Source organism: Syzygium oleosum, unplaced genomic scaffold (genome assembly GCF_021117445.2).
Source record: "Syzygium oleosum isolate NSW1041296 unplaced genomic scaffold, Sole_v2.1 Sole_v2.04, whole genome shotgun sequence".
Taxonomy (NCBI): Eukaryota; Viridiplantae; Streptophyta; class Magnoliopsida; order Myrtales; family Myrtaceae; genus Syzygium; species Syzygium oleosum.
In genome coordinates this window covers 2,820,397-2,874,205 of record NW_026607488.1, presented here as the reverse complement: position 1 = coordinate 2,874,205, position 53,809 = coordinate 2,820,397, and the positions used below count along the sequence as shown (strand labels likewise).

Genomic DNA, 53,809 nt, shown 5'->3' with positions numbered 1-53,809 from the left:
GTCCCATCTATTGCCTCCAAGTACGAGATGATGACACGTGGCGCTTCACTTTAGTCGCACCCCCACCAGATCAAAAACCCAAATGTAATTGCCCTCCTCTCTCGTTCTCCCTCTTCCACCTTCTGCACAGAACCCATGGTTGTGTCGCCTCTGCCGCCGTGGCCTCTATCCTCGTCATCCTAGTCGACGTTCGCCGCTTCGTCGCTCCCAATGGCAAGTTCCTTCCCTCCGCCTTTGTCCTTGCGACCCCGTAGCTCTGGCCTCTATATAGCTCCCCCTCTCTGTTTGAGCTCAACTCCACCGTCAAGTTCATAGTCAGTGGTGTATCTCAATGCAGTGTCAGCCCTACATTGATTGGCAATGCCTCTTATCCAGATTTGGCACGTCAGATTGCTAGTCGTGCCACATACAATAGCTCACACTGATTGGATCGCCATGTCAGTGATTTCTAGCTTAAACTACCCGAATGGACTACATGGGAAAGTTGTCAAAAAGGTTAGGATTACATTGGCCAAATTGAAAAGTTTATGACTGAATTGGTATCCGTACAATTGATTTATGAGTTTTTGGGTGATTTCCCCTTTTAATATTTATTGTAATGTTAATTCACTTTAGGAGTATATAAGATCACGTGAGCTTCAATTTAGGTTGTGGACCAATAATAATTGTAGATCATATGTGGTATGTGTTACTAAATATGTTGTCACTAATAATACATGCATTGTCGAAATCTATGTAATTGCATACGATTGTGGCAGTTCGTTCGCCAAGAACCGAAGTGCTATTCAAATAGCATATAATAATGTTTTCCTTGAATACCCCAAGCACATTGAAATAGAATGTCATTTCATCTGATATCATGTTTTTCATGGCACTTTTCAACTTGTCTCTACTCTATCAGCTGAAGAGACTATTGACGTCTTTACCAAGACACATCCACCCGGCCGTCCACAGATCATCTTGAGTTTGAGGGGGATGTTAGAAACATGTTTAGGAGATTCTATATATTTCTCTTGATTAGTCCTGATTGATTGTAATTGATATTTTGTTACTTTAGATAATCATCCTATAAAAGCCTGTAAATATGTTCATGTACTCTTAATTTGATAACGTAAAGAATATTACACGTTTCTCTTTGTCATCACAATTCTCAAACACTTATAAGTACATTTTCCACATGGAAAAGGGTCCACGAGTTATATAAGAATACATGCAAAATAAAAATGAATGGAATAATAGGTGCCATTATGGGGTGGACTCCTCAAGCACTTCATTTTGGGGGGCCACCAAATGACCCTACAATTCTTGTTCGAAGATCTTTTTGAAAATTAATAATATTTGAGGGTGATCTCTGGCCATAATTTGCAATATCAAGTACGGAATGCTATCTTTGTTTCTAAGAAAGGATTATTCAAGTGACATTACGAAACAGAGAGGCAGATCTAATTAGCCTAACTTTGGAGCTAGCATTAAACTTCACAGGAAAAACACGTGTGCATTATGTCCCCTCACCACTATCAATTGCATTAATGAAAACAGAATGGTCACCTTATCTAACTACTATGACTTTCGAATAGCTCGAGAATGACTAGTTTTCTACCAGAATGAGAGCTCTCACCAATACGACCTTCCTGTAGCCTCAAGAGAAACATACACGTAAAGTTCTAAACTTCATCCCTTCATCTTTAAATCATAGACTTAGGTAAATAGGGACACATCTATGCCTTGATGATCATATGCAATAATAAATAAGAAATAGAAATTACCCATTTTTTCAGATAAATGAGGATCTGCCCTAAACACATTTCAATGCATATAAAGTCAATTCTTATTATGCATGAAAAGAAAAAACCAAGAAGAAAATGCTCAAGACCCGATCTGCAATTCCAATCTAGGGGAAACAAAAGTCACTTTCTCTCACCCATTTTCTTGTCTTGACTTTAGGTTAAAAGGAGTTAGGCGGACCAAACTCCCCCTTTCGCTTGCATTAGCCAATGAAAATACAGGGCCGGCCAATTGCATCGTTGTCCTAACCTCAGTGGCCCTCCTTTATATTCATGCGTAAACGAGCTCTTTCGTGAGCGAAAAACGTGCGCACACTTGTCTTTCCCCTAGATAGATGGAATTGTGGATGTGGTTATGACTTTATGAAAATTAACAGAGTCGGTCTAATGGATAAGCCCAAAAAGTCACCCATCTAGAATGCCCAAGATAGTGACATTGCACGGACCTTGTTGTAAATTCCAATCTAAAAACCTGATTAACGCATTAGGAGGGACACGTGGAATTCGGCTAACAGAGTCGGACACACATGCGACGGGGGCATAACCTCGCTCTGATACCATATTAGAAGGTTCAACCTAAAAGTTTAAACTGATAGGTGAATGAAGCGCATATGTATAGAAAGATCATATAAACCCCATAATCAAACGATATGTGATATTTTAACATATCTCATACAATATCCAATCTACATATGTCTTTACAGAAGGAAGCACTCGCAAGCAAAAGCTCATGGTCGATTAGCGAAAAGGTCATGGTTGATCCACCTCGAAATCAATTGTCTTGCCTCCTTAACCTTGTTGTTTTCGTGTGAAAACCTCAAATCGAACTTTCAAGGAGTTTGGTGCATTAAAATGCATGCACCTACCAAAAGTAGATGATCTTTCTCATGGAAAAGCAAGTTAGCGCATGCACATCACGAATTGAATGGTGGGCTATGACCCATCACCAAGAACTTCATAACCTGTCTATCCATGTGGAGCTTTGGCAATTCGCAATGGATATTTTACGGACAAAAAGCAACGGGGTAACTTATCCATTCGTACAAAGACCTTATCCAATGTATATCCTGACTACAGTAGCAAAGACTGTACGGACTTGCGAAACATTATTGCAATTCGAGATCTGACCTAACATTCCTGCCGAGACCCTGTATTGTCTTCTGGTTCAAGTTTTCCCCATGGCAAAACCTGCAAATGCAGCATGTGTACGTAGCTTCTGCATTCTGTTGAGTTGCACGTGATCGTGGTGTTAGATAGTCTCACATCGAAGCAGGTAATTGGTACAGCGTGAAGCAGTTAATATATCCTAGTTGACCCATAACTCATTAGCCTAAACTTTTGAGTAAATGTGGGTCAAACTAGATAAATTGATAGGCTCGGACTTGGGCTCCCTCTTGGCGATCTCTCTGGATAAAGATATCGGACTTCTGTTACGCGCTCTCAATAAATGATATCAGAGCCGATGGTAGATTGGTAGGCCTCTAATTTGTTCCGGTGTTTGGTGAATATTCTAAGAAATGAATCAGATTTTCGGGCAATGACCGTTGTGGTATCGCAACGTGAAAGTCCCACATCGGATAATCGGTATGGTGGGTCTAACTGGATATGTTGACGGGTTCAGACTTGGGCTCCATCTTGGCGATCTCACCGGATGAAGGTATCGGACTTTTACTGCGTGCTTCCACCGCATTCGCGGTTATTTTTTATCTGCAATATGCTCGAGGGATGTTCTTAGAACTGTGTCGTTAGTTGCGACAATCTTTTCGAAGTAATCGCACCCGAACCCCGTCACTTTCGAGCTTCTCACGGTTAACTCTCTCTAGGTGTAGCTCGGGATATCGTTGGTCATGTACACTTTGAATTTTTCACAGGTTCAAGGTATTAGTTTTAGAATATCCACTGCTTTCTCTCTCTTTTTTATTGGACAATGGAATATCCACGGTTGATTCTATGTCAAACTTTGATCTTTGAAAGTTCCATTTTCATTTTATGATTAAAATCTTCCTTTGACGTGAATAGATCTTATACCTAGACTTGGCCAAAGAAAAATCTCTACTTATGGGGTGCATTTAGGAGAGCTCTGGGGGAATGACTTTGCATCTAAACATAGTTCTTTGACTCGAGGTGCTTTCGAAAAAAAAAGCAAATAGTTGTTCGGATAATTGCCGAGTGTCGACGAGCGGATGCCACAAAATTAGGTGAGAAATGGTACGCCTAGATGAAAGTTAAAAGACCCGCCGCTTGAGACTCGACAATAAAAGATCGTCCAAACGCTAACAACCTACCGCAGATCTAATGTCGAAACATAACGGCGTGCTCCGTGACGGATGCAAAAATGTCTCTAACGTTTCTCGACATAGACTCGACGCATGCACGTTGCGTCTCTACATGTTTAACGTCATGCGCGAGTTGGTAAACTATCCGCTTGTCTCTCCAGCTTGCTTTTCAAGAAATCGAGCCCCATTGGTGCTCAAATTTAATGACGCATAAGGAGCGGGACCAAATCCTCGATCGGGTCGTCTCGACCACGTGGAATCGCGTCGGACGCTCAAAAAAACCGGGGGTCTCCCTCCTCCCCCCCGCCCCAGCTCAAAACCACGGCCCAGCACGGCCGATGGATTTGCAATCAGCTGCTCCTGCGCCGTCGGATCTCGTGCAGCACAGCACGCGAACTGATCATCTTAGGGTTTGGGTTTAATTTAATTTAATCAATAGTGGGACAAGCTTCTAATTTGGACCCCACCACCCCGCCCCCCACCAGACTTAGTAAAATTTGGCGGTAGGACCTTAGCATTATATAAAGAAATCGTCGGTGGTCCCACGTCAGAGGGCAACGCCGCGGCCAATCAGATCCCCGGGGGGGGGGGGGGGTTTGCCGAGCTTCCTTCGCTCCGCTCACGCTTTTGGGGCCCGCCGGCTCCGGTGGGCCCCACGCGGACACGTCAGCCGTCATCATTCCGATTGGTTCGAGTGGCTCCAATCGAATGATGCCACGTCAGGTGGCGGGGGAAGCTTTTGTTTTGTTTCGCCCACGGGGCACGGCGGGCCCCACACATTCGTACATCCGGATGACGTGGCACGCGCGCGCGCGCGCACGTCTGTCGCGAGCCGAGGTTAGGTTTCGACCCCCGCGAGCTCGTGCCTGGAACTGGGGTAGTTGAAATTCCAGGTCAGCCTTTGGCTACTCTAGAGTTCCAAACCATTCCACAGAAAGGACGTGTTATAAGGAGTCGTCCTCTTAGAAACAATCGTGATTCGTCATTCGGCTTTAGGCGTTCCGAAGTTCTATTAATAAGAACGTTACAAATTTGCTTACACGAATGCCATAAAGTAAATAGTGTTGACATGACGTCCGCATGGCTTAAGTGAAATAAAAATGACGTTGTTTTGGCTGAAAAATTATCTAACGGAACTTTGATGAAACGTAAATATGTCACATAGGTATAAATTTTTGGTTTTCTATCTCACAAAAAAAAATTTCACGACAAATGTCTCACGATGGGTATAAATTCAGAGTAAATGTGTCACAATGAGCATAGTTTGTGATTTTCTTTCCGTTAATACTATAAACAAGAGCAAGAGAATTACATCAGATGGTACTCAATTTTCCTTTTCAATATAGCCAAAGCAACGTTAAATCGGGGCTTTGTTAGGATACTCATGAGTAATAACTATTTTCCTTTTAGGCGAGTCTTCAATAGAGATTACTTTACCCTTCGAATCGAATGTGAGGATTCGACTTCGAAAGTAAGGAATCACCAATCACGATTAATAAAACTCAGCTATGATTTCAAATCTTCGTCTCGTTTCGATTCATTTGGTCCCAATGGATAATACAAACAAATGTGAGATTTGAGACTCGTTAAAAAAGCAAATGTGAGATCTCAAAAAGAGGGTGTCCAGTGTCCATCATTTTTTTTTTGTTTTTGTTTTAGAACATGAGAGACAAGATTAGTGAAGAAGATCCGAGGAAGGTCAAGAGCAGCAAATCAGGCTTTTACCTAAGCGGGGATGATAAAGTGCTGCTGGCCATTAAAATAAAGGCAAGCAAAGTAAGAAACGACACCTTTGAGTCAAATAAAGGAGGAGATTAACCACAGAAAACATTTAAGTGTTCCCCAAGAAACATCGTTAATGTCAAAGAAACAAAAATCGGATACGTTTAAGCATTTCGATAGAAAAGTGTCCTATGATATTTATGTAGAAGCTATTCGAGAGAAGTTTGTTATTTTCAGGGTAAAAGTCACCAAAAATCCTAAATTATGTTCATTGTAACACATTTATCCTAAACTCTTTTTTCATGACACAAAAAATCTCAAACTTATACCCGTGTGGCACATTTTAGAACCGTTAAAAATCTGCCTACACGGATACAGTAAAGTAAATAGTGTTGACATGGCACCCACGTGGTTTAAATGAAATGAAATTGAAAATCATCTTATAGAACCTTGATAAAGGGTAAATGTGTCGCATAGGTACATGTTTGGGGTTTTTTATGTCACAAGCAAAATTTCATGGTAAATGTGTCGTAATGAGCATAGTTTGAGGTTTTTGATATCACAAAAAAAAATTTAGGGCAAATGTGTATAGCTGTAATATATCTAATGAAACCGTCGCTAGAATTGAGATTTCATTCAAAGAGAAATGTTCTTTTTGTATATTATACGAATGATCCGATCTACAATGACCCGAGTAAGAGGCGAAACATAATTCACTCGAATACGCGACGGCCGTTCGAAATCTCAGTTAAATACCGGATTTGTCATCTCATGTTTTCCTTTCGCGACAAAATTACCAACTGAAGAGGAGGGGTCCGGGCATAAATTTGAGGTGTTTTCGCGACATTTTTTTCCCCTTTATTTTCGATACGTTACGTTTTTTCTTGCGACACACGTCATCGTAGCCTAGAAGATCGAAGCATTCTCTACTGCTGAATACGCTCAACGAAAGGTATCTCGGGGGCACTCGTTAACAAGACCCCCTCGCATTTGTACTGATCACACGTGACATCTTGGGACTAAGGAACGAGCGGGGTCATTAAATATACGCTAATCAGGGGAAGCGAAAAGCGGTTTTCTGATGGGAACACAGAAAACTACAGGGGAAGGTGGTGGGCAGTAATCATTTCGTGAAATTGGTATCCAGCCTTTCGTTTCTCAGGAAACCCCAAAGCATAAAACATGCTGCGCTCTCCCTCTCTCTCTCTCACCCTCTCTCGATCTCGAAGACGACGATGGAGGGAGGGGGAGGAGGTTCTCGGGTATAAAAGGGCCTTCCCCGTCCCTCATTTCCTCCATCCTCCCCGTTCATTCGTTCCCTTCCATTCTTGCGTTTCGTCCTCGTCCCGTGTTTTTGTTTTCGCCGTCTCTCTCGAAGATCTCCTCCTCTTCGTCCCGGGATTCCCCCGCTTCCGCCGCGGCGCTCGAAGGTAACGTCTCTGCTTCCGACCACATCGACCATCGAATGTTCTGATGCGAATGCGTATCGATCCGTCGAAAACTTTTTTTTTCCCCTAAGCCGGCGGGGGGGGGGGGACAAGAAACGGGTCGCTTTTGACCGGCCGAGCGGGGTTCGAGATGCCGCCGGTCCGGATATTCTTCTTCTCGCTGAACTCGGATTTTGTCAATCCGCGACGATGCTCCGAGCGTTACGCGATCGTGCGCGCTTCGGATCGATCTCTTTTATTTTTTCCCTCCTTCGCTCGAATCTCGGGAACACGCGATTCCTTACTTCTCGCTAAGGACGAAGTTCTTCGCTCCTAAAACTATAATTAGCGTGACGGTGTTACTCTGTTTCAACGTTTGGGATGTAACTCTTTGCGAAAACGACGCTCGATCTGCCTCCTCAACCACGCCAAACAGGCCCGAAACTTCCAAAAAGAAAGTTATTTTATTTTATTTATTTTAGTGGATAATTTAATTTCCTCTTGCATTCAAAAGTATCTGCACTGCGTGAGCATATTCTCCAAAGATCCTTACGAGTTACGACCGTCCTTTATTATTTTTCCTGTTTTTTATCCGGGAAAAATAATAAAATATGAAAAAAAAGATGGAGATAAGGTTGGTGAAAATTTCTCTTTAATGGGATTAATTTGGTTTAATTAAGACGCAAATCGCGAGGCAAATCCGATGGACAACAACACCTAAAGTTCTTGCCGGGCGATCGTGACCGTCGAAACCCCACCACCCAAGCGAAAGGACGGGGTGGTGGGCCCGCCGTTACTGTGCGCCGCAGCTACACGCCGTCCCTACCAAAAGGCACCAATCAAGGGCTTAGATTTCGCAAGTCATTTAATACTCTTTTTTTATTTTATTTTATTTTTTTATTTTTTATTGTTATTTTTTTTGGATTGTTAGGTTGCTTGATGATCAAGAACTACTGTGCAGGCAATTTCCTCCACTCTTGTGAAAAGTAGACGAACCACTTGCCCTCCAATGTAAAGAGCGCACAAATCGCATTGATTTTAGGATAAATACATGATACGACGCGAAAACGACGCGAGGTAAAGGATACACCGTGATTCACATTGCCCCCGAGGGAGACTGTCGGTACACATTCGACATGAAAAACAATTTTGACCAATCACGAACGGCGGATACGACCGCGAAGGAACAATCTTTTTTGTAATTTTGTCGACGGGATCGCATGTATACTCTCTTCCGATATGAAATCTCTCCATTCTAATGTGATCTCTCTCTCTCTCTCTCTGTTTTCCGATTCTCTATTAGGACATGAACTGTTGTGCAAAGAATTTCTTAGGACATAAACTGGTTTTCTTGGTCAGGGGTACAGGAGGGGTTAGGACAAGAAGAGAAAGATCGCTGTCGTATTTCTCTGTTTTCTTTATTATTTCCTCCCCTCAATATTTTTCGTTAGTTTCCCTTTTTAAATTTCTTCCTGTTCGTACTGTTTTCCTATAAATGTGCCCCTCATCAGCACGGCCAGAGCACACTTCTGTGTTCTAGGTTGCGTTCACCCCGTTTTCTGTTTCTTGGTATTTTCCCTTTCTTGCTTTCGCTTTCTCCCCTGGTTTTCTTGCCCTGTGATGCAGTAGTAGTGGCTGTTTCGTTTTGGGTGATCTCCTCTTCTTGTTCTTCTTGTTCTTTTTCTTCTTCTTCTTGTTCTCAGTTAGCGAGTTCTTGAAGGGTCATCGCATTTGGAGCGTTCACGCTTCTCCGACTTGTCTGTTGAGTCGTGTTGGTCTCAAAAACCCTGCAATCCGGTCGCGAGCACAAGCGAAATTCGTCTCGAACTGCCCTTCTCTTTAGCTCTTTTCTCGAGTACGGGGACGAGCATGTTGCGCATGTGAATTGGGTCTCCTCTTTGCGTTGGTAGGAGAAAATTCTTGTCAGTCAAAACGTCAAACTCTGTGCAAATTCTTGGACCTTCCAGGCAGTTTCCTCCTCCTCTCTCTCTCTCTCTCTCTCTCCAAAAACATTTTGTTCCGTAAAAGAGATAACTTTTGTGCCTCTTGAACATAAAATACCGGGCTCAACTAGATCTGCTAATTTCTTGAAGTTGCCAAGTAGGGGCAAGGACTGCAAGCTTCAACCTTGTGATCATCAATGGAGATCTCTGGATCTCTCTGGCTTTTAAGCTTCTTTCAAGTGTCCTAAAGAATTAATAACGCAAAATAACTTCTGCCCCAGTAGTATTCCACCGAGATCGTCACCTATTCGTGCATCAGCAGGCCTATTTGTTCAACAACATTCACAATTTAATATTTCGCGCAGGGGTGGTTGGTAAGGTTTGAAAAATCCGGCCAATCTAGAGAAGATCGATTTTTCCAAGGACTTGACTTTTTGTCTTCCTCTCTTTCTTGAGATTATCCAAAGCCCCTTTATTAGCGGAAGTTGGGTTCTGCTTCTAACGCACAGCGTGTTTCACTTTGGTGGTTTGTGCAGTTGTTTTTCTGAGAGAAGAATTTAGCCATGGCTGACCGTGTGTTGACTCGGAGTCACAGCCTTCGCGAGCGTCTGGATGAGACCCTCTCTGCTCACCGCAACGATATTGTGGCCTTCCTGTCAAGGTAAAAAGCAAGGACGAAAGAAGATAATATTCAAGAATTTTTCGAATAGAACATCTTGATGGGTGGTTTTAGCATGAAGTTGGTGAAAGTGAGCTCCAAAAAAGTTCTGATCCTTTTTGTTTTCGTGTTGAAGGATCGAGGCCAAGGGCAAAGGCATCTTGCAGCGCCACCAAATTTTTGCTGAGTTTGAGGCGATCTCTGAGGAGAGCAGAGCAAAGCTTCTTGATGGGGCTTTTGGTGAAGTGCTCAAATCAACTCAGGTGTTATGAGCTTCTTCATGTCAATGTTTTTCGGTTCTTTACGCTCTTAAAATCTACTCGTCTATAGCTATAATGGTTAAATCTTGCTTTTCTTTAACCTTTTTCGGTTTAAACTCTTAAGGAATTTCTTTTGCTGTAAATTTTGGGATTTAGGAAGCAATAGTGTCGCCCCCATGGGTTGCTCTTGCTGTTCGTCCAAGGCCAGGTGTGTGGGAACACATCCGTGTGAACGTCCATGCGCTTGTTCTTGAGCCATTGGAGGTTACTGAGTATCTGCATTTCAAAGAAGAGCTTGTTGATGGAAGGTCAGAATCTTCGTTGTCTCTTTTTTTTTCCCCCTTTTTTCTTTCTCTTGGTGATCTCAGAACTCTGGATCATGTTTATTTTTTCTGTTCTTGTTCTTGATTGTTTCGGGGGTGTGTTAATGAGAGTTATTTTGTCGTGTTTTTCAGCTTGAATGGTAACTTTGTGCTTGAGCTTGACTTTGAGCCATTCACTGCCTCTTTTCCGCGCCCGACTCTTTCCAAGTCTATTGGCAATGGCGTCGAGTTTCTCAATCGCCATCTCTCCGCTAAGCTCTTCCATGACAAGGAAAGCTTGCACCCTCTGCTTGAATTCCTCCAAGTCCACTGCTACAAGGGGAAGGTACATAAAGCTCTCAAGGATTCTCATTCATTTGACGTCTTAGAAATGAGTTTTCAGTTACATAGTGAGATTTCTTTCACCTCATGTTAGGATATGGTGAACACGGAGGACTAAATGCCAATTTAGAGTACTGAATGTGTTGCACATTGGGAAAACATTTGTGATCTGTTAATGGCTTATGAAAATATTGGGTGATTCTGCAGAACATGATGGTGAATGCCAGAATCCAGAATGTGTTCTCCCTCCAACATGTCCTGAGGAAGGCAGAGGAATATCTGACCATGCTCAAACCTGAGACCCCCTATGCCCAGTTCGAGCACAAGTTCCAGGAGATCGGGCTGGAGCGGGGGTGGGGTGACACGGCTGAGCGCGTCCTCGAGATGATCCAGCTCCTGTTGGATCTCCTTGAGGCTCCTGACCCGTACACTCTCGAGAAGTTCTTGGATAGGATTCCAATGGTCTTCAACGTCGTAATCATGTCTCCCCATGGATACTTTGCTCAGGACAATGTCCTAGGTTATCCAGATACCGGTGGCCAGGTACTCGTTTTAGTTTGAGTTAGCACCTCTTGATTAGAAGGATATACGTATTGTAATTTTCCATTTAGTCTGTTCATTTACAATAATTCTGTCTATTTATAGGTTGTTTACATCCTGGATCAAGTTCGTGCCCTGGAGGAGGAAATGCTTAACCGCATTAAGCATCAAGGACTGGATATTACTCCTCGGATTCTCATTGTAAGATCGACAAGCTTCATGTTGGGACTTTATGTGGTGCTTAGATGAATTATCCAACTTTAGATGCTTATTGTGTCGTGTGGTTTCCTAGATCTCTCGTCTTCTCCCAGATGCGGTTGGAACCACCTGTGGGCAGCGCCTTGAGAAAGTTTTCGGGACCGAGTACTCCCACATTCTTCGTGTCCCCTTCAGGGACGAGAAGGGAGTCGTCCGCAAATGGATTTCCCGGTTCGAGGTGTGGCCCTATTTGGAAAGATACACTGAGGTATTGACCGACTCAATCATATACTTCAGGTCATTTTGCCTGTTGAATTTATTTAGTTTGTGGTTGAGACTAATGGTTTCTGTTTGGTAACTCTCATCAGGATGTCGCGAACGAACTCGCTGGAGAGTTGCAGGGCAAGCCTGATCTGATCATCGGAAACTACAGCGATGGAAACATTGTTGCTTCCTTGTTAGCCCATAAATTAAGTGTTACACAGGTTTGTTCTCTTTTTACATGATCTTACTTGTAGCAACTGATACCAAATTTCTTATAGCCTGATATCGTCTAAGCTTTTGCTTCTTTCTACAGTGTACAATAGCCCATGCCCTTGAGAAGACAAAGTACCCAGAATCAGACATATACTGGAAGAAATTTGAGGAGAAGTACCACTTCTCTTGCCAGTTCACTGCCGATCTCATCGCCATGAACCACACTGACTTCATCATCACCAGCACGTTCCAAGAAATCGCTGGAAGGTGACTAAACTCGATTGTCCTAATACCATTCTATCTCGTGAAATTTCCTCAAGAATCCTAATATTTCCTTATTTCTCAATTCTTTCTTTCAGCAAGGATACAGTAGGGCAGTATGAGAGTCACATGAACTTCACTCTTCCTGGACTCTACCGAGTTGTCCACGGGATCGACGTCTTTGACCCGAAGTTCAACATTGTCTCACCAGGTGCCGACATGAGCATCTATTTCTCCTACACCGACGAGAAGCGGCGGTTGAAATCCTTCCACCCTGAGATTGAAGAACTCCTCTTCAGCAATGTCGAGAACAAGGAACACTTGTGAGTGTTTTGGTCCTTCCTTCATACCCAACTTAAATTCTGTCCTGGCATTTGTTATGGCATTCTTGGGAACCGAAGTTGTCTTTTTGCTAATTAACATTGTCTCTAACGTTAAACAGATGTGTGTTGAAAGATAAGAAGAAGCCGATTATTTTCACCATGGCGAGGCTGGACCGTGTCAAGAATTTGTCAGGGCTTGTTGAGTGGTATGGCAAGAACGCCAAGTTGAGGGAACTGGCCAACTTGGTCGTGGTCGGAGGCGACAGGAGGAAGGATTCGAAGGACTTGGAAGAGCAGGCCGAGATGAAGAAAATGTACGACCTCATCGAAAAGTACAAGCTGAATGGCCAGTTCAGGTGGATTTCCTCCCAGATGAACCGGGTGAGGAATGGAGAGCTCTACCGCTACATCTGCGACACGAAGGGAGTCTTCGTTCAACCGGCTATCTATGAAGCTTTCGGGTTGACCGTGGTCGAGGCCATGACTTGTGGATTGCCGACCTTTGCCACTTGCAATGGTGGGCCGGCTGAGATCATTGTGCATGGTAAATCAGGCTTCCACATTGATCCTTATCATGGTGACCAGGCGGCCGTGCTTCTTGTAGAGTTCTTTGAGAAGTGCAAGGCCGATCCAAGCCACTGGGACATAATCTCAAAGGGTGCCATGCAGAGAATTGAAGAGAAGTAAGCAATAGAAAACATGGGTTTTCAGATTTAAATGATGTTTCATAGTTTCGGGAATACAATTTTTCTAACGTAATTTACTTTTTTTCCTTTTGATAAGGTATACATGGAAAATATACTCTGAGAGACTGTTGAACCTGACTGCTGTGTATGGCTTCTGGAAGCATGTGTCTAACCTTGATCGGCGTGAGAGCCGCCGCTACCTCGAAATGTTCTACGCCCTCAAGTATCGCCCACTGGTAAGTTCCTGCTTGAACCTGATCTGATTCCGCATTCTTCATTTATTTGGTGCCTTGTTCCTTGGCATACAGAGTATGTTCTTCGCAATTAACTCATGCTTGTGTTCTTGCTCTTTCTTGCAGGCTCAGTCTGTTCCTCCCGCTGTTGAGTAAACAAAGAGACAGATTGTTATCGGAACATGGAAGCATTGCACTTTTGGAGTTTTCAAGGAATAAACATTGGAAATTGTTTGACCTCTTTCATTTCCTTTTTTTTGGTCCTTTTTCTCTTCTTTGTTTTCATTCTGAGGATGTGTGCATTTCGGGTTTTGAACCCCCAGCAATTCAGTAAATGGTTCATTTTGTTTTCACCTTGTCAATCCCTCCATGTGCATCCTTTGTTTTTCACCTACCGCGGTCTCTGTCCAGCGTGATCTGGTGATCCGATCATTCAAGAGAGTCACATATACCTAACAAACCAACTCGATAGAAACACTAGGCGACATGCAAGCTGATATGGATCGGTCCCCAGAACTTAAAACTATGCTTCAAGCAACAAAATACGAGACAGCTAGATTGTACGATAAATGGCACACATGCTTGTCCTACCTTCATGTGACTGGGTCTCTAATCCTTCATGAAATTAGGTAAAAGACAGGCACAAATGTCGGCAACTGTGCAACCAAAATGTGAGAGTCAGACAGCCTTGTGCTTTGGTTGCTTTCTCATGACCCAGGCCACTAGGCCAGCACATGCTGATGACTGATACCCGCATTAAAAGGCACATCATCACAACGATCATAGTTACTCTCCAAAACTCCTCACCATCGGTTTCGCCAAACTCGTAACAACTCTCATGTCCAAGAATGCAGGAGACGCACAATTCAAGCAAATTGGTCAGGTCTCAAGTCTTCTTGACACAGAATGGTCACTAGTTCAAAACCCGCACGGTTTAGACGGATCAAGTATGCAGGGTTGGTTGGTGCAGTTTAAATTCTACCTCGAAACCAGCCGAGGAGTTTCAAATCAAGATCACAGTTCTATATCTGATTACTTTAGTACTTGGTACAGGCATTTTTGAACGTTTCAGACCATTATTGACCTTGCTCTGCCTGTCCCAATCCAACCCAAGTCACTTGATGGACAGGGACAAGCAGTGTTTCTTTTTATTAATCCTTTGTTTGCCCTGATTCCAATAGCGTTCCCATATATAGTAGAAGACTAAGAGAAGGGGTCAAACTGGCACCTATAGAAATTGGAATGAATGGTGGTTAGAGCTCTGCCTCTGAGTTGAGCTCGTGGGAAGTAAAAAGAAAATCGTTGGTTGTGGAAAGGAGGATGTCAGCTGTAATTCTGATGTACTGTGCTTGTGTACTTCTTCTTCTGCTGCTAAATGTCCTCTATTTCCTTCTCATCATTCATTTAATTTGTGAGCCCACTTTAGACATTATCTGATTTTTCCAACGTGTCTCCAGCCATGTAATCCTTCATTTTTCTGACATCTTCAGAAAGATTGGACCTACTTGTGCTGTGACTATAGCAGTGAGTTATTAGATTGATTTGGACGTAAGAAATTTCCAATCTGTCATGTGTTTCATATTCCACAACCATGTGCATGCAACTGTTATATCTATTGATTGCCCTATAGGGTCGTTAATTCACCGATATAGCAGATTCTCTTGTCATGCGATTGCTTTCTTCTGCCAAACACGCTGTAAGAGAAGCCAAAGACAATTGTCGAAACGCAGTCCCTGTAATTAGTCATGGCCACGGTTCGAAACCGGCCGGTTCCGGTTCGTGGCCATGTGTGAACCGGAACCGGCGGTTCCGGTTCGTAATTTAAAAATTTTAAAAATAAATTATGAAATAAAAAAATAATGAATTATAAAATTATGAAATAAATTAGAACTAAGAACCGGACCGGTAAATCATGAAACTGGACCATTGGCCCGATCCGGTTCTAGGCGGTCCAAAGGAACCCTTTCTCTTAACTAGCAAAGGATCGTAGTTACAAAAGGCATACAACTTCACATGCTCATGATTTGGCTTGGGTTTTATACACAACCCCTTTGATGGTCTCTTCATTCCTATTCGATGTGAGACTCTTGGCATTTGCATGAAGACAAGCCAAGAGTCTCACATTGAAGGTGTTCAAGGCAAGCCGAGAGTCCCACATCGAATGAGAATGAAGAGACCATCAAAGGGGTTGTGTATAAAAGCCAAGCCAAGTCTTGTAATTAGAGTTTAATACACCCATGCGAAGCATTGTAATTAGAGATCAATGCACTTACAATGCATGTCAATTAGGTGCTGCATGAAAACCATTCTGGTTCTGTCAAGAACTGGTTTTTTGTTCCCAGAATCAGTTTTGGACCAGAAACTCGTTTGGTAACGCAATTTCATTTTTCTATTTCCGGGACAAGTTTGCTTCCAAAACTGATTCTGAAGCCAGAAATGAGAACAAAAAAAAAGTTGATTTTTCATTTCTGGAACAAAAGTGAGAACCATTTTTGAGGAATTCATTTTCTTCAACACACATATTCATATGAAAGTCACGATCTTTGAGGTGAGAAAAAAAAGCAAAAAATCAAAAATTTCAAAACTTAACAAAATGGTTTAGAATCTGTGGCTATCCACTTTCAGTGAAATTTAAATTTTTTTAGGTACCGAAAAAAATAAATAAAAATAAAAAATTTCAAAATTTCACAAAATGGCTTAGAAAACCTATGGCCACCCACTTTAAGCAAAATTTAATTTTTTTAGTTGCCAAAAAAAAATAAAAAATTCTAAAATTTAAAAACTTCACAGAATATCTTAGAATACCTGTGCCACCCAATTTGAGCGAAATTTTATTTTTTTAGGTGCCGAAAAAAATAAAAAAAAGCAAAAAATCAAAAATTTCAAAACTTCACAGAATGGCTTAGAATACTTGTGGCCATCCACTTTGAGTGAAATTTAAATTTTTTTAGGTGCCGAAAAAAATAAAAAAATAAAAAAATTCAAAACTTCACAGAATAGCTTAAAATACCTGTGGCCACCCACTTTGAGTGAAATTTAAATTTTTTTATATGCCAAAAAAAATAAAAATAAGCAAAAAAGTAAAAATTTCAAAACTTTACAGAATGGCTTAAAATACCTGTAGCCACCCACTTTGAGCGAAATTTTATTTTTTTAGGTGCCGAAAAAAATAAAAAAAAAAGAAAAAAAGAAAAAATTTCAAAACTTCACAAAATGGCTTAGAATACCTGTGGCTATCCACTTTAAGCGAAATTTAAATTTTTTTAGGTGCCGAAAAAAATAAAAAAAATAAAAAATAAAAAACTTCACATAATTGCTTAGAATACCCGTGGCCACCCACTTTGAGTGAAATTTAATTTTTTTTTAGGTGTCGAAAAAAAAATAAAAATAAGCAAAAAAGAAAAATTTTCAAAACTTCACAGAGTGGTTTAGAATACATGTGACCATCCACTTTGAGTGAAATTTAATTTTCTTTAGGAACAAAAAAAATAAAAAAAAAATAAAAAATACCATTTGGGCATCTAAAAAAAATTAAATTTTACTCAAAGTGGGTGGCTAGAGGTATTGTAAGTCATTCTGTGAAGTTTTGAAATTTTTGATTTTTTATGTTTTTTTTCACCTAAAAAAATTTAAATTTCACTCAAAGTGGATGGCCATATGTATTCTAAGTCATTCTGTGAAGTTTTGAAATTTTTGATTTTTTGCTTTTTTTTTCACCTCCAAAAATTAAAATTTCACTCAAAGTGGGTGGCCACAGGTATTCTAAGCCATTCTGTAAAGTTTTGAAATTTTTGAGTTTTTGAATTTTTTTGGGCACATCAAAAAATTTAAATTTCACTCAAAGTGGGTGGCCACATGTATTCTAAACTATTCTGTGAAGTTTTGAAATTTTTAATTTTTTGATTTTTTTTGGGCACCTAAAAAAATTTAAATTTCACTAAAAGTGGGTGGCCACAGGTATTCTAAGCAATTCTGTGAAGTTTTGAAATTTTTGATTTCTTGATTTTTTTTGAAAAAATTCAACAAATTTCCTATTTTCCCGAAATCTAAATTTTTTTATTTTCTCGACATTTTGATGATTTTTTCTGGAATTTTTCAATTTTTTGGGATTTTCTGAATTTTTTTAAAGATTTTTATAAAATTTTCAGATTTTTTTTATTATTTTTATTCCATTTCTAAAAAAATGGATTTTTGTTCCTGGAAATAGAATTTTCTGTTGTTTATCAAACAGGTTTTTATTTCAGGAAATAGAAATTTTGTGCTGTTATCAAACGGGTTTCTGTTCTAGAAATAGAAATTTTTTGTCATTATCAAACGGATTTTTTTTCTCAGAAACTCATCCAGGAACCGGAAATAGAATTCAGGAACTCATTCCGGAACAGAATGGTTATCATTCGCTACCTTAGAGTTCAAATTGTTTTATAAAAAAAAATTAAATAATGAATTTTTTTTAAAATTTCATTATTATTATTTTTTTAAAAATAATTGGAACCGGAACTGGAACTGGCGGTTCCGGGCCGGTTCCAAAATTGTTGGAACCGGAACCGGGCCCGTAGGCCACGGGCCGGGCCCGGGTTTGACCGGGCCGGTTCCGGGCCAAAACCGGCCCGTGGCCATGACTACCTGTAATGAGGTCGTTTCATACAGCATGAAAAGAGCTGGTATGGCTTTCCTAATGTGTTCGCCTATTCAGCAAATAACTCGCAATTCAACGGTTTTGAAGTGTTTTCAACTGTTGGGAAAATGTTCCACCCTGGTTCAAAGTGCCTCAAGTTCGAAACAGATTTTACTAAAACTCACAGATGCAACTATTCCATATAGAACTGCAACGTGGCACAATTGCAGTACAGCGATAGCTATACCGGCCGGCTAAAAAAAAGCGACCTTTCAAGTTCAGCCTTAACTACATGGACCTTAGGTAAGGATCCATGGACCACTCTTCATCAATGAATTGTTCTGGGTGGGTGGCCTAAGACCAGAAAAAAGAAAAAAAACAAAAGAGACAGCTTGATCTTGAGAGGAAGGCCATTCACAATTTAAATCTGCTTATCACGTCCAGGGTGGGTAACCTGTCATTTATCATCACCTGAAATGTCATCTCAATGGAAGAGACAATGCCCATCTTTTCTTTATCAAAGATTGCAAAGTTCAGCTAGTGATGTTACTCAATGAAGAAGCAAACAGGGTTTCGGATTTTAAGTGCAGAAGGGAGTCATTTCTTGCGCTGAAAGCCCATTCCAAATGACATGTTGGATTAGCCTCTCCTGGCCAAAAGAACAGCAGCTATGGCTGGCTAGAATTGACAAAAACTCAAAAGATGAGGGCCTTTCTGTGGTAAATTTGCAAAAGGTGAGCACTCTTTTGTGAAAACCGATCGAAAGTTCCAAACATTTTCAGGAGATCAGCCCCATTTGATTATGGAAAGGTTTTCCCGCTTGAGAACGCAGTTTCCTTTTTTCAACCTTTTCTCTCCCCTGAAAACTTTTGTCTTTGAAAACGGTTCGGAATTGGTGAAATATTGAAAATCGCTGGAGTATTAGATTGGCTCCGTTTATTTCACTAAAAATGAATAATTTATGAAATATTTTCCTCTAAAAAAACTATCGCTTACAAAAATAATTGAACGAACAACATCTTCATCGTCCTTGAACATATTTAGACATAAATTATTATCGATGATTGGCTAATTATTTTAAGTGATATAAGCGATCATTTTTAGGAAGATATTTTCCAATTCATTCATTTTTTGCAAAACGAAAAGAATTTAGACTTTGTTTTCAACTTTGTCAATATGAAAAAGAGAAAAAGGAGGAAAAGGACTTGATGGGCTTGGTTTCAGGCTTAACCACGGTCTATTCTCAATAGCAACTAGAGCCCACAAATTTCTGACCCAAAAGTTCTCCTCTCTCTCTCCCTTTATTGAAAATCTTTTCTAATTTCATATAAAATCATCTATTCGCTCTTAATTTTAACCATTATTATCGCTTAAGAAAATGGACCAATGTAAAATGTGTCGTTATTAATAACATTTTAAGCCTAGGCATTTCAGCCGATGGAGTTTTCCTTACCTCATTTTTCATAAATGATATAAACGATCATAATTAAGAATTTTTCATAAAACAACCAGAGTGATTTACAAAATAATATCAACGTGGGGTCATCCCAGGTTAGTCTACTCTTTCACATGAGCCCCATCATCTTTGGATATTAATAATTTTACATGGGAGCACTGAAAAATAGGCATCGTACATGCATTTGCTGCCAACAAAATTATTTGATAAAAATAAGACATACAAGTCGATCTACTCCACGCTAAGCTACTAAGCTACGGCGCGACACGTGTCGAGTACCCAATGAGTTGGAAAAAGGCCCAAAAAAACAGGACAAATCAAAAAATTAATGTGTCCCTTAATCACATGGGCATGTTCCCCAGTAGCTGCTAATAAGACATCAATTAATTAATAATAACATATGTTAAGCAATCTTTGCTCTGAAATATATTTGGCGCTGGCCATATGATGATGGCCAGACAAAACCTATGACACTCGTTTTCCCTTGGGAACCGTAAACATCGTGTCAAAGAGATTCCCGTTCTTGATTTCTTTCCTTTAATTGATTTACTAATTAGATATAATTAGATGCTATGTATTAAAGAGAGGGTGGTGTAGATAAGTGCAACATGGTATGACGCGGTCTCGCACATGTGCATCGCTTTCGCGGGTCTCTATTGAGCCGGAGCTCGTAGCGATCTTTCGAATTTTACTCGGTCCCACATGGTTTAGGCTTGTTAATCCGGCCGACGTATTGACTATTTTAAGCTTCGCAAAAGCACGGCTGAGCAGGCCCTTTTGCTCCGAAACATTTATTTCTCGCCAAGACCTTCTCAACAATATCAGAGGTGGCGATTAGAGTTCGTGCGCGCATTATGCGCATGCTAGCGCTGGTTTTGCTTGTTTTTGCGATGGCTATCTCGAACTCCTAGCTTCTTCAAAACAACTCGAGATCGAAATCCTCTAATTTTACAATGCTATATCAATGACAGAAAAACCGAAGGGATAGTGAAATAAATGGTCTCCCGATTTTTGTCAAATGTGCAATGTGGTTCTTAAACTCTAAATTTGTTCAATGTGGTCCTTACCCTAATGTGTAATGTGGTTCATGAACTTATAATTTATTTAATGTGATTCATGGACTTTTGGTATATATTCAATGAAATTTATGAACTATATGAAAATATTCAATGCTGTCCATGATTAAATCATGGACATCATTGAACATTTTCAAGAAGCTAGGAGTTCAGGGATCACATTATATATAATATTGAACAAATTAAAAGTTATGGATTATATTGTATATTGGATCAAAGTTTATGAATCATTTTGGTCATATTCCCAAATTTGAATGATACGAAACAATTTCATGTGTTTTCTTCTCTTTTGAATATAATTCTGATGTATTATTTATGTTATGTGGCCCCACTACCTCACCCACTAAATTCTGTAACCTCCAGCAATCATCATCTTCATCATCATCCTCAACTTCCTCCTATAAAATGGGAACCTTCTCTCCATTTTCTCAGCACCCAATCTCTCTCTCTCTCTCTCTCTCTCTCTCTCTCTCTCTCTCTAAAACAGCCATGGGAAGAGGTGGCAACAAGCTTACCAAACTCAAGTCTGTCCTTAAGAAGCTCAACTCCTTCGGCCACCACAAGAAGCACCGCACCATTAGGCCAACGCCCTCATTCACTTCATCATCCTCGTCAAACAATTCGGAGGACATCGATGACTCATCCTCCTCCACCACCGACCTCCGCCCTGTCTACGTTGGCCAATCCCGGCGGCGGTACCTCGTGAGCTCCGCCGTCGTCCGCCACCCCCTGTTCTGCGAGCTCGCCGCTCGTTCCGGCAACGGTGCGCCCTTGTCCGACGACGACGCCAACTCCTCGTCCCTCAGCATCGCGTGCGAGGTGGTCTTGTTTGAGCACTTGCTGTGGATGCTCGAGAACGCCGAGTCCCGGCCCGAGTCGCTGGATGAGCTGGTCGAGTTCTATGCTTGCTGAGGGAGACGAGGATGCATGGCGATTGTAAAGGATCATATTCGATGTGGTCAAAGAGATTGGATGGCCATCTATAATTTGTAATTGCTTGTTCTATTCTTTTCTAATGTTCATGACGATGATTAGAGCGCAAAGCCATGTAAAGATAGAGGAGAGAGAGAGAGAGAGGCCTCACGGCGGAGCGGACGTCGCTCTTGTATTGTTCAAATATAAGCTATGCATTTGGATTTTCATGAGCTAAAAGCCTCTCGTTTGTGCGTTTTCCCCCCTCGTTCTATCTCATCTTTCGCGAGTAAACACTGCTTCGATGCCGTCTTTCTAAACACACACACACACACACACTAGTGTCGAGGCACACAGGCTACGTGCGTGCGTGATCATAAGTAGGTTACATATGAAGACCGGGTGATTATTTGATGGAGCGAACATGCAGCAGATGATCGTAAAAAGTATTATAGCATTTAACTAACACCCTTTCCGGCACGCAAGACAAGACTATTAAGGCGAGGTGGAATAAGAATTGTCTGCAAAATAGTAGATAAAAAAAAACGGGATCTCAAGAAATTGACACGATACTTAAGTTTTTAGCTTGACTAAATTCCGCTAATGTTATCTCTTACCCAAGTCCTTAAGGTTACAAACTTAAGGTGGGCTTCTCCATCAAAGGAAAAACATGCTAAGTGGAGGAAAGAGACGCACATGTAATTCTATCTGTTTAAGTTTTGTTTTCATGTTTTTTCTTAAATCCTTCAACAATATTTCAGTTGAGCAACTCTCCAACGTGCACTACCTAGATAAAAGAGCGGGGCCGATATCCGATCGACCCACGCATAGTCTCGTTTGCATTTTGATAACGTGAGAAATCAAATTATACCACGAAGCTAATCAGCACCGTCGTTTCGTCGATCGACTTATTTTTTGCAGGTATGAATTAGAATTAGATGCAAGTCGTGAATCGAACAGAGGTCGAGATAAGTTAAAAGTTTACAAGATCAAGTAATTGGTATCCACACGAGGTTATCAATCTTGCAACTTAGCCCTAACCCGGTGGGAAAGCGAAGGGTTTTTGTTCGAACCCTTGGCGGCCGACGAAAACGACGCGACCAAAACAAGAGGACAGCCGCTCTTCGCGGCGGTTCCTCATTTAAGAACCACCCGCCACTAATCGCCTGCCACGTCAGCTTTGTCTCTTTTATCGTGTGGGGACGAACCTACTGACGACGAAGGGAGGAAGTGCTTTGGCTCCGAGAGAACGGTCCACGTGGCGTCGGATCACGAGATCGGATCCTTTCCGGGCTTATGGTGGGCCCCCCCCCCCTCCCCCTCCCCCTCTTCGCTAGGCCCCATGTTACCCCTGCTGTATAATCCAAATTTGGATTTTGGCTTTGCAATAAATTAGATATGCCCCCTCATGGAAGAACAGTGTCATGTACTATGTTCCCCCAAGGTGATGATCACTTCTTGTGTGTCCTCGTGCATCTTAATTATCATAATTCACTATAAATCAAATCATGTGATGGTCGTTGATAAGGCTACAAAGAACTTTCGGCTCGTTGCTACGTGTGTTATTGCAAAGTCGCGATCGCCCAGAATCCCGATGGTTTCCAGTAGTGATGAAATGATTGGTTAATGGATAGACGGATGGTCGAAAACATCAAGAAATTTGCACGAACGTTTATTGGGTCACAACATGCGGCTTACATTGTTCATGCCGTGCTTGCTTGATACTGAAATTAAACATGAGCTTTTTAAGGTAGATGTTGGAAGTGCGTAGAGAGAGAAAAAAATTTAGAGAGTATATTTCGAAGGGTTAATAGCACGAAAAACCCTAAACTGATATACTTGTGACACATTTACCCCAAACTATTTTTTTGACCATAAAAAACTCCAAACTGGTACACCTGTGACAATTTTACTCCAAACATACCACAAAAAACCCTAAACTGGTACACATGTGACAATTTTACCCCGAACTAATTTTTAATATTATTTTTTTGAAATTTTTTTGAAATTTTTTTTTTCTTTTCTTTTCCTTCACCTTCAACCTCTGGCCGGTCGCCGGTCCGGCGACCGGCCAGAGGCGGAAGCCGGCGAGGGCCGCCCTCGCCGGTATCGGGTGAGGGCCGTCCTCGCCTGCCCAGGGCAAGGGCGACCGTCACCCGACTCGGGTGAGGCGGCCCTCGCCGACGCAGCGAGGGTCGCCCGCCGATCCGGCGTTGGGCGAGGGCCGCCCGACGCCGGCGAGGGCGAGGGCGACCGCGCGTTAGGCGAGGGCCGCCCTCACCCGAGCCGGGCAAGGGTCGCCCTTGCCCCGGGCGGCGAGGACGGCCCTCGCCCGACGCCGGCGAGGGCGGCCCTCGCCGGCTTCCACCTCTGGCCGGTCGCCGGACCAGCGACCGGCCAAGGTTTGAAGATGAAAAAAAAACGAAAAGAAAAGAATAAAAAAAATAAAAAAATTTGAAAAAAATAAAAAAATAATATTAAAATTTTAATTCATGGTAAAATTGTCACATATGTACCAGTTTAGGATTTTTTGTGGTAAGTTTAGGGTAAAATTGTCACAGGTGTACCAGTTTGGGGTTTTTTATGGTCAAAAAAATAGTTCAGGATAAAATTGTCACAGGTGTACCAGTTTGGGGTTTTTTATGGTCAAAAAAATAGTTTGGGGTAAATGTGTCACAAGTGTACCAGTTTAGGGTTTTTCGTGGTATTAACCCTATTTCGAAAGCTTTTCATAAACGAATACGAGCATTACCATTGGAAAGCTAATATAATCTAATCCAATTTAAGTTAGAACTTTAGACAAAATCTTATTTGCTTGTAAATGATATTTGTGTGCTGTTGGTCTAGTGTATTGTCAGTGCCTTTATTTCTTGTATTCTTATGAACCATTTCTTTCTGATGGTTCGCAACTGCTTTCGATTCCTTAGCCTCGATTGCCACTCGATCAATAATTTTTTCATAGCCAATCCTTAACTTTTGTACGTGATTCAAGTCAATCGCTTAGGCATGTAAAATATTAAGGACATCGCGAAGACAATATGGAGTCCTCTCTCTCTCTCTCGATCGATCGACAGTCCAAGCTTAGGTGAAGCGTTGTCTTCTCCGTCGACTCTCTCATGCCGGCGACCCGCTTTAGAGCCATGACTCTAGCGCCAAAGAGAAGCCCCAAGCACCTCAAATTACGCAAGTCCTCGCTTCACCCAGGTGATATATTTCTCTAATCTTTTCATAATTTCGATAAGGCGTAATTGAAGGAGTTTTGTCATTTTGAATCATTGGAGGAAGCTCATCGATGAGAAATTAAGAGTTTAGCTTAGGCTGATTGATCCGATCATAATCCAGCAAACTTATGCAAATTTTTTGTCTCTTTTCTCTTTATCTTATCCTGTTGATTTATTGTTTTTTTTTTTTCCAATTTAAGATACTATGGTGGATCTCCGCACTTTTTCTTATGTTTTTTCTTCCTCTGAGTTAATTGAGAAAAAGGTTTAATTTAGATTGGCGGCTATTAAGTAGACCTGTTACAATGGGTCTTACCCCATATATGGCCCATTTAAAAAATAAATGTGTCATATATGGGTTACTTCAATTTTAAAGAGTCTACCTTAAATGGGTTTTAAAATTTAAAGCGTAAAATAAATGGGTTTAAATGGGTTGAGTTTAGAACCCATTTCCAACCCACTAAGCTTACACTCTCTCTCTCTCCATCTTCAGCCTTATAAAAATATATATTTTAAGAAAATCGAAATTATTATATTTCCTTTTCCTTTTTTTCTCTTTTTCTTTTTTTTTTTTCGTGTTTTTCTTTTCTTTCTTTTTCTTTTTCTTTTTCTTTTTCCTTCTTCCTCGGCCGGTGGCCAACCATGGCGACGGTCCTCACCGACGTTTGGTGCTGGCAAGGCTCGCGCTCACCGATCTAGCGCTAGCAAGACTCGAGCTCACCTATGATTGATTGCTAGCTGTCGCCATGTCCGATGACTGACTAAAGAAGAAGGAAAAACAAAAGGAAAGAAAGAAAAAAGAAAAGAAAAAAAAAGAAAAATACTTAAAAATTAGTTTTCTTTTAAAAATAAAAATAAAATTATTAAAAGGAGTGCACGGAGGAAAATTAAATTATATTTTTCATACCAAATGGAGAAAAATGTTTTCTAGTTCATTTGCAAGTTTCAGCCAAACACTGAAAAATATTGTCATTTTCCTGGAAAATGATTCCTAGAAAACATTTGCCGTGAAATAAATGGAGCCTCAATTTAATATATATATATATATATATATATATATATATATATATATATATATATATATATATATGAATTGTCAACTAGATTTGTATTGCGTGGAAGTGTTTTAACAATATAATTTTTTTTAAAATCATAAGAAACGGGTTTTTTTAGATTTAGTTAAATATGAAAGTATTTTAGCAATATGGGTTGGATCGGGTATAGTTTGGGTATGGGTCGTGTCGGGAAACTTACGTTACGAATACAATGGGTCATAAACAATTAAATTGGTCAATTTGGGTCGGACCATTTATGACCCAACCTAAACCCGACCTGACCCACCCATTGGACAAATCTAAGGGAGTATATGACATCCATTTTACTGCATACTTATACACATCGGTTGTAATTACTGTAGGAGGGTTGGTTTTTCTGCTGGTATTTTTCTCATTTATAAGTTTCTAATAAGAACACTCCTTTTCAGTGAAAATGAATGCGGTTTACTTTTAATTTTTTTTTGGTCGAAAGTTTACTTGTAATTGAAGTACAATAAATATGGCAATTCAGTGTGCTACAATGTTCATATTATGCTAAAGAAAGAGCAGGGTGAAATGGACGAATCTCTAGGCTATGCACAAGATTGAAAAGAAAAGGAGGGTGAACGTGAATGAAATCAAATTGAAAGCCATAAAAAGCGAATAATCACTTAGAAGCATAAATACATAAAAGTAAAATGATGCTCTAAGGAGAGTTCACCGCAAGTCGACACGTGGTGCTTCTGAAGAGCAACACGTGTCCCCCCCATTTAATTTCGTAATCAAATGGAGTATCTCCTTATATACTAATTTTGTAAAGAAAATATTGAAGTAAAATCCGACATTTTTTCAAGAGTGTTCTTCCTATGACCTATATAAAGTGATGCTTTTTTATTTGGTCATGAGAATATATATAGGCTGCTTCACTTTTATATTTGGACCTTTTTATCTTAGTTTATTTTATTTATTTTTTCCAATTGCGAAAGATATTAAGTGCACAATTATATTTATTTTGTGAGTTTTTCGAGTAAAACATGCTAAACTATTAAAATAACACGATATTAAATTTTCTTGCGAGCATTGACATACGTTTTGACACTCCTCAATATGCATCCAAACTTTTTTTTTTTACTGCATCGTGACTGTATATGATCTTATTGTCGTCAACATATTTGATAAATTGTATAAATAGCACGAATTTTGTAAAAGGCAAAAAATAAATAGCAAAGGAAAAGAAAGGATAAAGAAAATCAAATGAAAATGAAGAACAAGTAAAAGAAAAAGAGCGAAAATGGGATTGTTAAGTAGACATGACCGACCAACAATAACAAAACATAAAAAAAGGAACATTCCTGGGACGATGCACATGAAACTAGCCGTCTTCAGGAATCTGAGCTACTTCTATTTGAAAACAAGATACTGTCTGCTTAAGATATAGGTTATCTATCTGTCGGACAGTACAAATCACCCAATTTGCGTACAGGGATCAGTTATCACAGAAAAAGCACATGGAAAACCGCTTAGTCCATGTTCCACCTTTCGTATCGGACCAATTCAGCAGAGAGATCTCGAAGCAACATAAACATGGTCCGTAACGGAAAATGACATGCCTTGCACCGAATAGCAAATGCCGTCTGCCACAGTTGTGTGTGGAGGTGTAACTGGAAAAGAAATGTGACCATATGTAAAGATGCTTCAATCTCATATACAAGGTGTCAGTTGATTTCATCGTTCTTGGTGATTGTGCTCAATTTGACATTAGGAAAAGGTCACATGCAAGTACCAGAGAACATACACAGATGCAAAAGATCTGTTATGCCTCTACCATTGAACTTGGCCAACACACCTTAAAAGCTAAAACTAAAGAGTTCCTACAGTTCCTCATTTCAGAAAAGGATTTGTTACAAAGGAAAAACAAAGATGTCTGTGTATGAGAGACCTTGCTCGGCACCAGAGTCAGTCCTAGGATCTGGGCAATCTACCGCCGGCGCCGTCGTTACTCTTCAGTAGTTTCTGAATTTTCAGCTGCATAACCAATAAGGAACCTCGAGTTCAGTAAAGCCATCTATAAAGATGCATTGAATGACACAGCAGCGCAATGTCGAGAAAACATAAGGAAGTGCAGCAGAAAAGGATGCCTGCGAGTCGTTTCATGCCACACTAAAGCTATAGCTCCATTGGGCAGAACCAAACTCTTCGATAATCAATTTCATGTCAAAAAGCTCAGCATGCTTTGTGGCTTGGTCAACGTGGTTCTAGTATTACATATCATCAGGATTATTCAATCAAAGATTGTTCAGCAAGTGAAATTGTGACAAGCAAAAATTACCAGAGCTTTCATCAGGTTCAGGTTCTGCATTTTGATGATTCTCCATGCACTTCAGTAGAAACTTGAAGGTCTCGATTTCGCATGGGATTGTGAGCCCGCCACTGTGATCAAACCCGAATTCCTCCTCGACCTTTTCCAGCAACACCTTGAAAAGCGGATGACTAAGATAGCTAGTAGGAATGATGAATCTCCGAAGCTCCTGTCCAACGTAAACTGCCAAATACCCCTTTGGAACATCTGCTGGTGGTTCAGGGCTAGGGCAGCTCTCTTCATCCGAGTCACAACACTGCAAATTTGCTATCCTCTTATTAACCAAAGGTGACATGTTCCCGAGGCCTTCTTCAGGATCGTGGTTTTCTGCCTTTGAGCTTAGCGTGACAGACTGCCACTTTTGGAGGAGTTCCTTAAGTCTGACAATCTGCTTGATTCCAGTCAACTTGCCGCCACTGTTATCATCCATCACGGAACCTCTAAAGCAGCAGCAAAAGAAAAATCTCGGAATATATTCACAGTGTCCACCTCCAGATCAGTAATCTCATAGCATCTTCTCGCACTGCACAATTATTTAATATAAGTGAAAATGAAGTTTCTGAAAGGAAATCATTCATAATCCTCCATCACAAACAGAAAATTGTTGTCCATATCATCTGGCAAAAGTAAAATTACATTTTGAGTTATTCTCTGGAATTAGATACAGCAATTAGGCACAACAAATGAGCACACAATAAGAACCACATAAAGTACTTGCTAGAAAGGATTTTGACATAGTTTCCTGAAAAGCTTTTCACTTTTCCCAGTCGCCCTATAGCGGAAATGTCTACCAACAATAGATCTGAAGAAGGCCCTAAGAACTAATCCACCTGCCCTAAACCATTTGAGAATCACCTTCCGAGCCACCCATAAATCATGTGTCTACTTATTAGAGAAAGTTCGAGGTTCAGTCTAGTCTTCTGTTTCCTTCTCGCCTTACAGTAAGATCCCCTCTCATCTAACAAGTAGCAATACATCTCTCTTTCTCTGATGATCGATTCCATAAAATTGACCCTGGTTTTCACCAAGGCTTGAGGATGAAGTCAACTAGAATGGATCATGTGGCCGAGAAAAACCCGCGTGGAGGATGAATTCGACAAAAACCAGAGCTATCAATGTCAAGACCTCAAAACTCTGAAAACAGGAAAGAAGAAAAGAAAAACAAAAATCTACCGAATTCGAAACAAGTTGTTCCTCCGCTCCGCATGTACCACCACTTTCAGATCTAATGCTTCATCCCCGCTTTTGATCAAGCACACCATGCCCAAATCGTCATATTCGTCAAGACAGTCATCGAGCTAACACCCCGAAAAGGGCGGCATTACATCGGAGAAAACGTCCCTTCCCCCATCCATCGAATCGCTCAAAAATGTCAGCTTTAACCGTCCGAAACGCATCAATCATAACTACGAATGCACCTTTCACCACACACGCGCCCCACAAACCAACAAGATTCTTTCACAAGCTGAGACACCCCGCGTCCGGAAATCAACGCCCCCATTTCCTCGCCTCGCGAAACGCACGCATCGATTAAGGAATCAAACCCCGAGAAAAGCCGCGAAAAACTAAACGGGACCCATCAAAGATCAAACCCAGAAGCGCTCGCCACGACGAAAACCAATCATCGCATCAACTCCCCCCGCCCACCCACAAGAACCGAATCAAGAAAACGAAAAGAAAGAAGGACCCAGAACGCGGCGGGGCGGGAAACGAAGTACCTGGGACAGGAGGCGAGGGAGAGAGATATCACGCGAGGAGAAGCCGGAGCAACGCCGCCATGCCGGAGCCTCGGGAGCTGGAATCTCCTCCTTCTTCCCCTCCCCAAGAAGCTCTCTCTCTCTCTCTCTCTACCCACCACCCACCCCAAAACACACGAAACAACGGACGGAGAGACAGCGAACGGACGGACGGATTGCGGCTCGAATCCCGAAGCGAAATTGGCGAAGGGAATGTCGGAGGCCCCGGGATTTATACGGCGGATCGGGAATCGCAGAGATTTTTGCGCGCACACAGAGAGAGAGAGAGAGAGAGAGAGAGAGAAGAGAGAGAAGGAGCTGTTTGCTCTGTCCTTTTTCGTATTTCGTTGTTGGTTTTTTTTTTTTTTTGGGTTGCTGTTCTTTGTGCGCCAAAGAAGGCAACGGCTTTCGATGTTTGGGTTTCGGGTGCGCGAAGGAGATGGGGAAAAGGATTTTCCCATATATAATAAATAAGGAAATAAATCTGATTTTTCCTCTTTTGGGGGGGAAATAAATCTGATTAATTAGGAGTGGGTTTAAGACATTCCCGTGCTGGCGTGTAGGTTTAATTAATAGGAGCGATTCTCTAGATACATTGTATCTGGTTAAGTAACCGGAAAAGAAATCTCAAAGGCTGCTTTTGCGTCCGGTGGTAACTGGGATAAGGAGTCGGGAGATAGGATGAAATTTTATCTCGTCTCTTGTTTGGTTCTCGCCCAAGATAGGATGGAGTTAGGTAGGGATAAAGATGAACGGGATTTCTTATGTCCATGGCATAAATAGGCTATTTTTTTCGAATAACAAACTTCTTAAATTAAAATGATTAAATATAATGTAATATTTGGATTCTAATATAAAAAAGAAAAATTCAAAAAAAATCATGGTAAATTTTAATTTTTCATTTATTCATATTTTTATTTATATATTTGAATTTCTTTCCATTCTATAATATACATTTTGTATATATCTATTTAGTATCTGTATTTATTACATATTTTAGGTATATTAGTATAATTTATTATTTAATAAAATTTTTACTAAGGAACGATAGAAGGGAGTAAAAAGAAATAAAAAAGGAAAATAAGTAAATAAAAATGAACAAGAAGAATCCCGATTTTAAATAATTTGAATGAACAAATTCAAACTTGAAAGGGATGTTTTCAATTCACTCCGTGTCCTTATTCTCTGTATCTCTCGTTCATGTTGAAATTTTACGACTCCTCCATAATTCTCTGTTCACATCAAAGCTCCATAAAAACAACGAGAGAGTCGAAACCCCTTCTCCTCCGTAGCTTTTTAATTCGTGTCAAAAGTCTACGAAAGTAGCAAAAGAGTCGAAACTCCTCTTTTCTGTAACTCTGTAGTTCATGTTGAAGTTTCATGAAAGAGGCGAGAGACTCAAAGCACTATATTTTTTAAAACCACGCAGGTGAATAATCATGTTTTCTTTCTTTTACTAGATTTGGTGTTCACTAGTTGATTTACTTTTGTCGATATTGCTATAATTCATTTACATTTTTTGTCATTGTTGAACCCGTGGCTTTGGAATGCTGTAATAAGCTATTTTTCTGTTTAAGATGTAGATCATACAATAAATATGACTTGAGTGATTGAGATTATTTCTGTTTGTGAATTTGTGATTTCTTTAGCGGTGAATCATGATAAATTATTACCATCTCCGTTTGTGTATTTTCAAGTTCATTAACATCGAAATGTTGTGTAAACCAAATAATGAATATGATAAGTTGTGAAAAATATCAACTTTATTATGGCGATTTACCAAACAATGGATACAATATAGCAAAATTCTTAGATTTCCTAACCTATTCTATCATATCCTATTATATCCAGTCATATCCTGACTAGAAATCCATACGATCAAACGCAACCTAAGTAGTTAATTAAATAAATAAATCGTATGTTTTTGATCCACCAAACTGAATTCATAATTGTGATTTAGTCGAATGCATACTGATCGCGCCGGTGTTGGGGGATTCAAGGAGGAAGGATTTCCTCGCGACCGAGTTGAAAGTTGTTGGATTGAGCATGGACTTGGCCCAAGGAATCTCGCGTTTTCTCGAAACGCGTTGTCTTATCGTGTGATGATCGGTCTCGATTGGGGTTAAGTGCGTCGTATTAAACATCTAACGAGACTAAAAGCCCCTTTGGGTTGTGGAAAATTATTGATTTTTTGAAAACATCATATCAGAAAAATGATCGTTTATATTGCTTACAAAAACGAAATAACAAGAAATATTTTTATTATTCACGAAAATCTTGAGACATAAATTTTTGTTGGTAATGAAATTTTTCATCGACTAATTACATAATCGACACAAGTTGTCAGTTTAGGAAAATGCTTTTCAAATTACTCATTTTTTTCACGAGACAAATGAAGTCTAAGACCATATCATATCTTTGTGGGTGCCGATTTTTGTAAACCAACCTTTAAATATACGTGTATTTTCAAAAGTCAAAAATGAAAAAAAAAAAAAATCTGTGTATCGAGAAGAGAAAGATGATGAAATGCAAAGTGTCTATTCTGAACCGTTGGATGAGCACCCAACTTTGGGTCCGGTGTCACGTGATGACGGTGATGACAACGTCCAGCTTCTCCTGATTCCTTTGATCTCTTTGTACGATGTTCCTCCATACCGTCCCATTTTACTTTGATTAATGTTGAAGACATATTATAATACATGTATAGAATTTATTAACGAGAATTCTCGAGACATTTTAAGCAAGCCATTAAAAATCAAATTCCTAGACATTGACATTCCGTGTGATTATACACGTAGAGGGCGGGAGATTAGGGCGTTCGATAAAGAAACGGGCGGCACCCCATATGAGCTCCTCGAAAGTCCGTGGGACTTTGCGACCGGCGGAAACCCTCGGAGCCGTGAAACGATCGACCTGTGAATGCGCGATCTGCACGGGATGAAGCTCAGGGCCCGAGATCGACGGGCTATTCGCCGTGAAGGCTCTGCGTGCTCTGGATTGCTTATCTTATATCGCGATGCCGAAGAAAAAAGTTGCTGATCGATAGATAGGTCAAGGCTGGCTATGCACATTAAAATACACAGGACGAAGCAACTGCCCGTTGGTGCCCACGAGAGAAATGAAGAGTAAACGATGCGTGCAAAGCGCAACCTCTTTATTAGCTAGCACGTTATTTTCCATATTAAACGGTCATTTAGGCGGATTAAATAATTAAATAAATATAATATAATATAAAAGACAAAAGGTCCCGACAAAAGCAACTTCTTTCCCGGCGGACGGTTAAATAATATTCGTATACACGAGTCGATTACTTTAGTAGCTTTTGCTAAAAAATAACGTTGGAAGAGGTAAGAAAAATATCAATTATATATAATTCGTTACGACACTGTGATGTCAGCGGGGATGTAGCTCACATGGTAGAGCGCTCGCTTTGCATGCGAGAGGTACGGGGTTCGATACCCCGCATCTCCAATTTTTTTTAAATATTTTTTTAATGTTTTTCTCATTATGTTTTTAAACAATTTGAGATAGAGAATTCAGAATTTGAGAATAATGTAATTGGAATTAGAAAATATCTTTCGTACAAGAACTGAATTTTCTGATAAAAATTGAACAAGCAACACTCGACGTACTTTATTTTCCCTTCTCTCTTTCCTATGAATTCAATTTCGCTATATATATATATTATTAATTATTGATTATTATTTTTGGGTACTTTTTATTTCTCCTTCTCGTAGTCCTGGCTGGTGTAGGGGCTGAACGCTTCGAAGAACCAGTTCCGCTTCCTCCAAGCGCTCCATCCCATCTCCTCGCATATCTCGTCGTCGTGGTTGATGCTGTAGGTGGAGATGCAGTGCCGCTTGTAGAACCTGGTGGTCCTCTTGCTCACCTCGATCTCCCTCGCCGTCTGCTCCAGCATCCCCTCCACGGTCGGCAGCTTGAACTCGCCGCCCGCGAGGCGGCTCAGCCACTTGCACCCGAGCTCCGCCGAGTGCAGGTTCGACACGCTCTCCAGGTACCCCACGAACGCCATGTTCGGGATCAGCGGATGGATCATTCCCCTGCCCCACGACGAAAACGCGACGAACACACGGTTTAATTTCCGTGCCAACAGGCTAGTGCTCAAGCTATGTGAATTTCATTGAGAACACGTGAATTACCTGTACAAGGGCATGATGCCGGAAGGGAACTCGACCACGCTGCGGAAGGGCTCGGGCAAGATGGACTTGATCTTTAGCTTGCCCTCATAACCGGTGGCCAGAGCCACGACGTCGGCCTCGACCCGTGTCTTGTCGTCGAACTCGATCCCTCCTTCCCAGAACCACCACTTGGATGGCCTCTTGAACACGATCTTGCCCTTCTCTGCTTCGCTGAAGAAATTCTCGGGCACAATTGCCATCTGGCATGAGGCGTAGTCTTCCTCAAACGGGTGTTCCGGCTTCAGGCCGTGCTTCTCCAGGGGCATTTTCCACAGCAGATAGGACTCGATGAACTTCGACACTCCACGCCTCTATTGAACACCACGAAAAATACACAGTTTGTCAATGCTCATCTACGTATAAGCTTTTGCAAGAATGGGGCTCAGCTAATCGCGGTGCGAAAAGCATGCGAGCTTGGTCGGTCAATATGGGTTAGATGCATCGATATTGAAATGGTTAGCGAAAATTGAACTTCAGTAGAAACTAAGCTAGGAAAATAAAGGGGCTTTGAACTCACCAGAGGGGTAAAAAGGAGGCAAAGGAGGGTCTTGAGGAGAGATTGGTTGGGCCTCTCATGGAGGAACTGAGAGAATCTCGTGGAGTAAAACAGGAAGAATGGCAAACCCCAGACCCAGTAGTGCGGCACGATCCAATGCCGTGTTCTCACTATCATGGTGCACGGTTTCCCTTCTGGTCCTATTCAATCCAAGAAAAACCAGAGAAAAATCAACATTCGCACGTCCAACAAAAAGAGAAGATTATGCGTTGAACAGGATCTAAAAGCAAACCCTTAAGATCTTCACTATGTTATGCAGAAGCCAATGAAAAGATCATTCCATATTCATCAGCAATTATTCTTGCAATTCCTAGATAGCTTATGGAGATAGGCTCACCGTTCCGAACTCGGTCGGATCGGGGATCGGGGATCGGGGACGGGTCGGGTTCGAGCGGCGAAACCGCCATGTCCAAAGCCCAGTGGACGACCACTCGACCCGATGGACCCTAAGGGCCCGTTCGACAATTCTTCCACGTGCGAACGAACGACTATCTAGTCCTGACCGCAACGTGCAAAAGACCAGACACCGTTGGGCAAAATCGAAAGCAACGCAAGGAAAAGGTCAAAAAGCAGCAGATGAGCATGTGATTTATGCCGTCTTGTGGGAACTAAGTACGAGTGCACACGTCCTTGTCTTCTCACGCTTTCTAAGTGAAAAGTCAAGGCTGACTTCTGGGGTTCTCACTCGTGCGGTCGAGAAAGGAAAAAAAGAAATTCATTGGCGATTCTATTTTTTGTTGTCTTTTGCAGTCAGCATGAACAAATAGAAGACAATTCGTGGTTAGTTCATACAGTTCTGTTTGACCCGACTGGGACCGACGACCCACGTTTGACTTTTTTGTGTGTGTGTCGAAACGTCCATTCCATGCATTTTCCATCTTCTCATGCCCGCTTTGCTTTTTTTAGAAACATCAAAGAAGGCTAAATTTAAAGACAAAAATGGGAAAATAATTAGGTGCTGGCTGAGGGAACATTCTTTTTCTTATGGTTTATATTATAAATTTTGCACTTTTTAAGAGATGAAGGCTTTATACAGTAGTTTTCTATTCGCACTCACGACAAGATGTTCGAAAGATTCGAAATTGTTTCCTAACCTAGCGTTAAAAATGTCGAGATGAAAGAATGTTTCAAGATAACTTTGGTCCAACCCCAATATGCCTTTTTTCGAGTGCAATTCACAAAAGAGAAAACAGAAATTGACGTTATTAAGACATCGGTCGATGGGTATATGCATATGTATGTGTGTGTATACCTTGGTTGGCCTCGGCACACTCCATGGCCAAATCGATGCCGGACTTTTTGTAGCCAACGACCACAACCTTCTTTCCTCGGAGAAGTTGAGTGGCAGCTTCCTGGTCCAGCTTCGAGTAATCCATGGAGTGCACGACTTTGCCTTGGAACACATCTGGCCCTTTGCCTTTTGGGAAGACCGGAATCTTGGGTATGTCCCCATATTTCCCGATGCACATCGCCAGAAACTCAAAGGCATACCACTGCATCAAGTGATTTTGAAATCTTCAGACAGATTGTCTATCATAAATCTTCGTGATCAATCGATCGACAACTAATCATTCGCTAGGTTTTGTTTGAAGCAAAGAACATTAGAACACCGAGAAGAGTATCTTGTCTTAAAAACTCTTATCATGACGAGCTTTTCTTTGTGGGTATACGTAGATCGACTGGTTTCCCAAGAGTTTAAACCTTCTTAAGAAAATTGGCGGTGCGCTTTACTTATCAAAAGTAGAAACTTTATTGGGTTGACTATTTCTACGGATTTTTTTCTCCGCAAATAGGTTCACAAAATCATTCGATACCAAGAAATGACATGTTTTGTCTTTATCATGCTTCTCATGAAACCCTAGCAGGAGATAAAGAGAACTAATGCTCATACGTTGTATATGAATTCGCTATACCTGAATAGCATCTGAACCGGTTTGCACAGCAACCTCCCAAACCGGCTCACCCGGCAAGAAACTTCCATACGCTCCACCATTATCGGTGATCTTCCTGTCACCAATAAAGCGAATTTCCACCACCTTTGAGTTAAACCTCACACACTTCAACACATCAAAGTGTTTAGCATAAGCTTCCAAGTAGACCACGATCTCATCATGAGAAGGGAAGCTTGAATTATCTCTATCGGGCCACGGGAAATCAGAAAACTCATAATCGCAGCGAAGCGATTGAAGTTTAGTCGAACTATAGGAGCAGTGTTTCCAAACACCCCCGATCGAATCGGTGGCCTCGAAAACGATCGGCTCATGACGGGCTAGTTGTTTTGCGGCAGCTAAACCGCTCACACCGGCCCCAATTATGCCGACTTTCGAGACTTGGACGTTTCTTTCGTCACTGGCCATAATGGGGTAGCTCAAAATGGGCTAAGGTTAGGGTTTTCACGAATGGAATGGGAAGAACAATGGAATGATGGTTTTCTTGTATAGCTGCAAGATTGGCTAAGATTAGGGTTTTCACGAATGGAATGGGAAGAACAATGGAATAATGGTTTTCTTGTATAGCTGCTCAATTTGTATGCAAAGATGAAGAGAAATGGGTGATATTTATAGGGGTTTTGCATGAGGGTGGTGCAAAAGAAATTCACGAGAAATGGACTTTCAGAGAGAGAGAGAGAGAGAGAGAGAGAGAGAGAGAGAGAGAAAGAGAGAGAGAGAGACAGATCCTTGTTTGTAAAGCGTTGAGTTGACCGACGATAGAAATTAATTATAGAATTACGGGGGGGCTTATTCCTTAGTGAGTGTATGCGAAGTTGGTCCGTCTTGATGGGGAAGTTTCGTTCTGTAATGTGTAAATCCAGGTGCTTGCTGAGGAGATTTCGTTCCTCGCGATTGAATTTTCTCTTCTCTTTTTGGTTTTTTTTCAAGTCTAAGGGAGCTTGTAGAGGAAGTTGCATTGCAATTGAACCCCCGTCTTGCGACAAAAGCAATTTGAAAGTAGTAGTAAACTGATTGACCATTTTTCTTTCTGTAGCCAAGGCCTTTAAAAATCCGATTAAATTCGATATTCATTATATATACATGGAGGGTACTATATAATGTGGCATATACATTTAAATAATTTGCATGTACCATGCAAGGAAAATTCTCATTGGACTTATCTGGTTGTTGTGGCCACTTGAAGTAAAATAATTCATGCGAAGTCGTATCATTTTGTAGGTATGGACTCTCCAAGAATTGGTCAAATGAATTAGCTTAGTATGGACGCTACAAAATCTTGTAGTTGGATACCTAATGTATATGTGTATCTTTCTTAATAGGGTCCTACACTAGAAACGATTTTGAAAACTAGATTGGTTTCACAAGGTGTATTTCGTTTGACTCTGTTAGAGAAATCTCTAATTGACTCGTCTCAATTTCTTTATCGTTATTTTCCGTCCATAAGCAGATCATGAAGAGTTTTGTCATGATTTTAGATGACTTTGAATGAGTATTCGTATGCTGTATACACTCGAGCTGTTTAGCAAGAAATAAACCTCATTCTCTCAAAGGTTAAAACGATACGTATAAGCAAAATAGCAGAAGCAAAAGTTGGTCAAAATATCCTAATGAGAAACGACTATAATCCCCCTCAAAGGTAAAATAATCAGCACGGGTACCAAACAACCGATAGAGAGTTGATATGACAATTGACATGTTACGTTAAGTACATGTGAAAATGGTGATGTATCAAATATATTTAGATTAACACAACGAAAAACCCCAAACTGGTACACCTATAACAATTCTACTCAAATTAATTTTTTAATCATAAAAAACCTCAAATTAGTATATCTGTGACAAATTTACTCCAAACTAAGTTTTTTACCACTGAAAACCCCAAACTGGTACATTTGTGACAAATTTAACCCTCCGTTAGTTTCTATTAAATTGGATTAATATAAAAAAAAATCACATGCTAGTGCATTTATGACAAACGGATGGTAAAACATAAAATTGGTACATCAGTCAATTACCGCGTGTTATTTAACAAAGCAATTTGACAGTAAAATTTAACGGAAATAAGCTGAGGGTAAATTTGTCACAAGTGCACTAGTTTGGGATTTTTGGTGGTCAAAAATTAGTTTGGGATAAATTTGTCACATGTGTACCAGTTTGAGGTTTTTTTTGGCATTAACCATATATATTTTTAGGTATAATACCCTAAAAAATCTTTAACTTTAGCTATTGTCCCAATTCTATCTTTTATCTCATAAAAAACCTTCAACTTTAGGTTATGTCACAATTCTATCAAATACTTTTTTTGTCCCACAAAAAAAAACCCAACTTTAGGTCTAATCCCACATTTTACCCTAATTTTTTTTTATTTCGTAAAAAACCCCAAACTTTAGATCCAATACCGGTTCTATCCTAAACTTTTTTTTGTCTCATAAAAATATCCCAACTTTAGTTCTAGTTTCAATTTCACTCTAATTTTTTTATCTCATAAAAGATCACAAACTTTTACTTGAATCCCAAATGTGCTCTCCATTAACCCTTCGTCAAAATCGCCCTAGGGATTTTGCGCTCGTTGATCTCTTGTGCTTGGGAATGTTCTATCTTTTGCGGTTGGATTGCTTGCAATCGGAACGCTTGAACAGCTAGTACTTGGAAGTTTTCCATATTTTGGTTGTCAACAAGAAATTTTGGACGGAGGATTAATGGGTACATATTTGTAACTTAAGTAAAAGTTTGTGGCTTTTTAAGAGACTTTAAAAATTTTAGGATATTAGGACTGGACGATAATATTAGGACAAGACCTAAAGTTGGGGGTTTTACATAGGACAAAAGAAGTTTATGGTAGAATTGGGACTGACTTAAAGTTGAGGGTTTTTTATGGGATAAAAAAAAGTTTATGGTAGAATTGGGACTAGACCTAAAGTTTGAGATTTTTTTACGAGATAAAAGGTAAAATTCGGACAAAATCTAACATTACAGGTTTTTTAGGATATGAAGCCTATATTTTTAGATATTACGTAAGCTTTCGTTAATTTTTGCTGCAAAGGGACCGATTTACCTTAATTATAATTACTTAAAAATTAATATAATATTTACATTATTGGGGGATAAAATATTGAAATTAGTTAATTAGAAATTGAAGTGTCATAGCACATGGTCAAGGCTCAAGTAATCATATCCTTATGGTCATTTTCGTGGGAATTGACATGTTAAGCAACGTGAGCCCGTGACCCAACAATCGTCCGTGCTGTGTATGAACTTCAGTCCGAGTCATATGTCTTCACCGGTATTCATATGCTCATTTATTGTAGTTATGTGTTCACAACACACACAACCTAACACTCTTGAGTTCAAAATGCATAACAATGATAATCTAAAAAATTAATATGTTAGATGTAAACTTTGTTTAATTTTATAAATGTTCTAACAATCCCCATGATGCTTCAGATTAAAGCGTGGATATATATGGGAGACAAATAAGGGGTTTGGAAAAATTTAAACTTGAGACTTCCTGCTACGTTATTATATAAAGATATGTGGGATCAATATTGATTGTTCTAGAAGTTTAAGTTCTTACATGAAAGCTTGATGTACTATTTAAATATTCTAACGTTGATTAAGGTGATGAACATCTCATTTTCAACGTCTAAGAAGGACGAGGAATCACGTTGTGTAGTAGCAGGAAATGGGATTGTGTTCGGTTATGAAGAAGTAATTAAGGGCTTCTTCATGGTTGGAAAGTGCCATCACTAGTGAAGGAAAAAAAAAAGGAAAAAAACGAAAAGAAAAAAATATTAAAAAATTGCCGTGTGACACAAAAAAATTCCAAACTTCTACCTGTGTGACACAAAAAAATTCCAAACTCATACCCATGTGGCACATTTACCTTCTGTTAAAGTTCAGTTAATCAGAACAGTTGAAAATCTACCTACATTGACGCCAAAAAGTAAACGTTGTCGACATGGCACTCACATGGCTTAAGTAAAATAAAAATGACATTTTGACTGAAAAATCATTTAACTGAACCTTTTTTTTTGTTAGAATTTGACGGAATCTTGATAGAGGATAAATGTGTCACATAAGTACCAGTTTGAGGTTTTTTACGTTACAAGAAAAAGTTTAGAGTAAATATATACCTTTGATGTCACAAAAAATAATTCAGGGTAAATGTGTCATAGTGGGCATAGTTTGGGATTTTTTGTGGCTTTTTCCTTATTCTTTTAATGGCTCACTTTTGCCCATCTCAATAACATAATCGTTGCAAAAAATTCAGGCTTTGGGCTAGGCTCGAGCTTGCTAGGATCGAGCAAGGCTCAACCTCGTCAGCCTCTGGCGACCTCAAACCTTGTCTAAGGCCCGTGAGGTTGGCTCTTGCCGGCTCTCTCCTGGGGCTGATCGCCAGTTGTCACTAAGGCTCGACGATCGAGCGAGGAAGAAAGAAAAAAAGAAGAAGAAACAACAGAAACAAAAAAGAAAAAAAGAAAAGAAAAAATATCAAAAAAATTGTACAATTGTCTATGTCAGTGTCGATCATGCCATGTAAGTTGGCTTGTGCCTATGTTAGTAATTTCTAGCTAAAATTGATCGGAATGATTAAATTGACAAATTATCAAAAGGCTTATGACTCAATTCATATAATTAAAATGTTTAGGACTGAATTGGCACAAGCCCAATAGATTTAAGTTTTTTTTTGGTAATTTTCCCTTTATATCTATAACTTACTAATCAAAATCATGTTATTGAAAGAAAACATGGCCCTTCAAAAATTACTTTTTTCGGGTCTCCATACTCGTGTTATGCATTGGCAAAAAGTTTACTTTTAACTCTCGGTCTTTCATTAATTGTAATCGGCAGTTTAGTCCATTTAGGTTGCCAATGAAACCTCTGTGAAAACTTTGAACCTCATTTTTGTTTGGTCTAATTGAACCTCATTTGATCAATATTGACTAAATTAGTACTTTTCATAGTTTTATTTAATCAACTCTCTCTCTCTCTCTCTCTCTCTCTCTCTCTCTCTCTCTCTCTCTCTCTCTCTCTCTCTCTCGTGTAAACTAACAAAACCCTTCTAGCGACCCTTGTTTTGTTCGAAACCACGCATGAACAATGCACCTTGTGATTTTAGAAACTCAGGTGTAACATTTAAATCATTAATTCATGGGAACATATGGAAAAGCATATGTCAAGAGACTAAGTATGAAATGGGAAGCATCCAAGAAAACCAGAAGCACATTCAAGGCAAAGAGGCACTCTTCTGAAGAAGCACCAGATCTGCGCCTCCTAAATCGAAGTGCTGCACGTCTCTCTTTGCCTTGAAAATCAAAGTCCGTACTCCTCTCTTATCTCAGCCGTGACGCCGGTCGGTCTCTTCCTTTTCCCATGGTTTTCCATTACCTCCAGCCGTGGACTCGGTTCTTTTCTGCGAAGATACACCGTGTTCTTGTCTACTACGGATTTCCAGCCACCAACTTAGCACGTATGCTTCAATAATGACGATGATGTTTAATTTAGTGGGTTCTCTCTTGTTTTCAAATCCCAATAAGAACATCACGTTGAGAGATGATCAAACACGTTCATCATGATTGAAGTACTGCTCCAACTTTACAGAAAGATGAAACAAAATTTAAGGCATAAAGTTCATGAAGTTACTGCATAAGCTTATCCGAAGAGTTGACCACCTGCGACGGTTCGGATGTTACCACGAAGCTGCAACACATCTTCGTCTGGGGGCAACACGAGATTTAATTCCTCGAAAATTTTTCTAAGTCTACACCCTAAGACAAGTAAGCGACGCCTTTGAATATGAGGATATAGTACGATTTAGTTGAGCCTCATGCGAGATTTCTAACAGAGAACATAAAGACTCGATCTGTTCCAAAGGGTGACTTCGAAGATCTGCTTGATCAAACACGTTCATCATGATTGAAATACGATGAAATGTCAAACTTTCATAAGAGGACCATAAACTCTAGATTGACTCATCGAAGTCAAGTAATAATGTGTGCAGATTCTGGTTGAATGTGAATGTTTGTCTTGGGTACGACTGAGATGGTATATTAAATGAGATGAGAGTTGGTTGAGGCGTACCAACCTCTAAACTCATGGAAAGAGTAGGTGAATCCTAAGCTGATAATGATTAACTCGCTTAATCTAACGAGTCGAGGTATCAATCCCAAAGGAGCTCCTACGTACTCATTCATCGAGTCGATAGAACGATTGAGATTTTGTGCTTCGTGTAGCGATGAGACGCTCTGAAAATTGACAAGAAAATGCTAAATATAAAATACTTATCCGACTCAGTCAGTGTGATTAATTTCTATATAAAGCGACAGGGAAATTTTGCTGAGATATTCATTCATTTTTAGGAAAATATTTTTCACATCGTTTACTTTTCACCGAACAAACAAACCCTAAACAACTTATTCTTAAAAAATTTTCGGAATCTTAAAATTCGAAAGGTGTTTGACACGTAGGCACGAGATAGAATTCCTTCCAAGAGAAGGCCTGTTACCATCTTGGAAACAAAGATGACCTTTCTGAAAGGTCTACCTTTTTTCCGATTCGACCCATTTCTCTGAAGAGGACTAATCGGCCTTTGAGGAAACAACTTGGAAATTTTCCATTTCTAGGAAAATTCTCCCCTTGAACAAAGTGTTGACAGAGAAGCAAGAAGTGAGTGAGCAAATTTTTTTGAAAGGTCTGTTACCATCTTAGAAACAAAGATTAGGGGTGAGCAACGGTCCAGGGTCCCTGGATCGACCCTGGACTGGCCCAACCCGGCCGGTCATGGTCCGGTTCCCAGGGGGACTGAGTCGGTTTTTGGTCCTGGGACCTCTGGACCATGTACTATGCGGGTTGGTCTTTGGTCTTGGGAGTTTGGGGTTGGTCCAACCCTGGCCAACCCTATATATATATATATATATATATATATGTTTTCCAAAGAACCTAATGCCCCTCCCACCTTTTTTTTTGGCGTTGAAAATAGAAACCCTATTGACTATTAAGCGTCGTCTCTCTTCTTCCCTCGCTTCTCTGTGGCTGTTCGCTAGATCCGCCTCTCCCTGCTCGCCTCACGAACCAACTTGCCTCTCTTGGCCCACCTCGGCGTCTCACGAACGGTGAACGCAGGTCGCCTCACTTGGCCCTCCTTGGCGTCTCATGAACAAGATATGAAGTTGTTTGTTTTGTTTTCAAGTGTTCAGAAATTGAAGCAATCTTTTGAGAATGAACAAGGTATGAAATTGTATAATTCATGGTTTATGTTATGTATTTTGACCATTTTATTTTTTAATTTTATTTCACATGTTTGTATACTACTAAGTGGAGATTTTTTTTTTGGTAAGGTACTAAGTGGAGATTTTTTTTTTGATGACCCGGGAACCGCTGTATAGCCGACAGCCGGCGACGTAAACCCAGGGTGACGCTAGTGCAGGACCCACCACCACGGCGCCACACTTAAGAATCCCTAATGACTACGCTGGGATTCGAACTTCCCACCCTTCGTGAGGGGCAGAGAGCGCGAATCAACGCAGCCGCTGCGGGCGGTGGTCTAAGTGGAGATTTTTGTTGTTGCGTTATCTTAGATTTTTATTTGATTTGTACCGGGGTCCATAGTTTGGTTACTCAATATTGCATTGTCGATAGATATGTATTTTCAAATTATACCGTTTGTCCTTTCAACAAATAAAAAAAATGAAACATAAAAAAAATCAGTTGGTACCAGGTTGACTCTAGAACCGAACCGGACTCATAGGGTCGGTCCAGTCCTCAGTCCCAAGCTTAATAGGGTCGGTCCTCGGTCCCAAAAATTGGGGACCAACACTGTGCGGATTGGTCCCAGGGTTAGGTGTTGGACCGGCCCAACCCGGACCATGTTCACCCCTAACAAGGATGACCTTTGGAAGGTCTACCTTTTTTCCGATTCGACCCATTTCTCTGAAGAGGACTAATCGGTCTTTGAGGAAACAACTTAGAAATTTTCCATTTCTAGGAAAATTCTCCCCTTGAACAAAGTGTTGACAGAGAAGCATGAAGTGAGTGAGCAAATTTTTTTTTGACTAGGACCGAGTCTATTATAGTCGTTGATCATGTGAGATTCATATCACTCGGGTTCATGCAAGAGTTTCTCGAAGTGCCTAAAAATGAACTTTATGCGCACGTGACGATCGACTAGTGCCCCTGAGTGAAAATGAACTTTTTCATTGATTAGATTAAACGAAATGAGAGTCCGAAAAAAAAAATCGTTTATTGAGCAGAAGGTCTTGCAAAATTGCTAGATGCTGTTGGTTCTGCCAACACATTGGCGATAGTGTAAGGCCAAATGCAAGGACTTTCATTATTTCAAGGCTGCAATGTTGATCACCGAAAGGAATACCACCAAATATGGTCAAATTCAGAAATGAGTTGGTGGGAAGTTGCTGTTATGGGCCTGAAGATATCCACCTTTTGTATGCATGAAAAAACTGGGCTTGGGCTGGACTTGAAGTACCATCCCTCTCTCTCTCTCTCTTCACGGCAACTTGTGATACTCCTGTTCGAAATGCAAACTTAAGAAGCATCGGACGAAACTAGTAAATCAAAGAAGATAATCTCAATGACAGTTCTTGTGCTCTTGTTCGAAATTCAAAATCTTTGTGATCCTTGCGAATGGTCTTGTGGTCGAGGATTTCATATTTGAGAGAAATTACGTTGCGCGCACACTCAATGTGTGCCTGCTTATATTCACGTGGGTATGGGTGGCTTGTGCATGCGCGCGTCTGTGTTTGAGAGAGAGAGAGAAAGAGAGAGATGAGGGGACGGATGCTTAGAATTTGTAAGGGCAACAGCGACAACCACCGCAATTTGGCCGTCGAGGATTTTGATATGTGATCTGCGTGCATGCGTGTCTTCTTGCCTGTCCAATATACACGTGAAAATTATGTTGCTCTTGTCATGTGTCGATCCCAAAGTCTATTTGTAGACGAATTACGTTCACATAGGTCACCCGTTGAACGTACTATCTAAATGAAATATTGCGAATGCATTCAACTCGCATGGACCCCATGCGTTCAAGAATTCTCGCCGATCACATGGCAAGCATGCAAACTCAAAGGTACAAAACATTCATCTTCTCATCATCTGAACTCTTTTGTTTTAGCAAACTGTCCCCAAGTGAAGGTGTCAATGGACCATCTTTTTTCCTGATTTGGTGTTATAGCGAGATATCGAAACCCAGACACAACTCATACATACATACGGATAGTGATTCTACGCCGCATGAAGTTTCGCATACAGGCTGATATCCCGGCCCTGGCAACCGGTACTTCGGCGGATCCTGCACGTGCCATGAAAGATTGTGAGGAAAAGATTAAGGTCTATCAGAGGGTAATCAAGGAGCTTCACGGAGCCAACTGTGTTTTTTGCCTGTAAAATATTGAGATGAGATGACCATTGACTCTGCGACCTTCATTTTTCTTTATTTATGGCCAAAGAGGAAGACGGTAGATCTGTGACGTGAATCACGACGGTTCGCTGGTCAGCTTCTGTCACTTTCTAGGACATGACTGGCCAGAAATTCCAGGAGTGCACACTCACCTAATTTTTCTGCAAGTTCCGGCAAAGTAGGAAAGCCTTTAATGACTTCTAGGGTTTTACACCAAAGTTCCTCAGCTACCCCACTTCGTGCACCACGTGCCACTTACTGCTAACAACACCATTCTTGTTTTTCATGCGTCAATGCCCACCGTCAGGTGAACTGCGTTCGTTGCAGTCAAGAATCAAGATTGTTTCCTTGTTTTCGGTAGTATAAATCCTGGGATCTAGCTAACGCAGTTTGGCATCTTCTGCTCTCGGTTCTCGGCATCTCTCCATCTCATGGTTCACCTTATCTCCCATAGTCTCTCTCTCTCCCCTCTCCTCTCGTCTCCTCATAACTTGTTCGTCCCCCAAGCTGACTCCTCGTGGGTTGTCTTTTGATCCGCCGCAACAACAGGCAACTGAAGACAGTCGCAAGTCGATCAACCCATCACGAGTTCGGGCTTGGAGGATTTGCGGTCGGGGCTTCGGTTTTGGAGAAGGACGATTGCTCAGGCATGAGCACTGTGATGGATTCTCCGCTCGTAGCACTCGCGTCCGATTACGCGAGCTTCGGATTCCTTGCCTCCGCGAGCAACTTGTGGACCTGGATCGTCGTCATCAGCACTGCAGCTCTCAGTTTCTGGCGAATCCGAGCCTCGGCGTCATCCGCCATTTCCAGGCGAGTAAGTGAAGAATACTTGTCGTCCTTGTCGTCGTCGTCGTCATCTCGTGAAGATGAAATTGTAAATGCGGATCGATCTTTTCCGCAACCCGCATCTTGTGGCACTGTGGAGGTAGAATTTGAATCTGGTGCTTCTACTCCTCCTCCTTTGTCTCTGACATGGTTTGAATGCGACGGCGGAGGAGTTACGAAGGGCAAGTTTACGACATATTACGAGGAGGATCGGAGAGAGGACGAGCCGCCGCTGCCGGCGACCACGACTGATGAAGCTGAGTTTGGTGGGAGAGGGTGGTGGTGGAGTTGGGAGGGAGTTGTGAGATTGAGGAATGGAGAAAGAGAGTGGTACCAGTTCCAGGACTTGAGGGCGATCAATGGCAACGTGGTGAGGCTGTGGGATGAGAGTTAGCAGAAGATAAAAAGACTAGTAATAGTGACGATTATCTGCTCTTACTCATGGATTGTAAATCTTTTTTACCATCACGTTGTATGTGAATTAGGATAAATAACCCTTCTCTAAACATGTATGCACGGCTAATTTTTGCGAACGTAATATAAAATGAGCGGTGATTACAATGTCGAGAGCACACTCACAATCATTGCATTGAAGTGATGCTATGCTCCCTCCTAGCTATTTGAAATATTAAATACCCCATGCTTCGACCAACATCTCAAAGTGATACTCTTGTACTAATGAACGAAAACGAGTCAATTTATATATCGTATAAGTTTCGCCGACTTTTTAGTTGTCTAGGCTAAGTAGGTATTACCATAAGCAGTCGGATCCATCTAGCATGCCATACTAACTAGGGAGAGGTTATGCTGCTGCCGATTTATGCACTTAACTTGAAGATCAAGAGACCATCTATCAACAAAAAAATCCCAACTTAAAATTATAAAATTTAGACACACAATATGTGTGTGTGTATCATGGGCCTAAACATGGGCCTAGGCGGCTAGGCCCATATGAGAGATCATCGGTTAGTGTTTGTGCAGTAGTTTAGTGATACGCTCTCCCCGGATTCCTCCGCCTAAGGCCTTTTTCATAATTTGTTCATTTACTCCTTTTTTTTTTCTTTTAGTATTTTCTTCGGTTAAGCTACTACGCCTAAACGATGTCGGATAAAGCTCCACTCATGAGGTGGTGGATGTCGGATAAAGCTCCACTCATGAGGTGGTGGTCGACATCACGGTTAATAGGAGCGGGAGATGATGTGGTTCGAGTGAGTAAGCTATGATATTCAAATTAAGCGCTTGACCACTCAATTAATCTTTCGAACTTTTGTTCCTTTTCAGTGCTCAAACGAAAATATACAAGCAGTTATTTATCATAAGACTTCATAATGTCCCGATCACATCTAATTCGATGAACACGTGACATATGAGCACCAGTTCACAGGAAAGTATCTCCGGACATACATCCGAATCAGGACACTGAGTAGTTTCATCTCTAACCAAGCTGATAGGGCGGACTTAGTTTTTGTTTAGCAAAGTTTGGTTCGAAACATCATCTGAGTTGCAGCACCAAGACGAAAGCATTGTATAAGCACATGGCATGAGCTTTTCAAATGGCAAATCAAGCCATGCAACAGCTTTCAGCCAAGTATGGAAAACTGACCCCATCACTTTTGCTGGCGAAGAAGGACAATCAATAGCACCATAGATGATGACGATGATGATGATGATATGACATTATGAGGGCCGCGAAGGCTGGCTGAATCGGCAACCATTGAGGGTGACTTGACTGCGTTGCAACAAGAGAGACATCGCGGGCATTTGCCAGTACCTTCCCTCGATTCGTTCGCTTAAAGCATGACATTTAGGTTGAATTGACTGGCATGTGGTAGGGTTCTCACCATCCATGGCCACCAAGAATTGAAATGCAACCATGGAAGATGGGAATCCGCTTTAACCAGAGGACCCGCCCACGATGGATGGGACCCGAACCCCGTCGGATTCGGATCTTAGGGCATCAATTTTCTTCGAGACGAATTGTGACGACGTGATTTATACGATTTGGAAAAGAGAAAATGCTTTGTAATCTTTATACATTTGATTTTGGTGGACATTTCGAAGAATTTATCCTGATTGAACGTTAAAAAAAGGAAGTAACATGTTTTATGTTAATACTAAGACCAAGTTAGAAATTAATGCGAGAACTCAAAATTCCCTTTTTACAGGTTCAAAACTTCCAATAAAATAGAAGGACCCAGATCGTTGCTGGTAAATTATAGATAGTATGCCACTACAAATTTGAGTTATTATCGGAAAGAAGTGACTACAAAATCATATTTTACCACCTTAGTTTGGTGTGAGACACTCTACAATTTTGATAGAAATATTTTCTCCTGTCCATAATTATGACTTTCGTATGGAAATCTAACTTTAAACAAGAATGACGAAGATAATGATCTCATATTGCAAAGGAAAAAGTCGAAATCCGTCGATTTTAGATGAGCTCTCGGATGGTTTCGAAATACAAATTTGAGTATGCCACTACAAATTTGAGTTATTATCGGAAAGAAGTGACTACAAAATCATATTTTACCACCTTAGTTTGGTGTGAGACACTCTACAATTTTGATAGAAATATTTTCTCCTGTCCATAATTATGACTTTCGTATGGAAATCTAACTTTAAACAAGAATGACGAAGATAATGATCTCATATTGCAAAGGAAAAAGTCGAAATCCGTCGATTTTAGATGAGCTCTCGGATGGTTTCGAAATACAAAGTTGAGTCATACATCCAAGTTAATGTGTTTCGTAGATGCTTCTCACTACATGTGATATCTCGTGATAAGCAACAGATCGTCTTGTCGCGATAAATCTGACAGGACATTAACGGAATTGCAATTCGGGTTTGCTGGCTCATTTGTTGTGGGATCAAAGGGATTTTGATAGGCTTGGGCTTTGGGCCCATTTTAAGTCATATATATATATTGTACTCGTATGAGAGATTATTGTAACGAGTGATTGTGGTTGTAAAACCTAAATATCATAGTGGAATCCCTTTGCAGAACGTAGCCCTATTCTAGAGATGAACTTGGGTAAACTCGTGTGTCAATTTTTTTTTCTATTATCTCTGTGATTGTTCTGATTCGGTTCCTTTTCTTCTTGCTTCTCCTGATGAATCGAATGTGTTCATACAATATTCTAAATGCCAGACAACAATGGGACAAATCTTGGAAGGAATGTTGGCATGTGGTTCATACTCCTCAGCAACTGGACAGCACAGGGGTCCCGCTCAAACTATTGATTGCGCGGCGAATCCTAACAAGGAGGGATGTGGTCATACAATATCCTAATTGAATGGTTTCGTAATTGGAGTAGGTTTCCTAGAAAGAGGTTTCCTATTTTGAATCAAACTTTTGTCTATATATTTTCTTTCTCTTGTAATTGAAAGATGTAATAGAGATGTACGGGATGCTAAATTTAGTGGAATTCTCAGCTGGACATAGCTCTAGTTTAAAGGTGAACCAAGATAAAACTTTGCGTCTCAAATTCTCCTTCTCGCTTTTATTTTCTATTTCTTTGTGATTGTGTGGCAAATCCTAACAAGGAGGGATAGTTCCACATGCGGTGCGAGCAATTGCCAGCATCAATGCGGTACCTCTTGTTTTCTTGGATCCTATCGAAACTTTCTTAGAGCTACTGTTCACAACGCACTCGTATGTGGAGTCCCGAGATTTGAAGGACAGTGCTCATCTTATCAAACGATATGAACCACGCAACAAAAGAAATATCACACATCAGATACCTATATGCTCTTGTTCGAATCCAAAGCCACCGACGAACTTCCATTTTAAACCCGTTCATCCTTTTCGAAACCGTTGTCGACTTAAATTGAGATGGCTAGCTCTTAAGGGCAAAGTATATGCAGCATGCAGTTCATTATTACTCGCGATTCGATTTCTTAACCTCGCGCCCCGATTAACTGTGTCGGTTAGAACGTATCGGACATTTATGGAAAGGATTAGTTCCAGCATGCATGTTCAATGGAACTTGGCGTAAATAACCTCGAGATGTCTGTGTAATCGTTTTATGTTAGAAATAACCGTGTGTTTTATCCCTGATTCTTTTCTTAATGATTAATGAGCATGTTTTGGGTACTCAATCAACATGACGTCGGACTCGATCAAAGTTTACTCGAGCAGGTCACGGTCCTAATCAAGCAAATATCGTTTTATTACGTACTAAGAAAAAGAGCTAAGGCTGAACCAGAAGAGGAAAATCCTGATTGCAGAAGTCCCTGTCGAGGCCTTTTTACTCATTGAATTCCACAAAATGTCTATTTGCTTCTTCTACATAAGACCACCTGGACAAGGGAAGACAAAGATGGAGTTCATTCAATTCACTTGGTGAACTCAATCACTCCCAGTGCCGACACAGCTCGGGCAGCGACCTTAAATCCTGTGAAACCAGCTCCTTTGCACAGGTACTCGAACTGATTCTCGGTCCTCTCCTTCCTCCCCGGCTGAATCAACATGGCGTTGTCGAGCAATGACACGAACCGAGACGCCCTCGTCTCCTCCGGCTCGTCCGGCATGATGAAGTCCATCACGATCACCTTCCCGTTCGCCGGCAAAGCCTTGTGGCAGTTCTTCAGGAACTTTAGGCATGACTCGTCGCTCCAATCGTGGCACGGACCCTGCCCAATTTACGGAGTCATGTAAAGTTAGGACACAGCTCGCGAAATCAACTTCAATTTAAGGAGTGTAACTAAAGCAAAGGATTCAATTAGCTTGCCTTAATCATGATCGCGTCACCCTCCGGGACGCTCGCGGACATATCCCCTCCGACGTGCTCCACGTCTGCACGCCATTATTACCAAAGTTATTAGAGGCCTTATTCGGGGACGACAATGCCTCAAATTTTTGCAAACACTATTTCGTGCTAAATAGTTTGAACCAAAATAAATGTGATAATTAATGTACAGGGATAAGAAGGAGCGTGTTCGATGACTTGGGGCAAATCGAAGTTGATGCCCTTGATTGAGGGGTACTTTGAGATGATCATGTTAAGGGTCGCGCCTTTTCCACCGCTAACATCAACTAGAGTCGAGATCCCATCGAACCCCCGGTAGACCTCGAGGATCTTCCTTGTATGCGCCGTAGATATATCGGCCATCGCATCATTGAAGTACTATTTCAGGGAAGAGTCCTCCTTCATGTACTGGAATATGGTCTTGCCATGGACGTTTTGGAACAAGTGTTAGAGTAATTAAATATTAAACCACGACTTTTTCTAATAGTTTAAGCTTTTAGAACAGTTGGCAGTGGTCCCACTAAATCTCCAGCTTTGATACCATATGAGATTTGATGGGACCACAGCCAATTATTCTAAAACTTAAACTTTTAGTCCGATGGTTAAACAAGCCACAATTCACATTGTCTTATCTGTTGCTACTGTTCAGAATTGGGAGATCCGCCAATTAGATGTCAAGAACATCTTCCTACACGGCGATCTCGATGTTCTTGTCTATATGGAACAACCATTGGGTTTCCGCGATTCATTTCATCCTGACTATGTTTGCTTACTTCGGCGTGCGCTATATGGCCTCAAACAAGTTCCCAGGACATGGTTTGACAAGTGATTTTCTTTTTGAATACGGATTCTTCTGCAACATAGCTGATCCATCACTAGTTGTTTATCGTCATCATGGTCATATTATTATTCTATTGCTCTATGTGGATGATATAGTCATCACTGGTGATTCTCCGAAATTACTAAACCATCTTGTGCAGGAACTTGGTCAAGTGTTTTCCATGAAAGACCTTGGCGTTCTTCATTATTTCTTGGGCATTGAAGTCAATTGCTCCACTGATGAACTCTTACTCTCACAACAAAAATATGCCTTGGATCTTTTGAATTGAGCATCAATGGCACAATGTAAGTCGATTTCTACTCCAATAGCTACCAAGCAATCACCACTCAAACATGGTGATAAGCCCTATGCTGATCCATCCCATTTTCGAAGTATTGTAAGCGCTCTTTAGTACCTTACCCTCACTCGTCCAGATCTCTCGCTTGCGGTCAACATAGTTTGCCAACATATGCATGCGCCAACTGTTGCTCACTATCAGATGGTAAAACGTATTCTACGATATGTTCGCGGTACTTTACATCTTGGGCTTCGCATTTTGTCTCGTAGTTCTCTCCAATTATTTGGCTTTGTTGATGTAGATTGGGCAGGGTGCAAACTCACCCGACGTTCTACCACTGGTTATTGTACTTTTCTCGGTCCAAATTGCATTTCATGGTGTGCCAAGAAACAACTTACTGTGGCCCGCTCCACAGCTGAAGCTGAATATCGGGCTCTTGCTTCTGTAGCTGCTGAACTCACTTGGATTTCATACATACTACGTGACATTGGGATCTACCAACATCAACCTTCGTTACTTTTCTCGGATAATATGTCAGCATTACATCTCACAACTAATCCAGTTTTTCATGCTCCAACAAAGCACATTGAGATCGATTATCATTTTGTTCGAGAAAAGGTTGCTCTTGGTTCTATCGTAACTCGTTATGTTCCGTCTTCCTCACAAATTGCTGATATTTTTACCAAACCATTGACTTGAGATATGTTTGTTGGTTTAAGAATCAAACTCGGTCTCTGGTCCTCCCCATTGACCAGTTTGAAGGGAAGTATTGAAGCAACAAATCCAAAGGCAAAAAATCAGAATATTTGCAGTGCAGAATCTTCTACAAATCAGCACGAAGATAACATATCAAGGAGAGTATCCACGAGTTGATCATTTAGAAAAAATTTTTGATTAGTCTTTTATTCAATTCCCTTGTAAATCAAATTGTATCTTTTATCTTTAACTTCTACCATAATTATAGGTGATAATATCTTTATTTATACTGTATAACATATCAATGAAAAGCAACGCTTCATCGACTCAATTCTCTATTTTCTTTAACAAGTTGCCTCCACCTCCGACAATTGCTTCCTTCACATGGAGCCTATCATTGCCAAAAAGGAAAGAATTCAATTAATAGCTCAATCTAATCTCCTCTTGTCGGGT

At 40.7% G+C, this 53,809-nt stretch overlaps 5 protein-coding genes, 1 non-coding gene and 1 pseudogene across 9 annotated transcripts; 4 read left to right on the top strand and 3 right to left on the bottom strand.

Annotated features, from left to right (window-relative positions):
- Positions 1-8,671: 8,671 nt before the first annotated feature.
- On the top strand, positions 8,672-13,826 carry LOC115688643 (sucrose synthase-like). Of its 3 annotated transcripts, none has more exons than XM_056310634.1 (14): positions 8,672-8,778; positions 9,689-9,813; positions 9,947-10,073; positions 10,227-10,378; positions 10,526-10,718; positions 10,922-11,257; positions 11,360-11,455; positions 11,547-11,720; positions 11,821-11,937; positions 12,030-12,196; positions 12,289-12,513; positions 12,633-13,196; positions 13,297-13,435; positions 13,559-13,826. In XM_056310634.1, exons 2-14 carry the CDS (start codon positions 9,716-9,718, stop codon positions 13,586-13,588), a joined length of 2,418 nt encoding a protein of 805 aa, XP_056166609.1. In that variant the 5' UTR covers positions 8,672-8,778; positions 9,689-9,715; the 3' UTR covers positions 13,589-13,826. The 3 variants fall into 3 exon arrangements, with proteins under 3 accessions (XP_056166609.1, XP_056166608.1, XP_030470385.1); XM_056310633.1 differs by lacking the exon at positions 8,672-8,778 and adding an exon at positions 8,840-8,858; XM_030614525.2 differs by lacking the exon at positions 8,672-8,778 and having other exon boundaries at positions 9,020-9,813.
- Positions 13,827-21,019: 7,193 nt separating this feature from the next.
- LOC115688675 (auxin-responsive protein SAUR76-like) lies at positions 21,020-21,731 on the top strand. The gene has a single exon (XM_056310874.1). The coding sequence runs from the start codon at positions 21,069-21,071 to the stop codon at positions 21,489-21,491; it is 423 nt and encodes a 140-aa protein (XP_056166849.1). The 5' UTR covers positions 21,020-21,068; the 3' UTR covers positions 21,492-21,731.
- A 5,696-nt stretch (positions 21,732-27,427) lies between these two features.
- Positions 27,428-30,128, bottom strand: LOC115688691 (protein SMALL AUXIN UP-REGULATED RNA 54-like). Of its 2 annotated transcripts, none has more exons than XM_030614594.2 (3): positions 29,824-30,128; positions 28,076-28,628; positions 27,428-27,771 (listed from the first exon to the last, which is right to left on the bottom strand). In XM_030614594.2, exons 2-3 carry the CDS (start codon positions 28,533-28,535, stop codon positions 27,743-27,745), a joined length of 489 nt encoding a protein of 162 aa, XP_030470454.1. In that variant the 5' UTR covers positions 28,536-28,628; positions 29,824-30,128; the 3' UTR covers positions 27,428-27,742. The 2 variants fall into 2 exon arrangements, with proteins under 2 accessions (XP_030470454.1, XP_056166461.1); XM_056310486.1 differs by lacking the exon at positions 29,824-30,128 and adding an exon at positions 29,279-29,795.
- A 3,111-nt stretch (positions 30,129-33,239) lies between these two features.
- Positions 33,240-33,312, top strand: TRNAA-UGC (transfer RNA alanine (anticodon UGC)). Its single transcript has one exon. It is a non-coding gene; the product is annotated as a tRNA-Ala (tRNA).
- Positions 33,313-33,401: 89 nt separating this feature from the next.
- On the bottom strand, positions 33,402-37,107 carry LOC115688692 (probable flavin-containing monooxygenase 1). The gene is made up of 5 exons (XM_030614595.2): positions 36,510-37,107; positions 35,849-36,089; positions 34,558-34,736; positions 34,002-34,351; positions 33,402-33,902 (listed from the first exon to the last, which is right to left on the bottom strand). Exons 1-5 carry the CDS (start codon positions 36,951-36,953, stop codon positions 33,560-33,562), a joined length of 1,557 nt encoding a protein of 518 aa, XP_030470455.1. The 5' UTR covers positions 36,954-37,107; the 3' UTR covers positions 33,402-33,559.
- Positions 37,108-46,008: 8,901 nt separating this feature from the next.
- LOC115688690 (uncharacterized) lies at positions 46,009-47,352 on the top strand. The gene has a single exon (XM_030614593.2). It carries the CDS (start codon positions 46,613-46,615, stop codon positions 47,183-47,185), a length of 573 nt encoding a protein of 190 aa, XP_030470453.1. The 5' UTR covers positions 46,009-46,612; the 3' UTR covers positions 47,186-47,352.
- A 3,590-nt stretch (positions 47,353-50,942) lies between these two features.
- LOC115688642 (isoliquiritigenin 2'-O-methyltransferase-like) overlaps positions 50,943-53,809 on the bottom strand; it is a 3,686-nt pseudogene continuing 819 nt past the window's right edge.

Excerpts from the sequence above, each read along its gene's own strand:
- LOC115688643 (XM_056310634.1), top strand. The coding sequence starts at position 9,716 with ATGGCTGACCGTGTGTTGACTCGGAGTCACAGCCTTCGCGAGCGTCTG. Across the intron at positions 9,814-9,946 it reads ATTGTGGCCTTCCTGTCAAG|GATCGAGGCCAAGGGCAAAG; the intron begins GTAAAAAGCAAG and ends TTCGTGTTGAAG. Across the intron at positions 10,719-10,921 it reads TCCACTGCTACAAGGGGAAG|AACATGATGGTGAATGCCAG; the intron begins GTACATAAAGCT and ends GTGATTCTGCAG.
- LOC115688675 (XM_056310874.1), top strand. The coding sequence starts at position 21,069 with ATGGGAAGAGGTGGCAACAAGCTTACCAAACTCAAGTCTGTCCTTAAG.
- LOC115688691 (XM_030614594.2), bottom strand. The coding sequence starts at position 28,535 with ATGGATGATAACAGTGGCGGCAAGTTGACTGGAATCAAGCAGATTGTC. Across the intron at positions 27,772-28,075 it reads TGAACCTGATGAAAGCTCTG|CTGAAAATTCAGAAACTACT; the intron begins GTAATTTTTGCT and ends TTGGTTATGCAG.
- LOC115688692 (XM_030614595.2), bottom strand. The coding sequence starts at position 36,953 with ATGGCCAGTGACGAAAGAAACGTCCAAGTCTCGAAAGTCGGCATAATT. Across the intron at positions 34,352-34,557 it reads GCCTCCTTTTTACCCCTCTG|AGGCGTGGAGTGTCGAAGTT; the intron begins GTGAGTTCAAAG and ends GGTGTTCAATAG. Across the intron at positions 33,903-34,001 it reads GGCATCATGCCCTTGTACAG|GGGAATGATCCATCCGCTGA; the intron begins GTAATTCACGTG and ends GTCGTGGGGCAG.
- LOC115688690 (XM_030614593.2), top strand. The coding sequence starts at position 46,613 with ATGAGCACTGTGATGGATTCTCCGCTCGTAGCACTCGCGTCCGATTAC.